The sequence below is a fragment of the Theropithecus gelada genome, chromosome 3 (assembly GCF_003255815.1).
Source record: "Theropithecus gelada isolate Dixy chromosome 3, Tgel_1.0, whole genome shotgun sequence".
In the NCBI taxonomy this organism is placed as follows: domain Eukaryota; kingdom Metazoa; phylum Chordata; class Mammalia; order Primates; family Cercopithecidae; genus Theropithecus; species Theropithecus gelada.
The window spans coordinates 141,559,979-141,632,067 of record NC_037670.1 but is presented as its reverse complement, the minus strand read 5'-3'; the positions used below and the strand labels follow the sequence as shown (position 1 = coordinate 141,632,067).

The 72,089-nt window shown below is 41.8% G+C and overlaps 1 protein-coding gene across 1 annotated transcript; it reads left to right on the top strand.

Moving 5' to 3' along the window:
- The first annotated feature begins 12,832 nt into the window (after nt 1-12,832).
- WNT2 (Wnt family member 2) lies at nt 12,833-59,518 on the top strand. The gene is made up of 5 exons (XM_025379477.1): nt 12,833-13,216; nt 15,330-15,556; nt 20,770-21,047; nt 38,234-38,498; nt 57,762-59,518. Exons 1-5 carry the CDS (start codon nt 13,134-13,136, stop codon nt 57,989-57,991), a joined length of 1,083 nt encoding a protein of 360 aa, XP_025235262.1. The 5' UTR covers nt 12,833-13,133; the 3' UTR covers nt 57,992-59,518.
- The last annotated feature ends 12,571 nt before the right edge of the window (nt 59,519-72,089 follow it).

The window sequence follows — 72,089 nt, the reverse complement described above, 5'->3', positions numbered from 1 at the left end:
CTTTGTCATTTTTTCTGTATTCATCTTGTAAGAGACATGTCTATCAAACTTTTCAAAAACTAGCATTTGTTTTTATAGAACCTTTCTAGTGAATCTGTTTCCTATTTCATTACTTTATGTTATTTTTCACTTTCTTCCTTCTGCTTTCCTGAGTTTATTCGGTTGTTCTTTTTCTAACTTAAGACAATGTGCACAACTCATTAGTTTACATTGTTCATCTTTTCTAATGTAAACATTTAAAGCTAGAATTCTTATCTAAATATCACTTTAGCTATATCTCATAAGTTATGCCACAGTCTTCCCAATATTTTACATTCAAAATATTTTATAATTCCTATTATGAATTCTGTTTTGATCAACTAATTTTTAAGAAACATTAAAAAATTTCTAAATATGCTTTTTAAAAAGTTATCTTGTAACTAATTCCTAGCTTAACTGAGTTTTGGCCTGAAAATGGGGTTTATAAAAGAGCAGTTCTTTGGTTTTTTGCTGAGAATAGTTTTGTAACTTTATATATTATTAATTTTTATAGGTGTATTATGTCCATTTTAAAAGGTTTTGTATTTTCTAATTGTAGAGTACAAGTTTTACATATAAAGCATACAAAACTTTTTGTATTGTTCAAAACTTCTTATAGCCTTACTAATTTTTTTGTCTTCTTTCTCTATCAATATGTAGACTATAAAAATGGTTACAAAATCTTTTCCCACCTGAAATCTATACCCTTGAAATGAGATAGCAGGTCCATCGAAAAAACTGGAATCTCTTCCTCCACCCTTTGAATCCAGGTTGGTCATGTGACCTTTTTCAGCCGGTAGGACATTAGCAAATGTGATGCAAGCAAAGGCTTGAAAAGTGCTTGTGCATTAACATTTGTTTCCTTACTACTTTTCTGATCTTCTATCGCGTGAACAAGGTCCATTAACTTAATAGATAATAGATAACTTAATAGATAATAGTTATCTATCACTCCAGTAAACTCATAGACATGTGAGCAAGGCCATCAAACTTGCATGGCCCCAGTGAAGATCAACAGAGGAATTACCCAGATGAACTGTGGGTCAGTTTAAATTGCTGACCCACAATATAATAAGCTAACAAGTGATTGCAGTTTTAAGCATCTAAATTTTGGGGTAGTGTATTACATAACAAAAGCAAACTGATACAGTCAATTACTGAGAAAGATGAGTTAAAATTCTCACTAAGGTAATGGATTTGTCTATTTACCTAGTATTTCTGTTCATTTTTGGTATGAATATTTGAGACTGTATTGTTAGGTGAAATTGAAATTATTGTTGTCTTCCAGGTCAATTTTATCTTTATCATTATATCACCAACCTTTTTATCTCTACTAATGTTTTTGCCTTAACATCTAATTTGTCTGATTCTAAGATAGTTATACTTTCATCCTTTCTGTGTCCTTAAGTTCCGATATCTCTTTGAATAACATATAACTTGGTTTAAAGGGAAATCAATCTACCAATCCCTGTCTTTGAATAGAGACGGAAAGTTCAACTCGTTTACATTTATTTTGATTATTGGTATATTTGCATTTATCTCTAACATCCCTTCTGCCTTCCTTTTAAGCTCTTCTCCTTTCCTACTTTCTTTTTTTTTTTTTTGGAGACGGAGTCTCGCGCTGTCGCCCAGGCTGGAGTGCAGTGGCGCGATCTCGGCTCACTGCAAGCTCCGCCTCCCGGGTTCACGCCATTCTCCTGCCTCAGCCTCCTGAGTAGCTGGGACTACAGGCGCCCACCACCGCGCCCGGCTAATTTTTTGTATTTTTAGTAGAGACGGGGTTTCACTGTGGTCTCGATCTCCTGACCTTGTGATCCGCCCGCCTCGGCCTCCCAAAGTGCTGGGATTACAGGCGTGAGCCACCGCGCCCGGCCTCCTTTCCTACTTTCTTTCCACTGAATGTATGGAGTTTGTTTTTTTATTCCCCCTCCATTTTTTGTGAGATTATAAATTTACATCTTTTTAAAATTCTTTTTAGTGATGATCCTTAAAATTTTAACATAATACCAGATGGACAGTCTAAAGGGAAGTTGTAGCTCTAACTTTTTCCCTTAAAATTAGAAATTGGAAAACTTTAATCATTCTCCTTTCTTCTTCATTAAATTGCTTGGCATTTTTGCTGAAAATGAAGTTGGTCATATATATGGGTCTATTTTTGCACTCTTATTAGGTTTCATTTGCCTATTTGACTATTCTTGTGCCATATCACCTTCCCCTAATTATTACAGTTTATAGTAAGTAAGCTTGATATCTCAGAATGTAAATCTCCCAAGTTGTTTTTCTCCAAAATTGTGATGACTGTTCTATGCCTGTTGTATTTTCATAAAGATTTTAGGATCTGCACCTGAGGAGCCTTATCTGCATTTGTAATTGATTTAGATGACAAGGTCCTGGACTTCAAGCCAATGCCATATTGGAATAAGAATTTAGGGGACTTGGGAGAGAGAGTGGGTTTATTTCACCCATGTGGAAGGAATGTGAATTGTTCTGTCCAAAGGGCAGACTGTAGAAGACTGTTTTCCAGAGATGGCAACAATAATATTTCCTATTGCCACATGCTCTCCTTTAGTGTTACTTTATTACTCTCCTATCAAGAAGCAGAGTTTATTTCTCACTCTCTTGAATCTGTGCAGGTCCTGGGACTGCTTTGATGAGATTCAGGTGTAGTTCTTAAGTAGTTTGGCAACTTTTACCTCCTCCATCTTGGAGTCCTATGCCAGCTTGTGAGAAATCCAGGCCATGAAGAGGATGACAGCTGCAAGACATAGGAGTTAAAAAACCACATGGGACCTCCAGCCCAGTCAATCGTTCAGATGAATCCAGTCCCAGCTGCAACCCCTGAAACGATATGAAGGATCCCAAGCATGAACCACCAAGCTAAGTCTGGTCAACCTGCAGAACTGTGAAAGACAATAATAAATTGATGTTTTGAAGTGCCAAGTTTTGGAGTGGTTTGTTATACAGCAATAGAAAACTGGAACAGTTATATATTTTGTTAGTTTTTAGTGGTTACCCAGGAGATGACAATATGTATTCTTGACTTCTTAGAATCTATATTAAATACAGTTTCAAAATAATGCATTTTTATTCACTTTAAATATTTTCTAACATCCCTTGAGACATCTTTTGTGATCCAAAGATGATTAGAAGTGTATTCCTTGGTTTCCAAGAGTTTAGAGATTCTTCTGTTCCCTTTCTTTTATTGATTTATCATTTAATTCTGTAATGAACATGAAACCGTTTGAATGATTTTGATTCTTTTAATTTGTCAAGATTTGTTTTATTACCCAGCCTATGATCCATCTTAGTGAATATTTCATATGCACTTGTAAAGAATGTATATTCTGTTGTTGTAGTGGGAGGTGTTGTATAACTGTCAACTAATTTCAATTGGTTGATGGCGTTGTTGAGTTTTTCTGTATCTTCCTGATTTTCCTATTTGTTCTATCAATTACTGAGTGAGGAATGTTGATATCTCTAACTGTAATTGTGCATTTGTCTGTGTTGTCCTTTCAGTTCTGTCAGATTTTTGCTTCATATGTTTTGAAGATCTATTGTTTGGTCTATACACATTTAGGGACAGTATGTCTTCTTGGTGAATTGACCATTTTATCATTATGTCATGTTCCCTCATTATCCTAGCTGTTATTTTGGTTAGATATCTACTTTAATATTGATATATCAACTTTGCCTTTCTTTTAATTAGTGTTTGTGTCATTTATCCTTTTGTGTACTTCTCCTTTTTACCTACCTGTATAATTGTATTTGAAGTGAATGTCTTGTAGACAGCATATACTTGTGTTTTTATCCATTCAGAAAATCTCTGTTTTAGAATTGTTGTGTTTGCATTTTGGTTGAGTATATAATTAGAGTGGACTTGTTAAACAATATGAATGCATGTGGTCAGAGTTTGTAGATTCTGTCAGTTTTCCAAAGTGGCTTTATCACTTTTACTTCAACTAGCAAGAAGTGAGAGTTCCATTTGTTTCATATCTTAACAGTTGGCATTGTCAGATTGATCGATAAAATTTTAGTTATTCTGGTTGGTAGGTGGCAATATCTCATTTCAAACTCAGCTATCACTCTTTTATTTATCTCCTCTCTTCATAGATTGTGGTTTAGTATTAATGATGTCTCATGGTTCTAACTGTGTTACTGCCTGTTTTCCTGTTTATACCACTTCTATTTTTTAAGTATCATTTCTATCACCAAATACCACCTATTATTGTTGTTCCTGAATTTTGTGTTTATTATAATAAATACATCAATTTTGAAAAAAACCTGTGTTTTGATCTTGCATATTTTGTATAATTATGGGTATGTTTAGATTTAAGTATATCATGTAATTATTTGTTTTCTATGTGTTATCTTGGTTTTTCAATCCTGTTTCCCCTTTTCTGCCTTCTTACAGAACTGGAGAGGACTAGAAGAGTCTGTAACTTTTATTCAGCTATTTACCATTTCTCTTGCCTTTCCTTCATATTTTACAGGTTTCCTTTTTATATCATTTCTCTTTTGTCTGAAGAACTTCCTTTAGCAAGCATTGTAGAACAGGTCTACTGACAATGAATTGTCTTTGTTTTCCTTCATCTGAGAATGTCTTTATTTCACTTTCACTAAGGATATTTTCTTTGTATATAGCATTCTGAGCTGATGGTTCTTTTTATCAGTGCTTTAAAAAATGTTGTTCCACTTTCTTCTGCTTTCATAATTTGTGATGAAAAATCTAAAGTAATTTAAATCATCATTCCCCTTTGTTCTCCATAAGTAATGCATCATTTGTCTTTGTTTGTTTATAAGACTTTGTCTCTGCCTTCAGTTTTCAGCAATTTTATTTTTATGTATCTCAGCATTAATTTATTTGGAGGTATCCTCTTTGGATTTGCTGAGCTTTTTGAATCTCTAGGTCTATGCCTTTGGCCAAATTTAGTAAGTATTTAACCATTTCTGCAAATATTTTTTGCTGCAGTGGACTGTTTCCCCTCTCTTTCTTGGATTCCAGTGACACAGTGTTGCACCTTGGAGTATTATTCCAGAGATTTCCCAAGGATCTCTTCATTTCTTTTCAATATTTTTTCCTCTGCTGTTAAGATTAGATAACTTCCACTGATCTATTTTCAAGTTCATTCACGTCTTTCTCTGTCATCTCCATTTTGTTATCACCCCTATCCATTGAGATAGAGTTTTCAGTTAATAAATTTTTCAGTTCTGAAATTTCCATGTGTTTCCTCTTTAAATTTTTTGTTTATTTACTGAGACTTTATATTATCCATTTGTATCAAGAGTACTCATCCTTACTTCTTGAAGAATTTTTATAATAGCTGATTTTAGGTCTTTGATAATTTCAACATCTTTGTCATCTAGGCAGTAGTGTCTCTTTACTGTTTTTCTATTCGAGTTGCAATTTTCCTAGTTCTTTGTATGCCAAGTAATTTTTCTTGTATCCTGGACATTCAGAATAGAATGTTAAGAGACTCCGGGTCTTATTTAAATCCTATCTATGTGGAATGTTGATATTCTTTTTTTTTTTTTTTTTTTTTTTTTTGAGACGGAGTCTCGCTCTGTCACCCAGGCTGGAGTGCAGTGGCCGGATCTCAGCTCACTGCAAGCTCCGTCTCCCGGGTTTACGCCATTCTCCTGCCTCAGCCTCCGGAGTAGCTGGGACTACAGGCGCCCGCCACCTCGCCCGGCTAGTTTTTTGTATTTTTTAGTAGAGACGGGGTTTCATCGTGTTAGCCAGGATGGTCTCGATCTCCTGACCTCATGATCCACCCGCCTCGGCCTCCCAAAGTGCTGGGATTACAGGCTTGAGCCACCGCGCCCGGCCATGTTGATATTCTTGTTTCAACATATGATCAACCTAATTGAGTTCAGGCCACAATTTCTGACCAGCCTTATGTGGGTTCTGGTTCTGATGTTAGTTCAGTTTTCAAAGGCCTTGTAATGCTATTCATGCCTGTCTCATGTGTAAAACCCATTATCTTGTCTTGGACCTGGATTGTGGTCTATCCCATAGTTCTATTCTGAAAGTTTTTGATATGATCATTAGGGGCAAATCCACATGTACATAACCTACAGGGTAAGCACAGGACTTCACATATAACTTTATATGATTGCTTTCCCAAGATTCTCATTTCTCCTGACTTCCTAAGTACTTTCTGATTTTCAAGGACTCCTCTTTTTGGTCCTCTAGCCAGAAACTTTGGCTTTAGTCATCTCACTCTGCCATACATTTCCTGTACTACACCCATGTCTACGACCACATGGCAGAAGGAAAGAGGGGGGAAAAAAGCTATGGAATTTCATCTCATCTTTTTGGGAACAGTTTCTCTGGACAGCAAGTTTCCCATTTCTCAGAATTTTAAGCACCAGTGGGCTCTCACTGCTGCTACTGTCACTGCTGCCAACATTGGCATGGGTTTGCCTAGGGGTGTGGGATGTGAAAGAATTAAAAGGGAGGAACCCAGGGAACTTCTCCCACTCACTGTGAGTATGTTAGAAATCTCTTTCACACTCCTTTAATCCAGACACCTTTCTTGTATGCCTCTCTGTCCATGCCAGCTCCCACTTCACGGTTTTGCTGCCTTGTGTCCAGGCCGCAGGATAGCAGAAGAAAAGCAAAATGGGAGACTCACCATCATTCAGTAGTACATAAAATGAGCCCAGATGGAATTATGGAATTGCAAAACGTAATATGCGTATTGGGAAAGGTAAATTAATAGATAAATATAAAATAGTATTGACAGTTAAAACAATGATTATAGTATCTTTTAAAGTTTAAAATGTGTAGAAGAAAATATATGACATCATTAACACAAAAACCAGCAGGGGACTCTGATTCTATAATTCCGTCTGGGATCATTGTCCTTCAGCTTAAATAACTGGCTTAATAATTATTAACTCTGCTAATAAGGGATTTTCTTACCTTTTGTTTGAAAGCATCTTTATTTTGTCTTCATTTTTAAGACTCTTTGCAATGACTCTAGAATTCCAAGTTGGCAGTATCCTTCCCCACTCCACCTCTTTTTCAAAGATGCCATTCTACCATCTTCTGATTTCAATAGTTTCTGTTGAAAAGTCAGCTATATCTTGTGATTTCTCTCCTCAAATTAATGTTTTTCCCCCTCTGGCAACTTTTAATATTTTCTTTTTGCCTTTGTCAGAAATGTATGTGTGATGTGCCTGAATGTAGTTTTCTCTGTATTTAACCTGCTACAAGTTTGTAGGGGTTTTTTGGTTTTTTTGTTTTTGTTTTTTTGAATATGTGGTTTGATTTCTTCCATCAGTTTTGGAAAATTCTCAATGGGTAGTTATTTAAATATTTCTTTAGTCCCATTCTCTCTTCTTCATCTAGATCTCCAATTGCAATTAGGTTAGACCTTTTCACTCTATCATATTTATCTTTTTCTTTTACATATTTTCTATACTTTTAATACTCTCTGTGCATTAATCTGGATATTTAATATTGACCTCTCTTCTGGCTTACTAATCCACTGTTCTGCTGATTATAGATAGATCCTCAACCCATTTATCTAATTCTTAATTGCAGTAACTGCTTCTGTTCTCCTCTCCGTAGTCCTGGATTTTTAGTTAAGTCTTCTGTCTGGATTCCAACTCTCTCTTAAAATTGTCTGTTCTTTTTTTTTTTTATTTTATTAACATTTTTAATTATTTTGGAGTCCCTCTCAGATAAGTCAGAACTCTAAATTACCTGTGGGTCCATTTCTGTTTTCTGTTTTTTTTTTCCTAGGTTTTGTTTTGTTTGGGGTTTTAAAAAATAATTTTTAATTTGCTGAAAATTTGTGGAGATCCTGAATGATACTATGTTCCTTTAAGGAGGGTGGAGTTGGCCAGATGTGGTGGCTCATGCCTGTAATCCCACCACTTTGGGAGGCCAAGGTGGGCAGATCACCTGAGGTCAGGAGATGAAGACCAGCCTGGCCAACATGTCAAAACCATGTCTCTACTAAAAATTACAAAAATTAGCCAGGTGTGGTGGTGAGCACCTGTCATCCCAGCTACTCGGGAAGCTGAGGCAGGGAGAATTGCTTGAACCAGGGAGGCAGAGGTTGCAGTGAGCTGAGATCATGCCACTGCACTCCAGCCTGGACAACAGAGCAAGACTCTGTCTTAAAAAAAAAAAAAAAAAAAAAAAACATGGATGGTGGAGTTTTTTTTTGGATAGCAAAAAAAGTACCACTGGAAAATCTTGATCCTGTCTAGGGTTGGCTTTAGACTTCATTCAGGCTGTTCTGTTTTCATTTTGCTCGTATTCATGCAATGTGGTTCTTATTCCTAAGGTTAAGTGAAGAAGAAGCAGCAAGAAAAGAGTTCCACTTCATTTTCAGAGGGTATTTTCACTGATTATAGATGTCTATGTGGATGTTTTTTTTTCTTTTAGCATGTTATAGATGTCATTCCATTGTCTTCCGACTTCCATTATTGCTGATTAAAAGCCAGGTGTAATTCATATTCTTGTTCTCCTATATTTAATATATCTTTTTCCTTTGGCTGCTTTAGAGATTTTTCATCTATGGTTTTAAATAGTTTGGTGTGTGCCAGTGTGATATGCTGATTATTTATTCTTTTGGGGATTTTCCACCTTTCTTAGATTGGTAAATTTATGCTTCCCATCATCTGGGCCAAATTTGGGGCATTATTTCCAAAAATTTTTTTTTGCCCCATTTTCTTTCTGCTTTCTTTCTGGAATTCCATTTCAGAAAGTACAAATTTTGCAAATTAGATAATTATACTAATGGGGTTTAGAATTTTCATTTCTTTCTTTTGGCTTCCATTTTTCTACTGTGATTCTCTATTTGTTCATTTTCCACTTGTTCATTCATTTTCCTTTAAATACCTGAACATATTTATAATAGTTACTTATTCTTTCCTGCCAATTCCTCCTATATCTGGGCCATGTCAGGATCAGTTTCTATTGACTGCTTTCTCTTCAGTATAGGTCACTTTTGTGTGTTTTTCACTTGTCTATATTTGTTTGTTGGGTTTGTTGGTTGGTTTGTTTAGAAACAGAGTCTTGCTATGTTTCCCTGGGCTGGTTTTGAACTCCTGGGCTCAAGTGATCCTCCCTTGTCAGCTTCCCAAGTGGCTGGAACTATAGACGTGCACCATCGTGCCCAGCCTATTAAATTTTTTGTTGCTAATTATCCATTGTAGGGAGTCTGTATCATGTTGTTTTCTTTTAATGGGTGTTGTTTCATTCTTATAAATTTCCCTGGTCCTGTCTGATTTCATATTATTCTTCGTTACAGTTTGTGCTATGGAGAAACAAGATTTTGAATTTTGCTCTAAGACATGCTTTTTCGCCTGATTGTTGCTTTTAAGGCAAGGCCTTTCTAGCATCTCAATTGAATCCCTGAAGTGCTCAATGAGGTCTCGCTGCCCTGCTGCGATGGAACTCCAATGTCTCTCAACAATGCACTACATGCAGCAGGTAATCTGTGTTAGGCCTTGCAGAGTTTTGTCATGTCTATATTCAGCTCAGCTGTTGGCCAAGGACTGGTGGTGAATCTCCATGTAGACTTGTGGGGGAGTCCCTTTTCCATAACTACCTATCTTCAGAAATTTCAGCTGCTTCAACAACCCAAAACTCCAGTCTCTCCCCCCTTAACTGAAACTTCTGCCTTACCTGTGTTCTACCTTCCTACATTCTAGAAAAACGTTTTTCTCTTCAGCAGAAAAACCTGGACAATTACAGGATAGTTGTGGAGCAAACTCAATATGTTTCCCTTCTCTCAAGGATCACAGCCGTGTGGGGCCTACTGTCCAATACCTGAGAAGGAGAGCTACTCAGGTACTTGTTACTCTCTCATGGCTGGAAGCAAAAGACTTTGGTACACTTTAATTTAAAGGCACACTGAGATTTAAATGATTGATACTATCACTTATCCTTTGGTTAGTGAGTGGCTATCTTAGGAGTTATTGCCTGAAGAAAAAGCCAGTTCAGACTGCAAGACAAACGACTATTTGGTTGAGAAGTAACTCTCCATTTTTAAAGGGTGGAGATGGCTCAGTAGTAAATGAGTTCTCTTACACTGCCCTGGGAGATTAGACAAACAATGGATCTAACTAAGAAAATAGACTGACTCATTTGGCTACAGTGCTATACAGAAGTTATAAGCAAACTAACATTAAGCTCCAGAAACAGAATTGGGTTCTGCATACTGTAAATGAATTTTACAGTCAATTCTGAGATTTCTCATTGAAGAAATCAAAAATCAGATGTTTAAATTAATAAATCTAAAGACACTGTGACCCTTTCTTTCCTTACCTCATCATCTGCTATAGCGAGGCTGAAGTCATATGCAGTTTACTTCATTATTTATTAACTCTTCTTTAGGATGGTAGTTTTGATTGTAAAATAAGTAAGGTTTGCTGTAACCTTCTTTCCTCCTAATTTTCTTGAGCATTTCCTAACTATGTCTACTAGTGAACACCTTATCTTCAAAGTGAACGGGTCCATTGAGAGAATAACTACAGACAAGGAGTGAGTAAAGGCCTTCTTGGCACGACAAGAAGTTATGCTGGAGCTAAGTAACGGTTCATAAGTGAAAGGGGTGGAGAATGGGAGGGAAATGGAATCACAGATCTGGAAGAGACAAGTCATTGAGTCCAGACGGCCTCTAGACAGGTCAGGAAGGGGTGTTTGGGTGGACCCTTTTTTCACATCTGGATTTAGCTTCACTCGAACACTTTCAGCCTTTTGCCTTTCACCAAAACCAATTTCTTCTCTGCGAGACATGTGGCACTCCTCCTCCTCCTGCCCCAGGATGAGGTCCTCTGGCGTGGATGTAATTAGTTTTGGGGGATGGTCCATTCCTTTTCCAGGAGGTCTGTTTCAGGTTTAGGTCATTCCATTGGCCTCGCCATCAACTGAAGGGCAGGTCTCCTGGCCACTCACTAATTCCCCGGGCGGAGAGGAAAGGCCTGTAAGCTGATGGTCACATTCCATGTACTTCTAACACCCCTTAGCTGTGAGGACACGATGTGCTGAGATGGGTGGAACTTGAGTTGGAGTTTTTAGGTGGTTTCAAATCGTATTCTCCATGAGAGAATCATACAACTGCCTACCTTTCCCAACATACACATCCACACTCCTACTTTATTCACGGTAGAAGTGAAATTTTGGATTTTGGCAATGTTTATGGTTCCTCGGAGCCAACCACCTTTTCTTTCCCAAGTGTCTGGATTAACTTCAAGAAACTGAGGGACAAAGAAGGGTGGAGGTAAGCTTTAGTTTATTCCCCTGCTTCATGGGGGAAGGAGGTTTGTGAGCAGACGCATGGAGGTACATGAGAGACGTGTTGCTCTCCGGTGCCTATCATACCCTCCCCATGGCCGGCGTGCACACACGGCGAGCAGAAACTCTCCCCCGCCCCGCCGCCTGCCGCCGCATGCACCCTCCCTGCACCTCCCGCCCGCCCGACCGACGCAGACCAAGCAGAACTTCCCTGGGTCGCGGCCCAGCGATACGGAGCGGCCCTGGCGAGGAGCCCTCCTCTTCCCGAGTCGTGGGTGGCGCGGTGCTTGTTTCCCTCCCCTCCCTTTCCGGACCCAAACGGGGATGTATCTGGGTCAGCCTGGGAGGGGCCGGACCTGCCAGGGACCAGCGTGGGGGAAGGGGGTGGCGATGACAGCATCTTTCAGGTTTTTGGCGTCTCTGAGCTTCGCCTCGTCCAGCCTCTCACCGCGCTAGTGGCCGGCGAGGGCTGACGCTCTGGCCAGCCTAGGCCCGAGGGTGGGCGGGAGAGAGGGAGAGCCCGTCCTTCCGATCTGGGCGGCACCCCCTCCCCCACGCCCTGCGAACAATTCGCCTCCCACACACACACACAGGCGCACACTCTATTCCCCAGAGCACGCTCCTCGGGCGGGCAGTGAGTCCCTCCACCCCAGGAAAAGAGCAATGGAACAGTTCACGGCCGCCACGAGTTCCTGGTCTTCCTTCCTTTCCGGTGATAAACGGCGCTGCTACAAGCCAGCTACTGCTCAAAATGCTCCACCCGCGGGCCCGAGCCCCTCTCTCTTGGCTGGGCGGGGGCCCAGGTCCAGGACCGAGGGTCCCTTAACCTCCACAAGGCGCACAGGCTGAGCGCCCGGGCGGCGGGAGGTGCAAGGGCGCACACCCCCGGCGAACGCCTGCCTCGGTTCCTCTCTAGGTGATCTTTTGCGCTCCGCAGCTCCGGAGAGGAGCTGGATGTGCGTAAAAACTGCATCTTTCCTGGGTACTTTGGCAGATACTGCTGGGTTAGGTCCCGAGGGTCATGTACCCTCCAAGTTCCCCTCCCTATGGGCTCTGTATATAAGCCCAGCACCAAGGAATCAAAGCCAACAGGTCATTTCGCTGAGGCCTGGCCCCTCCCTAATCTTGCCCTGCATAGACGCGGCAGCTCCAAATTTACAAGTGCTAGCTCTTCATCCCAGCGTCAGGGAGAGAAGCGAAGCAATGAGTTGAGAATCATCTCTGGATTCTTGTATCCCATGCATAGTAATCTCCTTATCCCCCAGCCCCCTTCCTCGTTGCCCCACATTGCACGCTCAGGGACTTGTTTGCCAGCGGATGGCCTCGGCAATCCGGGCCGCGCGCTCCTACAGCCCACGGATGCTCTTTGCCCCAGCTTCCCTAAAGGTGCCTGCATTCGCGTGTGCTCGTAACCATGCAGCGGTGTTCCCCCTTCCCCGCCTCACCTCATCCCCAGACATCTCTTGCCATCATTTCATGCACCCTTGTCTAAAACCCCACGCTTCTCCCCACCCCCGCCAGGCGCAGCACCCCCTCCCTCGGCTGCGCCCGGAGGGGAGCTGAGCGGACAGGGGCGCGCGGGAGGCGCGCAGAGCTTTCGGGCTGCAGGCGCTCGCCGCGCCTGGGGAATTGGGCTGTGGGCGAGGCGGCCCGGGCTGGCCTTTATCGCTCGCCGGGCCCATCGTTTGAAACTTTATCAGCGAGTCTCGCCACTCGTCGCAGACGCGAGCGGGGGGCGGGGGCGCGGCGAGGCGCCGGCGGCCGTGACGAGGCGCTCCCGGAGCTGAGCGCTTCTGCTCTGGGCACGCATGGCGCCCGCACACGGAGTCTGACCTGATGCAGACGCAAGGGGGTTAATATGAACGCCCCTCTCGGTGGAATCTGGCTCTGGCTCCCTCTGCTCTTGACCTGGCTCACCCCCGAGGTCAACTCTTCATGGTGGTAAGTACACGCGCGCGACCGCGGGGGTATTTTGGAGATCGGAGTGGGGACCTCATTGGCCACATAGACCCTTCCTGGCTGCGTTTCCCCGCGGCCGCAGCAGTCTCGGATTCTGGCCCGAACCCTGGCTACTGCCCTCTTATCGCCCCATGGTGAGCCCTTTCTCTTTTCCCAGAAGATCATTTCAGCTTTGACAACTCCATAAAACCACATTCCCCCACCAAATGAGAGTTCCGATGTTTGGTTTATTTGGATCCAGCTGAGCGACAGCAAAATCAGCCAATTTCTTACCCTGTTGAGAGACGTGCTAGCCCGGTCTCCAGCTCTAGCACAGACGTGTGTGTGTGTGTGTGTGTGTGTGTGTGTGTGTGTGTGTGTGTAAATTCACCTTGAAAACTACAACCGCCTCCCCCGCCCCACCCCCCTCCCAAAACTGCCTCAAGGTAAATCGACGGGCCAATTCAGGCAGTCAGGAGTTGTAGAACCCAAAGCGTGTGATTTTGTGTTATTTCCCGTCCTTCCACATTCCAGGTTCACCCCAGTGGGGCGGAAGAACATTTTGCTGCCTCCAGGTAGAGACTATGGCTTTAATGCAAAACTACAACCCCGGGTCTGTCTCTAAGATGTTACCCTGTTCACAACCGTCCCCGCAAAGAGTAACTTTGCTGCTTTCCTTTGTACTTTGGTCTGCAATTTATTTATTTTTGCATAGTGATGGAATGTTGAACCATAACAGGTCGCTAAAAGTTCCAAAGGCAGATTCCCTCCCCATCTAGAAACTGTTTTTCATCTGCCGACTTTCTGGTCTTGGAAAGAGATAGAGTTGATAGCCCTGTAATTTCCTTGCACCTAAAAGTTTCAGAACAGATATTAAAATATTGATTCAGAGAGACCCGTTATTGTGGGCTAATTTTTAAAGAATCTGGTAAGGGGTCTCAGCTCAGTTACAGTCTAGAGCAGGGAAATGTTTAGGAAGACACTGGAGCTCTTCAAAGGAGGAAGGCAATGCGCTGATGGGAAGAGGGGTTCAATTCCTTCCTAAGCCGGCTTTGAACAGGGAGGCGTTTAGCCTTGACATTGCTGACACAGGATCAAAGATTGATTTATCAGACTGACCATTTTTCAATAAAATGACTATTTCTGTTTCCATGGGTGTATAAACATTATTTATTGCTCGGGCTTTTTGTCACATTGTCTCTCAGCTGTCACTTAAATATATTTTTTGGAAGTCACAGCTGTAACGATTTTATGATCATATAAAATAATGAAAATACAAGAAAAAGACATTCTCCTTGTTTGATCGCTTCAAAAGACACCTATGGCAGCTTGGGTTATATAAAAGGTACCTTTCTAAACATTTCACGACTAATAGAGAACATCTGGGTAGAGATGATGATGTAATTTTTTGTTAAAGTTTCTTTTCAAAAAGTACTTTATGGAGCTATAACACTGTTTGATTCTTCCAAACATTTAGTGTCCTTAATAACAATAGAAAGAATTTTTTCCAAAGGATCTTTATAAAAGCCAAAAAGAGCTACAAAATGGAAATGTTTAAAAGGCTCTTCAGTAAGGAAAGAACAGCCTGTCTGTGAGGAGAGTGTAACATCAGATACCAGCAGGTGTTGATTAGACAGATACAGACAGTTCTTAAGACATTCTGTCAAATAAATGGGAACGAAGAGCTTCTAAGGTCAGCTTCCCTCAAAGCCAAGTCCAGACACATTGTGTCACTGAGATCTGAACCTTCTTGAGAAAAGTCTTCCACACATTCTCCGTAAGACACATTGCTTCTTACCCATCATTCATTTCCCCAGATGCCGACCTTGCCTCTGTCCCCCCGCCCAGAGCATCATCTGGTGGACCTAGCTTCATGTCCAACAGAAGTCATCACAGCATTTTGGGGATGACTTCTGCAAGATCACTCACTATGCCTGCCTGCCTTGGCTGTTTCTCCACTACATTAAAAAGTAAAAACCCTTGCTTTCTAATACCACCAGAAGGATAAGGAATTCATATTTGAAAAGTGCTTTGAACTCCTTAGTCTCCCAGGAACACCGAGTCAGGCCTCTCTGTTCATGTTGCCCTCACCTCTGTGTTGGTTTGTCCCTTATAGGTACATGAGAGCTACAGGTGGCTCCTCCAGGGTGATGTGCGATAATGTGCCAGGCCTGGTGAGCAGCCAGCGGCAGCTGTGTCACAGACATCCAGATGTGATGCGTGCCATTAGCCAGGGCGTGGCTGAGTGGACAGCAGAATGCCAGCACCAGTTCCGCCAGCACCGCTGGAATTGCAACACCCTGGACAGGGATCACAGCCTCTTTGGCAGGGTCCTACTCCGAAGTAAGTCCCCTGCCTTCACCCAGCCCTATGGCTCTCTACTCATGCACAGCTCCCTCACCCTGTCTTCAGAAACCCTGCTTATCTTCTATTGCATTTTCTTCTGTCAGAAGTTTGTTCTGTTGGGCGTCATTGTCCCTGTTTTATAGGTGAGGACTAGAGAAATCAAGGAACATGTCTAGAGGCTTACAAGAGGTGAATTAAAAGGAAGAAGTAGAACCCCAGGTTGTTGTCTTTTCACTCTTTGCTCTGTCCATCCCTTCAATATGGCACATCCTCCAGGTTCAGATTTTGTCTCTAAGAGACGAGAGAAGGAGCCACCAGTCTCTTTTGACTTTTTCCTTGTCTTTCTGGGGCTTCCTTCAGAAGAATTTGAGCAGATCATCAGGATAGAATCTTCAAATCTTTTCTCAGCAAAAGATGATCAGCATTGCAAAAACACCACGTAAGTGTTATTAAGAAGCAGGGACAAATCTCTACTCACCACTTTTCACCTTCCATTCAGCTACTCAGCCTTGAGTCACTCTGTGACTAAATTCAACATTTTTCCTCCCAACAGATTGTAAATTCTTTAAGAGCAGAAACTAACCTATATTCCCTGTACCTTGCTTGGTGCCTTGTGTATTGCGGGCCCTGTCCATTCATTATGATGAATGAGTGGATAAACTTGTAGTGGGTACTTATTATTTTCCAGTTACATTTTAAGCAATAAGGATAGCTATGGGGGATAGAGGTGGGAAACATGAATCCATAGAGGTTTTTTCTTCCTTAACAGGAACCTTAAACATGTTCTAATTACGTAGCAAACGTCTTAAAAGTTCTGAATATGGAAAGTAGCTCACTAGCTAATGCAAAATTAAAGAAAATTAATTGAAAATCATATTTTATTTTCAAATAATGCCCATCTGCTAACCTGGCATCATTAGCATTCTCCAAGAACTACCACAGCCCATTTGCTATTAGAAAATCTGACTGATAACACAGCAGTTTATGTGCAAACCCCCAAAATAGGAAACTTTATACTTGTTTTTTGCCTACCCCCCACCAATTCCTAAGAAAATCATCCGGACTGTGCACTTGGTAATGCTTAACAGAGGGTGTTTCTATCATGTAATCATCACAGCCCTAGGGTTTTATGAGGCCAAATGCATAACTGAATGTCTCTAAAATCCCCCAAGGGCGTAGTACTCTCATTCTTAGAGTATCCCTAAAGTTAATTTACTGCGATATTCTGCAATTTTATTCTCTAGTTTAAGAACTATATTCTTCTGCATTCCTTTTGGAGTTTCGATATGACATCGCAAATTTTTGAAAGGTTAATAATAAATTTCAGCTTCATGGAATTTTAAGACTTCACCTAGATTATCTCACAGTGAATCAATTAAAGAAACTGGACCTTGTCAAAGAGAGTTTGCACATATCTAGAACGAGTAATCTTTGGATAGATTATGCATGGCTCTCAGTGTTTAAAACATATCAGGATTTTTTTTCAAAGTGCTTACAACCACTTTGCGATGATTTCAAATTAGATATGCATCTCATTTATAATATGATCATCTCTGGATGTATTAAGGTGTCTACATCTTTGAATAAAACCTTTAGATCACATATCAAAGGAAGCAATATTGACCAGTGATCCTAAAGAAAATATATCCATCAAAGCTGGGGATTCATTCATAAAATACTGTAACTTAATCTTGACACTATTAGTTTCTTCAGAGCTGTAGAATTACTGAGAGGAAGGAGGTTAGAACTAGAGGCAACAGCCAGGCTCACTCCTGTAATCCCAACACTTTGGGAGACCGAGGTAGGCAGATCACTCGAGGCCAGGAGTTCGAGATCAGCCTGACCAACATGGTGAAACCCCATGGGTGTGGTGGTACATGCCCTTAATCCCAGCTACTTGGGAGGCTGAGGCATGAAAATCACTTAACCTGGGAGGAGGAGGTTGCAGTGAGACAATATCTTGCTGCTGCATTCCAGCCTGGGTGACAGGACTGGAGGAAACAGAACTAGTTTAACTTAGTCTAGGCCTCAGGTAAATAAGAGATTCTAACTCATACTTCCATCAGATTTTTTTTCAGATGAAGCAGGATACTTTGCCAAAGTACTCAGAACTTAAACCACTCATGCTACACAATTTCTTTCCATTCTTCACAGAAGGCCAGGTTCCCTCTCAAACATTTATGCAAACTATTATGACTGTCAGTGATGATTTTGTGTTGGTTATGGGAGGGCTGAATTTGGCCTAAAGCAGCTCATCTTGGAAATAATCAAGAAATTCCAATGAAGCTATCCAAAGATTTCTACAATTAGTTGCTTAGAGAGAAAGTTACATCTTAGAGTTGTGGACACCTAAATATGCTCATAGATGAATAGGAAAGGCAACAGGCAAGACCATTTATAAGAAGAACATAAAATTACCAAAATGTCCCATGGTCATAGAGAAATGGAGAAAATTTGCCTGCTTGGCTTTAGAGAGTCAGAGTAAGACAGAACAATTTTTAGAAACATTTGTAATTTACTCATTCAACAGACAGTTACCAGTCACAGGCAGAGAAACAAGGACAGAACTAGCAAATCTAAAAATATTCCTGCAAGAATGCACCTCCAAAATTCTAGAATTAGCCTTAGAAAACACAAAGGTAATTAGGTCTCATCCTTATAAATATTTTTTTATAAAGCAAATACTTTAAAGAGAGTCAAACAACCCATAACCTTCAAGAAACCCTAGCTTCTAGAGTTTTGCCTTCCTAGGTAACAATCCCTCTACCCCAAATAAAAACTGTGCCTATGTACTTAACAGACATTGCTTGATTTATCTCCATACAAAAATTAGAGAAACTTCAATAGCAACACATTGGGAAATGTAGATGTCACCACTTAGATTTGGATTTTGTTTCATTTTGTGATAGCTTTAAAAAGAATCTTTCTAAGAAGAGGCCCAAGATCAAAATTTGTTTTGTTACAAAGCCAGCTCTTGAAATGTGCTACTACTTCACACATAACATTTTAGTGATTCATCTAAACACTTAACTGAAAACATCTTAGGGCTATATCTACATGGTACCAAACCATCTGGGGGTAAAATGAAAAACCAGTCAATGTGCTAAATTTTTAATTTAAATAAAGGAACATCTAGCTATTTAGTAATGTGTTTGAATAATAAATGACAAATATTTAGAAAAGTCATATTTTTACTTTGGAAATTATTTCTGAAATGAAGCAGATTGTGATTTGTTTTCTTTCAGTCAACATGTAATTGTTTCCAAGTTATACCAGCATGAACTCTGCACCTAGACAATTTATTTCTCTTGTTGCTTTCAAAGTACTGTCTGGTTACCTGATATACTATCATCCCCATCTTCCATGCCTTTCCCGTAACAGACCACCTCATAAAATGTCTCTTCTTTCTCCTTAAAAAATAAGACTAGTGCTACATACTTAAGCTTTTGGGAATTTCCTCCTCTATGTGATCTCTCTAAACATGGGCACTGGCTTCTAAATCCCAAATGAAGCTTTAGAAGATAAATGGGGTAACGATGGAAAAGGTATTTTCCTAAAGTGTAAAATGGATATAATAAAAGTTTTATTTATCTGAAAGCCACTACCTGAGATTAAGTCATATTAGCGTGTATTAGTCACCTTCTTTTACAAAACATCTCAATTCCACTTAGAATATCTGTAATCTATATAGTATAAGCTGGGACTCTTTAAAATAGCTCTCATAACCATCATATTTCCTCTGGGGAGGACTACCTGCTACCTATGGCGAATAGTCATGTAATTGATTTTACCTAACTACAGGGCATGATTGATTCCTTTTTTGATGGTTAGAGGTTTGGGGGGTAAATATTTTCTGAAGGCTGAGGTAAGTGCCATTTAATATGGTGTAGATATGTTTTCCTGATTTTTAATAATGAGACTAGCAGAGCAAATATTGCAAGGGACGTATAATAAATTTTAACACTGAATGACAAACGGAAACAAGCAGGGCTTCAATGCGAAAAGGTGGTTTGCTCTCCCAGCTGTGTGGTTCAAAAAGTCACACTCCTCTTGACATATTGAATCACCGAATGGTTCTCTGTTTTCTGCCTTGCATTGGCATTAGGTTGTCCAGCTTCTATTTTGATTGTTAATATATTTGCTGCAGCAACCATTAATAAAAGGGCATGCTAATAACAATGAAATACAGCTCCACTTGAAAAATGAGGTGCACACGGACCCTAAAGAGCCTTATATCTGTCACTATACCACAACACCGTGTTATGAGTTACTACAGATTATTAAAATAATTTAATGTAGTTATTGCACTGAAATATGTACCTTTCAGCCTGTAAGTGAAAGTAGCCTGTGCTCTAATAAAGAACAATTCTAAGAAAGCACCCCAAAGGGTTCTTGCCCAAGTCTAATTATAGGCGGTAAATTTGTTTCCTTCCAGAAAAACCAAAGAAAAACTTTTCACTGTCTTTTACCCAATACCAGTGATTAGTGCAGGTGTTCCAGAAGAAAGTAAATTCACCTTAATAGTTAGACATATAGTATGTAACTCAAGGATATTGCATATTGCCTTCAGCAATCTCTCAATTACTTATGAAAGTCAATGCCAAGCCAAAGCTCTCCCGTGTTAATGCAAGGGGCTGGTTACTGCCAGAATTCTCTTCCCACCTTAGTCCCTAGATTTCTTTGAATTCAGTATTTCATTCTCAATAATTTAAATGCATATGAGTATCTTCAGGAAGTCCTGGAGGTTTGGAAGGATTTTTTGAGGAAAGCTGTGGTGCCATGAGTTCCCAACTATATTGTGGAATGATAGAATTGTAGCATTCAGACTGTAAAGTAAAGAAAAAGGCCTAGAGATGCTATGCTCCTCTCTTCTAGGACATCTGGAGCTCTCTGTTGAAACAGGGGAAGCCTGTGTTTGAGACTAATGTGAAGCCAGGAGCTGGGCAAGGCCATCTTTTTCTTTGATACTCCTTATTTAAGAAGAGCTGCCATATAGATATCTAAATTGACAAAAACTTCTATTAGATAGAGATGATTCATATTAAAGAAAGAGCCCGGGCTCTGGAAAAGAACCCTTCAAGAATATCAGTACCTTGTTGTCTAGTGGCAAAGGTTGTCTGAAACAGAGCAAGTATTAAACAATTATCATATGAAAGTTATTCAGAAATAGTGCTACCGGACCACTTTTAAGAAAAGCATTTTTGTTTCAGGTAGTCGGGAATCTGCCTTTGTTTATGCCATCTCCTCAGCTGGAGTTGTATTTGCCATCACCAGGGCCTGTAGCCAAGGAGAAGTAAAATCCTGTTCCTGTGATCCAAAGAAGATGGGAAGCGCCAAGGACAGCAAGGGCATTTTTGATTGGGGTGGCTGCAGTGATAACATTGACTATGGGATCAAATTTGCCCGCGCATTCGTGGATGCCAAGGAAAGGAAAGGAAAGGATGCCAGAGCCCTGATGAATCTTCATAACAACAGAGCTGGCAGGAAGGTACGGAAATGCAACGGTGTTCATTTTGTAGGCTGCATGGCTTTATAAACCACTTAGGCAGAGCTTATCTTAAACTTTCCTAGAATTGATAAAATGCTGTGTAGTCACAACTTCCTACTATCCGCTAGCCATTTGCTGTTTGTTCTGAAGAATACCAACAACTAGGTTGAAATATTCCCACCCACATTCCACCTTCCTTCCTACAGCTAGTTGAAGGGGTCCACCCATTGCGTTTGGCATTGTGTTGATTCAAGTCTTTTATGGTCCCTCTGGACACTAATCATTTAAGCAGAAGATACGATCTGTGGGTTAGGATAGTGCTTCATCCTACATAGCAACGGTACATTGAATGCTTATATCTAAGGGATGTAAAGACCCAGAGCATCTTTTCTTACATGTATCATGAAAACAACTCACCAAGCATGATTCGTTGGCTTCTTCTAGATTTAGGGATGCCCTCTTTTGGAACCTGACCCAAGTCTCACTCATAAAAGCCCCACCTTGTTGTTTCTGGTGCTGGATAAGTGAGTGGACCAGGGGAAGACATGATCCCCAAAGGGTATTCTCCTCTAGACCTGATTAACTTCCTGGGCTCCAGTCAGTGTTCCCCCTCTAATCACCATTTGTTAAATGAGGAAACTGAGGCCCTCAAGGTACTCAAGGTCACAAGGAAGTTAGTAGAAAGGACTAGAAAGTCAAGTTTCAACACCTAGTCCAGGGGTGCTTTACCCTAGGATTAAACCATTTCAATGCCAATGTTCCGACCCATTGATGACCCATGTCTTTTGGTATGGTGGTATGACCAGAATAACTACAGAATGTAATGCTGTACTTGATACTTTTGTGTGGAAAGCATTAACTGGCTGGGTGAATCAAATATTTGTTCAGAACTATTCTAGAATAATCTAATTGCCAATAGGAAGAGATAACCATAATTTGTCTTTTATCACCACAACATAAAAATGTGTTTGATATTAATATATAAAGAAAAATCAGCATAAAATTGAACGGTCCCTGGGGGGGCTTTAATAGGAAAAGTAATAGAAAAGAATGGATGAAAACCCCTTTACTAGGCTCCTGGAGAGAACAAATCTCATTCAAAGGAAGTTGGAAGGAAAGAACTCTTGCTTAGCACATGGTATAACATGAGTGTGACCTGAACTGTTTACAAATAGTACCTTTCTTGAACTTTAAAAATCAACATTCCTAATTTTCATGAATTTATGAACTTACAGTCACTACTGCCAAGAAAATAGACTATGGTTTTGCAATCCTACAATTGGTAATTACTGTTTGTGCAATGATTTGGATAAAAAAATTTACACTGACCTTTGTCCTAACATTGATAGTGCATGTATAAGTTATAAAGTGTGGTGTCTTTGATAGGAGTGTGCTGCTTAATCATTCAAACAGGGTATATGGTTAGATTTCTCTATTTGGAAAGATAAAAGCATATGGTCAGATATTGTATCCAAAAGAACATTGACTTATCAAAATAAATGTTAATTTCACTAAATAGGTCATTAGATATTGAATGTTTCAACTCTTCAAGACAATAGATCATACCTATTATATTTTAGGCCCTGAATAAACACAACTTTTAATGTAAATCACATGATTCTTCACCATGTAGAGGTGAACAGCTGTCAGGCCTCAGATATTCTCCTGCCTGCTCTGCAAAACTTAGGAGGCTACTTTTGATTGGAATAAAAGTGCACACGCTGACTTTTTAAAATGTGGCTTTAATTAATGGTGGGTGGGCAGACTTTTTCAAGGAGATGCATGATGTCAGTGAATATGAACTTTAATGAGAGTAAATGTATTGAGATAAACATGCGTCTCTAATTCTCTTCTTGCGGTCATTAGACCCCCAGTCTCTACTCCCCCTTCGTACTAGCAGAAGGTCTGTGGAATCAAAATGAGAACAGGCTGGGCTTGTGTTTGAAGGCAGGCCTCCTGAGCTAAGCCTCCAACTGGCTTGGCTCTAGGCTCTAGAAAGCCCCCACCCCCCAGGGCTGACGGTAACATCAGTCCACTTTGTTTCTTCTTCTCTGTGCTTTTCAGTATTTTCCAAATTGGCCAATATGAACATCTACTTTTTAAACTGGGAGAGGTAGGGGAGAGCAATAAATTTTATTTTTAAAACACCATCTATTCTGAGATTGTTCTGTTTAGCTAATGTTAAAAGTCAGAATTCATCACTGTCATTCACCACGGGCCTTAATTTTTCCCCAATATTTGAACAATTTATTTATTATAGCAGTTGGTTAGAGCACCCTCATGTGTCTCTGTACTGTAATATCATTTTAGATCCTCTGTGCTGTATCATTTATTTTAATCACAGTTTCAGCAGAATTTATAATGATTTTTTTCTTCCATGTTTACTTGAATGCTCATCCTTGATTGAGTCTAGTTTTCCACCTCCAATTAGGACTATGAATAAGTACCAAAAAGATAAGCCTATCTTGTTCAAAACAAATATTTTATCAAGAAGGAAATTCTATAACATCCTTCAGCAGCTCTGTTTAGGTCTAAAGAAGCCATGCTATAAAAACTTCCAAATTATATTTTAAGATATTTTTAGGTAAATTACATGCAAAAGGTCAACATCTGCCATTTATTTCCTTTAATGAGCTTGTAAACAAGCACTTTTTAAATTTGTCCACTCTTCCAGCCTGGGCAACATGGTGAAACTCTGTCTCTACAGAAAAATACAAAAAATTAGCCAGGTATGGTAGTGCTACTACCACAGCTATTCAGCTACTATTCCCAGCTACTCAAGAGGCTGAGGTGGGAGGATCACGTGAGCCAAGGAGGTTGAGGCTGCAGTGAGTCTTGATCGCACCACAGCATTCCAGCCTGGGTGACAGCACGAGACCCTGTCTCAAAAAAACAAAACAGACAAACAAAAAAGTTAGTTCACTGTTTCTTCTAAGATGAAATAATGAAATAATCACAACTTCTTTAAATGTTCCTAAGGGAATCTGTATCAAAATAACTCATGTTTCCAATCTTACTGCCCTTCCATCACTCTGAAAGTTTCTATAAGAGTAAGAATTTCCACAAGAATAAGAGGAATTCCATGAAAATGCTTTCCCTAAAAGGTGCCTCTAACTGAAAAATAGAAAAGAACATGGGACTTCAAATCAGATGCACCTTGGTTTTAATCTTACAATATCAGTGGCTTTGCTCACTGAATCTGTTTTTCTCATGTATGAAAGGGCATTTTGTGGTGCTACAGGAAGACAAGTGTAAGGCAGATAGCACAGAACCTGGCATGTAATAGATGCTTAATAAAAGTTCCTTTCCCTTCTGTGAAGTTAAGATTATTTGTAAGTCAGGTAACAGAGCTAGGCAGAAGTCCATCCACCTGGAATTATTATTTAGGATTCAATCTGATCACTCCATCTATCTATAGAGTCATCTTCTATTCAGTTAACATACTTATAAAACCAGACATATAGTATTTTTCAATTTACAAAATACTGTCAAATGTTTTATAATTTGATCTTTCCAAAACCCCTGTAGGAATAAAAAAGAGCATTCATATTTCTACTTTTCAGATGAGAAACTGGCCCTGAGAGGGATAGAGAGACTAAACCAGGGTCATAGAATCACAGAGTACTAGATCCTGGGAGTTCACATCCGCCCCTGTTCTCCCATGTGCCCTTATCTACATTTCCATATTGCCTTTCTTGAGTATTTCTGAGAAAACAAACAATGTTTCTATATGTACGGGGGAAAATCCAGTAAACTACCCTTGGAAGGTAGTTTACCGATGATTTTTTTCCTTTGCGTGTGTCTTCACACATTTTCTAAAATGAATGTGTATCGGTTTTTAACGGCAAGGAAGAGTTGTTTTAAGTGCTGAAAACTGAACAGCCAGTCATTGTGAGCACACCCAAACCACCTTAACCTTTTTGGAGGATTCACAAAATTTCAACAAACGGCACTGCAACATTCAGAGCTCTGTTCTTGTATTTTGGGACTAACTTTGGTTCGACAGATAATTTATTAAGGAATTACTTTGGGCAAGGCATCCGTTTTGGTACTAAATCAGTGTGGAAAAGAATAAAACAAAGCAGCCCCTGACCATAAGAAACTAAATTTTAGTCAAGGAGACAAGTGTAATACAATTGCAAGGCAAGCAATGCTATGTGGTATAATAACATCATCAGCCACATGGCCAGTTAGCTGAGGAGATAATGGTTGTATCAAAAAAAGAACTGGGTGTTTGAGCTGGAGATAAAAGATTTCCCATGGTTGAGATAGGGAAAGCACTTTCCAGGATGAAGGGACTTCAAGACAAAGACAGATGTTGGAGCAGGAAGTGTATCATAAAGTTGAGGAATACAAGAACTCTAGGGTGGAGTTCAAGACTGAGAGTTAATGGGAACTGAGGCTGAAAATTTGAGTCCCAGCCAGATCTGGAGTCCTTTATTTATTTATTTATTTATTATTTTTTGTGTGTGTGACAGGGTCTCACTTTGTTACCCAGGCTGCAGTGTGTGCGGTGGCGCAATCTCGGCTCACTGCAGCCTGGACCTCCTGGGCTCAAGCGATCCTCCCACCTCAGTCTCAGTAGCTGGGACTGCAGGCACATGCCACCATGCCTGACTAATTTTGGGTGTCTTTGCTTGTTTGTTTGTTTTTCGGTAGAGATGAGGTTTTGCCATGTTGCCCAGGCTGGTCTCGAACTCCTGGGCTCAAGGGATCTGCCCAAGTTGTCCTCTCAAAGTGCTAGGATTACAGGCCTTGAGCCACGGCACCCGGCCTGGAGAGTTTCATATACTGTGCGGAGACATTTGGATGCCACCGGGAAGACAAGAGGAAGGCATTGAACAGTGGGAGAGAAAGTTAAATACTTAAGTTTAATTTTCATGCATTTGTTAATTTCTCTAGAGTCCACTTTGATAGAGTGATAGCTATCAAAGTTCAAACCTTCTGTAATAAGTTTGAATTCATGACTTAAAAAATTAACTGGGCAAGGTGGCATGCACCTGTAATCCCAGCTACTGGAGAGACTGAGGTGGGAGGATCACTTAAGCTCAGGCGCTTGAGACCAGCCTGGGCAACATAGTGAGATCCCACATCAAAAAAATAGATTTATTAGGAAAATTGTGAGAAATTTGTATTTCTTTGAATTTTATTTTTAGCCTTAAATATACATATAAGTACTGATATAGTAAGCTTCTAGGTGTTTATTAATATTAAAAAATTAGCATATGGCAACTGTGTTGATATTTACATTTTCAACATGATAGTTAATGTCATGATTGGCTACTCTACTCATTGGGAGCTCTTAATTTAGGAGTTCTTGACTGAGGCATAATGGAGGATAAGGCCCTGGAATCAGAAAACTGGCTCTAATACTTCAGCAAAATCTTGCACAAGTTACCAAACCAGGGTTGCCATATAAAATAAAATACATACACATATACACCAGGTGGTAAGCAAGCCTCAGGAGTAGGTACCATTATTATACACAGTTTGCATATGAGGAGACTGAGGTTTAGCAGGGTGGCCAGAATCAGCAAATAAATTGAATATATTTGCTCACTGAAATCATCTAAAATTCAAACTTGACTTGGCATCCTATATTTTCTATGGAGAAGCACAGAGGGTGAGGGGGTCCAAAATTTCTAGTTCCACTCACCATCCAAACAAGCACCACCCAAGGTCAGTGCTGCGGAGCACTAGCACCTGCCCCTGAGCATGAGCATGGCCTACTGGGTGCTGGGACAGACCAGATACTTCTAAGTTCCACCTGCAGAAAGTGCCTCCAAAGTAAACAGAAATGGATATTGTACTACATGTAAGTCAAACCTTACAAGCAAGCAAATCCAAATTCTAATAAAGACTTTTAAAAAGATGGTTTTTTTTTTTTTGAGACCTGTCACCCAGGCTGGAGTGTGCAGTGGTGCAATCATGACTCACTGCACAAGGCTCAAGTGATCCTCCCATCTCAGCCTCCCAAGCAGCTCAGACCACAGGCATATGTGACTGTGTTCGACTAATTTTTCTTTTTCTTTTCTTTTTTTTTTTTTTATGTTTTGTAGAGACAGGGTCTTACTATGTTGCCCAGGGTGGTCTGAAACTCCTGGGCCCAAGTGATTCTCCTGCCATGGCCTCCCAAAGTGCTAGGATTACAGGCATGAGCCACTGTGTTTGGCTGAGACTTTAAAAAATTGATCCCTTGATGCCATTTAAAATAAATAATAATAAATGAATAATGGGTGTGACCTAAGAGAACTGGGGCATGATGACAAAGAAATCCCACTCTTAGACAGTAGGGAATATCAATAGGAAAGAAAATGCCAAAGCCATACTGAACTGCAGAGCCACGTTGCTTTAACCTCCTATTCATCCTGACCCTCCCTTCAACAATCTTGAGCATCTTTATGGGGTATAAATTTCACCTAGTAGGTATTTGTTTACTTACTGGTCTCCTTAGTTCATGAAATGAAAAGCATTTTTAAAAGTTAGATCAGTTCTGCCAGCCTCACCTCTGTCTTGTTGGACCCCAAAATAATATGTGCTTGATATTAGAGATCTTTATTTATCATATGAATCAAAAACTAACCAGAAGTCAAGTCCCAAGACAGGGAATAACTCTTAACAAAATTGTTACAACTCCATGTAAAGTTCTATTATTAGTGGAAAATGTTTTTTAGACTTGCCTCATTAGTCAATAAGAATTATTAGATATATGGTTAGTCAGTGGTAATGTTCTTGAATTCCACAAATGTAAATTCCACACCTTATATTTTCTAGCGAAGCCCACCCACAGTCACTGCTTTTAAAGAATGACAGTGCTCAAGAAATCACAATGTCTTATTAAGTTAATAAATGTTTGCATAAGCAAATCAACTGCACAGTTTTTTAATAAATATTTTTTTTCTTAGTTCCAGAGTGTGTATGTTTAAAAGGTATGAGTTGGCCCAATTTTCAGCAACTTCTATCTTAGAGACGTGGACCTGTCAAAAGGATTTAATTGTTAATAAATGTACTTGGCTTCAAGCCAGCATCTGAAAATTAAATGATATGTTTTTAATGAGAGTTTCCCTCAGGAAAACTGATATAGATCCAGAAATATATTACTGACTTTGTAGAATATACCCAACTAAAAAGTGAAGTACTAACACTTCTTCAAATGCTCAAGTTTAACTAAATAATTTAGTGAAGACACAGTATATGGAGACCTAAAATAAATTCTAACTAGGATTTCTAAGACAAGTTGTTAAGTTGGCAAATATTTCACACAGCATAAAATGGACTGCCTTCTTTCTGAAAGGAAGAAAATCAGCATGACATGACACAGGGTTCATAAACGTTGCAAAATGCAGGTACCTACAAGAAAAAAATTCTCATGTTCTACAAAGAAGTTTTACAAAGACACTGTAAGGGCTGCTTGGACTCAGTCTTCAGAACTGACTTAAGAAACCAAAACTTCCTTAGGAGAAGTTTGTCTTTATAACTGGCAATATAATTCCTTTTAGACTATAATTAGATACGCAAACACTAAGTGTAAAAGCTTATAGAACTCACCGAATCCAAGGAACATGAGCCCCAGAGATTGGCAAACCCTAATATGAAAAACACCAGCAGAGTGATGTCGACTTTGGTGTCAGACAGACTTGGCTTATATCCTGCCTGCCTGGGTTATCTCACTCACTGCCTGTGAGATCTAGGGCAAGCTCCTCTACTCCTGGGTGTTTCAACATCCTTATCTATAAAATGGGATAATAATAGTATATATCTTATGTGGTAGTGTGGACTAAATAAAATAGTGAATATAAAGTGCTTGGCATGGTTTGATATATGGTTAAGAACTTAATGAATGTGATGCCTCAGTATTATACTCCGACACAAAGTTAGAGCAGAGAAATATAAAATAGAATTGTTCTAGCCTATGCAATGCATGTATTTTCTTCTTCTGTAGCCTTTTTTTTTTTTTAAACAGACTTCTGCATCTGGTATAGAATGCTAATATCTAGAAGTTTGTTTAAAAGAAAAAAAGAACTTTAAAAAATAGAAGTTTCTTAAATTTTAAAATTAGAAAATAGCCTCTGCAGGTCAAAGGCTCAAAATAAATAAAAAATGCTCAAATAAATAAATGCTCAAAATAAATAAAAATAAAATGCTCAAAATAAATAAAAAATGAAGGGCCACATGAAAAATCTGCTAAGATTTTAGCACTGAAGCAGTTATGAACCTATTGAAGAGTTTTTGTTGAGAATAGTTATATATTAAGCTAAAAATGGTTTCTATGAAGCTAAACACCAAAAGAGTCCTGCTGTCCTTAGAAGTCATCAAAAAACTACTTTTTTAGTGCAGCCATGTCACATGAACAAGTATTTATTGACAGGATACCACGAAGTAAAACTTAGATGGGATTAAGGCACATGGGGAGGAGTGGGGACTGATTAAAAATTGTGCTAGTCAGTTGGTAATATTAAGAACCATGGGGGCTGGGAGAATTGAGAACAGGAGCATATGAGAATGCTGAAAATGGAATCTTGACAGCGACCTGCATTAAGAATCAAAGAAGAAGGAAGTAGAACAAGAGACTTTTCAGGAAAGATTCAAGAGACAAAATAGAAACCAGGATGTGACTGTGTCATGGGCTATGGCCTTGAGGTTCTGACGGAAGCTTTCAGTATCCCACATTAGCAAGAGGCAGCAAGTCATTGTAATTGATTCTTATTCTAGTTCTTTCTCTTCCTATTGTAAAAACAGTGCTTGCACATAGTATCAAAAGCAACAGCTTGAGCAGTGCAAAAATGTATATCATAAAATGGGACCGTTTTCTCCCCTCACAGTCCTTGTCTCCTTCCAGAACATTTCAAAATGCAAACTGACTCAAGGATGTGAACGGGACATGTAATGTTTTCCCTCTTCCTCCCAAACTTCATTAAAATTGTAGTAATGGAAAAAAATGGTTTAAATTGACAATAAGAAGAATAGTAAAAGAAATGAAAGAGCTTAATGACTTTATGGAAAGTGGAAAGCAAATGAATAAACTGTAGTTCATAAAGAAGGATGGAGAAGCCACAGTCTAGAAGAATAAAAGCAAATGGGGCAACTGCCAACATGGGAGGGAAGAAGCCCTGAGAATGCCCCAGATATAAATAAGCCCTGGAGAGAAACATAGGCCTGAAAGTTGGGAATAACTGAAAATTCCATCGATGGAATAGGGAACCCCAACCCCTTCCTTCTCCCCATGAGCAGGCATTTAACATCCCAGGATTTCTGGAGTTAGAGTCCTCAGCATAAGAGCCAGTGTCCTGGGTGCAGTGGCACCTGCATGTAGTCCCAACTGTTTGGGAGGCTGAGGTAGAAGGATCACTTAAGCCCAGGAATTCAAGGCTGTAGTGCCCTATTATGGTGCCTATGAATAGTCACTGCACTTCAGCCTGGGCAACACAGCAAGAGCTCATCTCAAAAAAATAGTCACTGTCCTACCAACTCACCAGAAAGCAACATTGTTTTGGTCCACAAGTCCCACCTCTATAACCAGAGTTCCTGAATGCCTTTTTACTACTTCATTCTTAAATGTGAAGAGACTGTCCCAGGATTATCATATATTAGATTCAATATAGCAGCATGAAAGAAAAAGACAAAAAAATTGCAGGAAAATTACTCCAGAAGAAAAAGCAGTTTATTCAAGGATAAGAGAACATTTTTGTAGCCTAATCATTCTCCTCACAGAGATACATAATATTGACACCCACAAATAAGAATGGAAGGCTTGAAAAGGTAACGATCAGAGAAGAAAGAATTTGGAAGAGAAAGCCAAATAAACCTCTCAGAAAGTACATCAAAAAGCCCAAAAGATAAATGTTTATTAAGGAGGTCCATAAATGCCCCCCGCTCTTCTCCACTTGAGTTTGAAACCAACTGAAAAATGGACAAATGGATGGACTCAAAGTGGCAGTTTCGTGATTGAAGAAAATGCTGCCCTAGAGGAAGCGGGCTGGAAGCACAGTGCTCTGGAGCAGCCCAACCCTGAGCCAGGAAGACTCACCTGCCACAGGCTGGCCCTCAGAGCCCCTGCAGCAAGGGAGCCACACGCTAGATGGTAGGAGCTGATCACAACTCATTTCCACAGGCTACCAGATCCCCAAAGAGAAAGAACCCAGGCACACAAGCCCTGCTCCTTCCTCTAAACTTACCAGTTAGACGAATCACTTCTCTTCCTCTGGGGAGAAATGAGTAAGGGGCTGGAAAGAGCCAGGAGTGTTACTCTGATGGAATTTCTTCCTCAAGAAATTAGGAAGAAAGTACTGAAAACAGATGAGAGAAACCATAAGTGACATAGAGGACCAATTCCAAAATTTGGCAACCAGCTAATTAGAATGCCATTTTTTTAAAAAAAAATGGCCAGGCACAGTGGTTCATGCCTGTAATCGCAGCACTTTGGGAGGCCAAGACGGGTGGATCCCCAGAGGTCAGGAGTTCAAGACCAGCCTCGACAACATGGTGAAACCCCGTCTCTACTAAAAATACAAAAATTAGCCGGGCATGGTGGTGGACAACTGTAATCCCAGGTACCTGGGAGGCTGAGGCAGGAGAATCGCTTGAACCTGGGAGGCAGAGTTGCGGTGAGCAGAGATCTCACCATCGCACTCCAGCCTGGCCAACAAGAATGAAACTCTGTCTCAAAAAAAAAAAAAAAGAAAACAAAAAACGTGGAGGAGAGGATTTAAAGGGTCTGCTGAGTGCTGAACAAGATTAATGAGGAATAATATTGTGATATTTCAGAACCCAAGAATAAGGGAATGATTCTGGGAGCTTTCATAGGGGAAAAATACAAAGTAAAATGAAAATAAGAACAAATCCATTTTCAAAGATTCCCCCACTTCCCATATCAGACTTCCCATCTGCAACATTAGAAGCCAAAAGCCTGCAGATATATACTTTCAAAGTTTTAAATCCAGAATTCTATACCCAGCCAAGCTATTAATCAAGTATGAAGGCTGACTGAAGACACATCAGACATGCAAGAATTCAGAAAATGCATCCACCTTAAAGGAGTTATTCAACACTGTACTGCAGCAAAAAGGAGGAATACATCAAAAGAGAAAACATGGCATCTAGGATACAGCATGTCCAGGCTAGCAGGGCATGAAGTTAGGTCTGAGCTGTGGAGCCAGTCCTGGTTGGCACTAAAGGACGGAAGACTGTGGCTGCCCCCAGGAAATGAGGAGAAGTGACGGCAGGTGGGACAGTTGTGAGGGTGGAAAACATGAGGGGATAGCCAATGCACTTGGTAGCAAACAGAACGAGAAAACACCCAACTTCACTTTAAGAACATCCTTCATTGATACAAGGTTTGTGATCTTGGATCAGAGACAATGAACTGCAATCCTGGCACAGTTCTTGGCTGTGCAGTTAATATTATGTAGATGTTTATTGTTTTAAAATTTTAGAATCAAAATTTACTTAAGTGTAGCTACAGAACAGAGGTCCTTGACTTTAGTCACTCATTCCTTTATCATCCAAATAAAATGTCTCCAGTCCCTCCATCAGTGACTGTGCATGGGAAACTGGCCCCCCACCCCAACCAAGCTCCTTGCCCAGTGCCTCCAAAAACCCCAGGGGGAGTATCTCACCACTATAGCCTGTTGCTCTGGTGTGGCCCACTAATCCATTGATCCATTGGTACTTGGGTTGGACGCTGGCCACCACCCATCTTTCATTCCCTCCAAAGCAGCACTAGCAGAGATTGTCACTGGTGGCACATTTTCCTGGAGATGGCGATGTTTTGGAGGCATAGGGTGGGAAACAATTTCTAATTGAATAACGATTTCCCCATTATTAGAAATGTAATGTCGGCTTCTGCCGCAGGAATTCTTCACCTCTGTAACCCTCCACAGGCCCCAGACTCCCGCCACGGTGCAGGGGTTTCTCACCTTCTCCTCTGCATCCCTGGGTCTGGATGATTCTGAATCCTGACTGCATATTAGAATCAATCACCTGAGGAACCACAAGTACCTTCAAGGCCCAGGCCTCACAACCACCCTAGGCTCTGATTTACGCAGTCTCGGGAGAGGCTGGAAATGATCCCCAGGCGATTTTAATATGTAGCCAGGAGTGACACCCACTGGCCTGCCCTCTCCAGTTGCCAGGGAGAAAGCCTCAAATTCCTATTATTTTACTATGTGGACTAGCTTCACCCTTTTTGTTTCCCCCCTCTTTCGAGACCATGAAATCCCTCAAACTGTAGCCAGATTGTAAAAGAACATCTTTTCCCCTTTTTCTGCCAGTATACACACATATGCAGGCCTTTAAAAAGTGGATCATACCACATATATTGTTCTGCATTTTGCTCGTATCACTTGACTTTCTTGCCTGCCTGTAAGACTGACCTACTTCATTGTTAAAGAGACCACATAATATTCCATTATTAAGCATATACCATAATTTGCTTAGCCATTTTCCTACTGATGTCATTTGGGTTTTTCCTCATATTTTGCTGTTACTAATTATGCAATAGCTGCATGAAGATCCATGTGGGCATGTATCCTTCCAAGCTTGTGCAGATGTTTCCAGAGTGGAATCAAAAGGTCAAGGATACGTACATTTAACATTTTTGTAGGTATTGCAAAAACACTCCTCGTTTAAATGATGGATCGCTGTACTCCCCCACCAATGGTTTGTTAAAGCATCTCTTCCCCTGGACTCTAACACCAAACATTATCAGTCTTTTTACTATTTTACTATTTTTTTATTAAAATTTTAAAAACGATTGACATTTTTACTATTTTTGATAGGCAAAAAAGTGTATTATTTCAGTTTGCATTTCTCCAATTACTAATGAACTCAAACACCTTTTTGTCCTTTTGTTAGTACTTTGTATTTCTTCTGTGAATTGTCTAATAAATTTTTAATGATTAGTTTGGAAGATGCAATGTCATCCCCCATTATTTCTCTCTCTACCTATTCTTCCTCCTCTGCCCCATTACAAAAGGTATGTAATATTTTATGTCAATTCTTGATTATTCGAAAGAACGGAGGGGGCCAGGCACAGTGGCTCACGCCTGTAATCCTAGCACTTTGGGAGTCCGAGGCGGATGGATCACCTGAGGACCAGCCTGACCAACATGGAGAAACCCCATGTCTACTAAAAATACAAAAAATAGCGAGGCATGGTGGCATGCACCTGTAATCCCAGCTACTCGGGAGGCTGAGGCAGGAGAATCGCTTGAACCCAGGAGGCGGAGGTTGCAGTGAGCTGAGATCGCACCATTGCACTCCAGCCTGGGTGACAAGCGCGAGACTGTCAAAAAAAAAAAAAAAAAAAAAAAAAAGGATGGAGGGAAATAGAATGCATAATTCAAAATCACAATGCAAATCATAATTCAAAATCACAGTGTAATTTATAGTAGAATTTTAAGTGTGTTTTTAGAAATAGCACAGATCTGAGATTCACATCTTTGTTCCACCTCTAAATAGCTGGGTGACTAGGGATTTTCCTTTCCTTACAGAGCCCTGGTTTTCATAACCATAGAATGGGAATGATAACTTACTTTGCCTGATGGTGATAATTAGATAATGTGTGTAAACCACCTGGTGTGGAGCCTGGCACACAGTGAAGCACTCACTCAATACGTGGTTGTTACTGTTACCATGTTATAACATTTGAATACTGGAGTTGTTCTAAACTAGGAATCCTCATTGTGAGTTTCTTGCCCCCATATCCTTACTCTTATCTCAGTTACTCTTGAAAACAGGCTGCCTTGGCTTACATCCCCTTCCCTCTGCCTCTCCGATTGAGTACGCTTTTGTCCACTTCAAGGTTAAGGGTTTGAATTTCAAGTCGGCAAACCCAGTACGTAGAAGAGATGAAGGTAGCCCCAAACCGCGATTGAGCATTGAACGCACTGTGCGTTAACAGTGGATGCTGGAGACGTGAGCAAGCCCAATACTAGAGATGCTGTCTCAATTTCCTCCCAGGTTTATTGTCAGATAAAGCCTGTCATTAATCCACCACCAAGAAGTGACCATGGTACCTGCTGAAATACTTTCTTTTACAAGTAACAGATCCCAAAGGCACTAAAAAAAGGAGGAAAGTTTACTCACTTGGATCACAAAAAGTCGGGTGGTAGGGCAGGTCCAAAGTGGGCTCACTGAGCAGCTCAGCGGCATCCCCAGAACCCAGATCTTCACATCCGTCAAGTGTGCCTGCAGCTTGCTGCCTGTCGGCATTGCTGCCCTCAGGTTGCAGAGAGGCTGCTACGGAAACCAGCATCTAGAGACAGAGACAAGGTATTTCTCCTTATGTGCCTCTTTTATTTTATTATGTTATTTTTGAGACAAGGTCTCACTCTGTCACCCAGGCTGGAGTACAGTGATGTAATCATAGCTCACTGCAGCCTTGGACACCAGACTCAAGCGATCCTCCCACCTCAGCCTCCTGAGTAGCTGAGACCATAGGCATGTGCCACCACCTCTGGCTAGTTTATTTTGTAGAAACGGGGTCTCACTATGTTGCCCAGGCTGTTCTTGAACTCCTGGGATCAAGTGATCCTCCTGCCTCAGCCTCCCAAAGTGCTGGGATTACAGGCATAAGCCACCGTGCCCCCACCTCATGTGTCTCTTTTAAAGAGTGAAGAAACATGGCCGGGTGCAGTGGCTCACGCTTATAATCCCAGCACTTTGGGAGGCTGAGGCAGGCAGATCACAAGGTCAAGAGATCGAGATCATCCTGGCCAACATGGTAAAACCCTGTCTCTACTAAAAATACAAAAATTAGCTGGTCGTGGTGACCCACGCCTGTAGTCCCAGCTACTCGGGAGGCTGAGGCAGGAGAATCACTTGAACCAAGGAGGCGAAGGCGGTAGTGAGTTGCCTGGTGACAGAGCAAGACACAGTCTCAAAAACAAAATAAATAAATAAAAAATAAAGAGTGAAGAAACATTTTTTTACAAGACTCCTAAGAGATTTCTCCTATCACAGGATTGGCCCAAACTGAACCAGCACATGGTCCAAGCTGGAAAAAAATTAGCGGCAAGACAGTGAAATTACTATCAGCGATTTAGATTACTCTGGGGTCAGAAGTCCTTTGGAACACAAGGCTGCCCAACACCTGAACGAAAACTGTTAGCAAGGAAGGGAGAAGGTTGCACAGATGATCCTGTCTGTCACCACCACATGTTTTTTTAAGGATTTATAATGTTATTTTTAAGATCCAATTTTCAATTAATATGCAAATTCTTCAATTAATTGTATAAAAATATCAGCTTTGAAGTTTATGATCTGGAAATTCAATATTAGAAAGGGAGGGCTGACCAGATGCATTGGCTCACACCTATAATCCCACCATTTTGGGAGGCTGAGATGCGAAGATTGCTTGAACTCAAGACTTACGGACCAGCCCCAGCAACATGGTGAGACCCCCATCTCTACAAAACTTTTAAAATGAGCTGGGCATGGTGGCATGCACCTGTAGTCCTAGCTATGCAGGAGGCTGAGGCAGGAGGATTGCTTGAGCCCAGGAGTTCAAGGCTGCAGTGAGCTACAGTCACACCACTGCACTCCAGCCTGGGCAGCAGGGTGAGATTCTGTCTCAAAAAAGAAAGAAAGAAAGTAGAGGAGAAGCAGTAATAGTTCCTGTCATTGTTAAATCTAGGAGTATTACTTATGATTAAATAATCTAGATTTAGAAAGAATAAACTTGGAAGAATGAGCATTCACGTTTAATTCCCAAGTACGTGGTGTGGAGTGAGTTTTGTGTGGCATGCTCCAAGATCTTAGGAGGGATAGCTCCAGGACAGGTGACAGCCACGTGGGGCAGAGTGGTAGGGCCAAGATGGCACTGCCAGGGTTGTGTCTGTGGCAGAGGCCTGCCATCCAGGCCATCCTGTGAGCCTTCTACCAAACCCTCATAATATAAAGATGGGGGTGGGGCACATGGGGCAGTGTAATTCCAAAGAGGAAGTTCATTCTAAGACATCCTTTAAAGATGCCCGGCTCCCTGTAACTGGGAGAGTCAAGCTAAGCACATGCTTCCTGCTCGCTTCTCCATCCTTGCCCTCCAGGGCTGGCTCGTGTTGAGGGGGACAGATTTCAAATGTGCACCATCCACGATGGAGGTGGGGGTAAGGTGGGAAAAACACCTAGTGCCAAGGCCCAGCCTGGGGAGAGTGGGAGTGAATTCCTATTACGGAGCTTGGGCAAGTCACCTGCCTTCCCCATCCCTGGTTCCTCATCTGTAACATGGGAAGAGCGGTAGTTCAAAGTTGTTGTGAGGACCATGAGCACTAATAATCTCTTCACTTGGGTGAGCAAAGGAGAAAATGGGCCAGGGCAGGATAACGCTCACCAAATTGCTTTGGGGAAAGTGCTGTTCTGCTGGCTTATGAAAACAAAGCTTCCCTGGAAGTTTCAGGCCCACCTGTCCCCTCTCCTCTCCACAGGCCTTGCACCCACAGAAAAGGGGTCTCCGTATTGGGAGCCAGCCGAGATGAGCTTGTCCCAGTTTCTTTGCTTCCTCTCTAAGAAAGATCAGAGCAAAACCACCCCTGTCATCTAAGCTGAATCTCCCCAAGTTACTGTCAGCCTCAGGGTCACTGACTGACTTTGCAGTACAGCCTGGCTCTGTCTTTTCCTGGCTGTGTAACTTTGGGCGAGTGCTTCTACCTCTCTCAGCCTTGCTTCTCGATCATCGGCAAAATAAATACAGTAGCACAGGATTGCTGTAGTACCAATTACTATGATTGGTTTATTGAAGGATTCGGACTTAGCAGTTATTTTGTTAATCTAATTTGCATAATAGCCTACATTTTTATATTATTTTAAACTGGACAGCATTAATTGGATAGTATACTTGTTTACTATAATAAAGCTCTATTTATTTAGAAAATAATTCAGTCCCTCACTCTTCAAACTGGCCACATGCCCTGTTAAATAGTGAGGTTTCTGTTATACTGTTAGCCAGTGGGGTACACAGTTAGGCGCTATCCCTCACCTCTCTACCCACTGTCCTGCCTGCTGCAGTCAGGGCAGGTGGCTAATGTGGCTAACAAGCAACAAGCAATGCTTCAACATCTCCCAGTCACTCGCCCTGGGATCCAGCATCCTAAGAGTCACTTCTGGATTACTGGGAGGCAAGGAGAGTAGTTGTAGCATGTGTTACCTGCTCGAAGCCACCTCACTGAACTTGCCCCTATCTTTTTTGGCAGGCTGTAAAGCGGTTCTTGAAACAAGAGTGCAAATGCCATGGGGTGAGCGGCTCGTGTACTCTCAGGACATGCTGGCTGGCCATGGCCGACTTCAGGAAAACGGGCGATTATCTCTGGAGGAAGTACAATGGGGCCATCCAGGTAGTCATGAACCAGGATGGCACAGGTTTCACTGTGGCTAACGAGAGGTTTAAGAAGCCAACCAAAAATGACCTCGTGTATTTTGAGAATTCTCCAGACTACTGTATCAGGGACCGAGAGGCAGGTAAGCTCAAAAGACTTTCTTCATAGCACCTAATTCTTTCAACAATTGATAATCCACAATTAAATGAGGTTCTGTATTTTCAGCCTGCTCTCTTTGGGTTCGAAGCTCACAATCCTCACCATTCTTACTGAAACTGCACAGGGCCGGGCGCAGTGGCTCACGCCTGTAATCCCGGCACTTTGGGAGGCCGAGGTGGGCAGACTGCTTGAGCTCAGGAGTTCGAGAAAAGCCTGGGCAACGTGGTGAAACCCTGAATCTACCAAAAATGCAAAAAATTAGCTGGGCATGATGGTGCGCATCTGTGGTCCCAGCTACTCAGGAGGCTGAGGTGGGAGGATCGCTTGAGTCCAGGAGACAGAAGTTGCAGTGAGCCGAGATCACACCACTGCACTCTAGCCTGGGTGACAGAGTGAACTCCATCTCAAAAAAAGAAAAAAGAAAAGAAAAGAAACTGCACAGAGAGCTCTCCTATGCAACTGGAGAAATGGGTTGACAGTGCACAGATTCTGGAGAAATTGAAACTGCACAATGTCTGGGGCAAAAAGTCAAGATACGCAGATTAGCAAAATTCTTCAGCTTGGGCAGATTTCTAGTTAGTGGACGATGTACACTAGGGAGAGCAGCCCAGCATCTTTCATGTGATCCTGAAGCTGAGAGCAGGATACATTAAATCCCACCTCTGTGACTACGGAAAATGGTCCCAGGGCTTTAAATTTAGACTCTTCTGAAATCTGCCCTACTTCCCCTTCCCTGCTCTTTTCAATATGCTTAGAAATCGCCAAAGATAAAAAGCAAGAATTTATCCCCACTCTCTTGGCTATAGGTGGGCAGTGTATAATAAAGGCTGTGTCAGAGGCCCTTCATTTATGAAAGCCACACCATTCCCTTCCAGACGGTACCTTCTCCATCCCTCAAAGAACAGCTCTGTCAGCCTCAACACCGCAGCCATCCCACCTATCTGGTTTACACATGCTCATGCTCTACCTCTCACTCCTCCTGATCAATTCTGAGCTCCAGGTTTAGCTCATTCTTTGTAAAGATTCTAGTCCAAAATAAGAATGAGTACAAATCTAAGTTCATAGGAGGTGATGGGAGTCCACAGCCCAAGTCAATTTCTAAGACTTGGTAGAAAGCAAAGGAATTCATTATCAGAAAAAAAAAAAAAATCCTCTAACTTAGAGTCTGAGTTTTTTTTTTTTTTATTTCAAAATAATTGCAGAGGCACCAATAAAATGGCGTAGATGGCAGCCAGCTGTCAGTTAGATTGACCAAGAGGCAAGGTTACCAGGGAATGTCACAAGGAGGCCAAAGCCTTTTTTTCCCTGAGTGGTTGAATTGCCTTCATGGCTTGATGAGCTAGTTCTCTGCAGCATTTGAGCAGGTTGCTACACGCAGCCCAGGGATTAATGACAACTGAGCAGAGGACCAGATGCTGTTCCCCACTGCATTCCTGACACACTTTGGGACCTCTAACAAGTCATCCTACCTGTCAGGCCAAAGTTATAGTGAAATCACCATGAAACCTATGCTTGGATACAGGATTGTCCCAGGGGTCTGACCCCCCTCTACCGGTCACTAGCTGTTTAACCTCAGCCTCCTCACACTGAGCATGGAGATGCTGCTGTCTTGATCATTTAAGTCCTATGCATTGACTCCTGTGCACTGGGTACTGGGCTGAGATTCTTGCACACATGGTCTTATTGTATCCTTACAGTAGGATCCTTACAGCAGCCCTATGACAACAATGCATTGAAACTTGTTACTAACCAAAAAAAAAAGAAAAATGAATAAGAGGTGGCTCCTGGATGATGAACACCAACCAAGAACCACATTCACATCTTACTCTTTAAGTCAGATAAGCAACCCTAGATAGCATCTTCTCCACTGTACAGATAAGAAAAGTGAATGACCCGCTCACGATCTCACTGGTAGGAGAGGGTGGATGTCTGATCCCTTGGCCTGTGCTTTGACCCTGTCATTACACACTTACCCTTACCTGCCTCCAAGGACACATATGTGAAAAGGCCTTGGGGAGCAAAAACCTTATTTCAAACATAAGAGGACCCTCTTCCCCAGCATGTCTTTTCTGGTTCTTTGGATTGAAGCAGTTTGCACAGGGAAGCCAGCTGGTGTACCTGAGGAATATGTACTGCCTTAGGTATAACAGGTATGACATTTATTGTCAACGAAATATAGACCATATTTTTTTTTTTACCCCACAGAGGTGATTCTGAATCTAATGCCTGCTGCCTCTTCAAGTTACTAAGTTATTCTTGTGTACTCTGCTTTTTCAACTCTATTAGAAAGAAATTCTGTTTCTTAATCCTGCAATAGCAGATATATCTATAGTACCCATCACATGCCAGGGCTGCAACTGCATTCTCTCGTTGATTCTCACAGAAAGTCTATAAGGTGAGTGTGTTATTATCTCATTTTATGGGAGGAAACTGAAGCTCTGAGAGGGTAAAGATTTTCCCCAACCACTTGTGGTTGGTAAGAGGCAGAGCAGGGACTTAAACCTGAGCCTGGCTCTTTTCTTTTCTTTTCTTTTCTTTTCTTTCTTTATTTATTTTAATTTTTTATTTATTTATTTTTTTGAGACAGAGTCTCACTCTGTTGGCCAGGCTGGAATGCAGTGGCATGACCTCGGCTCACCGCAACCTCCACTTCCCGGGCTCAAGCAATTCTCCTGCCTCAGCCTCCCGAGTAGCTGGGATTACAGGTGTGTGCCACCACGCCCGGCTAATTTTTGTATTTTTAGTAGAGATGGGGTTTCACCACGTTGGCCAGGCTGGTCTCGAACTCCTGACCTCAGGTAATCCACCCGCCTCAGCCTCCCAAAGTGCTGGGATTACAGGCGTGAGCCACCGCACCCAGCCCTGGCTGTCTTTTCTTTCTTTCTTTTTTTCTTTTTCTTTTCTTTACTTTTTTTTTTTTTTTGACAGAGTCTTGCTCTGTCACCACAGCTGGAGTGCAGTGGCATGATCTTGGCTCACTGCAATCTCTACCTCCCATGTTCAAGCAATTCTCCTGACTCAGCCTCTTGAGTAGCTGGGATTATGAGCATGCGCCACCACACCTGGCTAATTTTGTATTTTTAGTAGAGATGGGGTTTGTCTGTGTTGGTCAGGCTGGACTCGAACTCCCAACCTCAGGTGGTCCAGCCTCCTCAGCCTCCCAAAGTGCTGGGATTACAGGCATGAGCCACTGCACCCAGCCAGCTAACTATTTCTTAGGAGCAATCAAAGACATTGAATTGACACTTTTGAAAATCTGAGGGGCTTGTAATTGAAAAGCGCTTCAAGGCAACCTAACCGAAATGTGGGTGAAGCTTGATTCTGATTACTTTTGACCTCCCCTCTTTGTGGGCACCTCACCCCATAAAGTTCCCGCGTCCTCATGCTGCCTCTTCATCACACAGGACCTACTCCCAGCCACACTCACGCACACACACACACTGGGACGTAAGTGGCACAGTGAGAAAGGTATGGGTTGTTGTTTTTATTTTTTTTATTCTCACTTGCAAGCCATGCCATCTTGGGCAAGTTAAGTAATTTTTTTGGAACGTCACTTTCCTTCTCTATAAATGGAGGTAATTGCCTTGAAGAGTCAGAGAATATACACATAAGGTGTGTAGCGCAGGGCCTGACTTGCAGCAGGAACTCAACAAATGTTCCCGCATCCTTCTCCAGCTAGGTCTGTCCCCATCCAGGAATAACCTGGGGTCTCCACTCTGCAATTTTTCTCATCAAAGTTCACTCACCTGTTAGCATTATTTCAGGGCTTCTCTAGAGGCTGGCTTGGTAACTACTGTCAGTGAAAGCTTTGATGGCTGAAATGATTTTATCTGCAGTCAAAGAGGGTTCCTGAGGATGCTGGCCTAAAAGTGAAAGAATGACTCTCTCATACTGGGCAAGCCATGGTGGGAGATGTTTTTTGGGAGATATTTATTTAGAGTTATCTAGTTTTCCTTAGCAAGAAATCAGGTACTCAAAAAAAAAAAAAAAAAAAAAAAAAAAAGGTATGTCTCCCTGAATTTCTTCTTGCCTAATAATTAGAGAAAATTAGGAATCACAGGCTAACTAAATCACTGATTTTTCAAACTTTGACGTGTTTAAGTTTGAAAAGCGGCGCCAGTGGACTCAGCCACTTGGGAGGCTGAGGTGGGAGGATCACTGGAGCTCAGGAGTCGGAGCCTGCAGTGAGCCACGATGGTGCCACTGCAGTCTGGGCAACAGAGCAATAAAAAAAAATTAAAATGATGAGAAACAGAAAAACGTATACAATTTCAGGAACAGCTCCCTGAGATGCTGGTTCAATAGGTTGCTGAAGAGCCACTTCCTTTGGAAAAAAGTAGACCACACCTGTGGACTGCATCAGTTGCACAAACCTAACTGATAAAACAAGCCAGTTCACGTCAGTCAACAAGCTGCCTTGCACAGGATGCAGTTGCTGACTAGCAGGAGTAAAGCCAGTCAGTTCCAAATACTGATTCCCTAATGATGTTCAACCTTCTCACCACCATTGCTTCCCCAGTGCCAGCAAGTAGAAGGTGCCCACTAAGTTGAAAACTATTAAGTGTGCGTGATCTTAAAACAAAAGCAATGATGGAAAGCAAAGGAAGAAGCAAAACCAAACAAAATAACCACAACAAAGCAGAGTGAGCGGTATGAGATGCAGTGCCAGGAAGGGTTAATGCCGATTTTAAAAGAGAAAATGAAAAACAAGAAATTCTGTATTAATTGCTTGATTTAAATTTGACTACAAACTTTGGACTTGTTTTGGAGCCTGGCTATCCCAGGATGCTAGCCCATTTTGAACATGCCAGAGTTCTGTTTACCAGGAAACAGGCCTTTCCTAATGCAACAGGATTTTAGCACGGTGGGGTTGGGGTCCTCGGTGGTGTGCTTACTCAATAATGTGTACATGCTGGTGGCTCTTCAGTGCAGACTGAGAAGATGATACCCAACACCCTCATTTTGAGAAGAGAGAGGCTCCCAGATCCCACTGAGTTAAAGGCAGAAAGCCCCCTTCTTACGGGTCTCAGATTCTCTGTTACACCCCCTGCCTTTACTAACCAGAGGTTGGAGGACATTCCAGGATGACTCCGTTCTTTCCAGGATGACTGACTTGCTAGAGCACATGCTACAGAAGTTTCTAGTGGAAAATGGGCCAGGATAAAACCTCAACTTTATTTTTTATTTTTTAGAGATGGGGTCTCGCTATGTTACCCAGGCTGGTTTTGAACTCCTGGCCTCAAGTGATCCTCCCACCTCGGCCTCCCAAGGTGCTGGGATTATAGGCGTGAGCCACCGTGCCTGACCAAGCCTCATCTTTAAAAGGCCATTGGTTACATAACCAAGAGCAAGGCCCTTAGCAGCCATATGGGTGGAAGCGGGTTTTCTCAGATAAAACTTGCATCTTATACATCTCATACGTGTGGCTAATTGCATAGGACTCCAAATATATACAATAAAAAAATTTTTAACTATCTGGACTTGTGCTTACATAATATCAAGTATCCTAAATCATATTTTTAATAAAATAATCATCTGATGGTCAACAGAATTCAAAAGAAATATTGCAAGGTTTGCATCAACCACTTTGGCATTTTCTTAGGCTCAGCCAAAAAGAACATTAAGTACAGTTCAAATAATTTATAAGTAATCTAGGAATCTTACTGGAAATCTGATCCAATACATTGGTTAATCAACACCAACTGAGAACCAATTTCATATTTTTTAAAGTCAGATAAGCTAAAATTTGTCTAAGACAGAAGAGAGATAAATTAATAGAGAAAATAAGTGATATAACTTCCTTCAGAAAGCCAGCACCTGCAGCTGTGTGCTTCGTGCCTGATGCAGCGAGAAGCGAAGTAAGATGGTTGTTGAAAAGACAGAAACAGCCAGGTGCGGTGGCTCATGCCTGTAATCACAGCATTTTGGGAGCCTGAGGCAGGTGGATCACTTGAAGTCAGGAGTTCTAGACTAGCCTGGCCAACATGGTGAAATCCTGTCTCTACTAAAAATACAAAACTTAGCCAGGCGTGGTGGCTCATGCCTATAATCCCAGCTACTCGGCAGACTGCACTCTAGCCTGGGCAACAAGAGCGAAACTCTGTCTCAAAAAAAAGAGAAAAGAAATAGTAAGCTTAAAAACCAATTAAGGAAGATATTATAATGGCAAGAACAATAGCAAAAGACATTTTCCTCTAGTCTTCAGTTGGAGAAACTGAGTGCTCTAAGGTTCAACTATAATTACTCCCCCAGGCAGCTCAGATCTGAAGAGTACATACAACCATGTGATGTTGTACATGTGACATTTTGCAGGCCAAACTGGAGGCTAGATCTTGGGAGCTGGACTCTCTGGGATGAGTATCCTGGTGGTTCTATAGTTATCTACTCTGGTCACTGCTCCAGGCATCTGTAAATCAAAGGAGCCCTTAAGGTAGAGATAGGTTCATCTCTAACTGAGGAATGCTGCTGCTCTCCTCTCTAGAGAATGCGTCTGCACCTAATCACAGGCCACTTTCACTAGTTATGATGTAAAAACCCTGACCTGGGCCAGAGGTCACCCTGAGGTCTCCTCTCTAACTGCAGGAAACAAGCCACCCTCCACCTCTTCTCCAGTCAAGTTCAAAAAACAAACAGAGCTCAGTGGTTGTTTAACTTGTTACCTGCAAAAAACTCCAAAGCCCGGTTGACAACTCCAGGCTGTGAATGGTGTAAGCACTGAGGTATCATATTTTTCCCCCACATGAATCATATTTGACAAACAGAACTCAGAACCCTTGGGTACCCCATCCCAATCATGGTTTTCAGAGACTGGTGTTCTCTTATGCCCAGCGGTGTGGCCTGCTTGGCAGAAGCTGACGAATGCCGGGATTGTGTCCCACCAGCTGATTAAAAACAAGGGAACATGTTTTTAATGATTAAACATGATTAAAAATATGTCAGCCAATAGCAATGGGTGGATCTTACTTAGACGCTAATATGTGAAGTTCTAACCGATACACCTTAAGTCCCTCATTTCTTCACTGCACAAATATTCATTGAGATCCTCCTATGTGCCAGACACTCTTATAATCACTGGAAATGCAGGGTTGAGGAAAACAGACTCAGTCCTTACCCTGATGGCGTCATTGACTTCATGGTCCTTGAAGCAGTAGCCAGGCACTGGGACAGAGTCTAGGTGCTGGAGAACCCTCACACTGGGGCAGTAAAGTGGTGGTGTTTAGGTTTCAGTCCTTGTTGCATTGTTCTGTTACAAGGTCTTATCTTACATATGTCATTTTGACAAGGTAAAGAATGAGTTATTCATCTCCTTCTGCTTTGAAAATTATAGAAATTCATGAATTGATATCTAAAAGGTGCTAAGATAGCTAGACCAGGAGAGAATTATAGAAAAAAAATGTTTCACTGAGGCTTATAAGTCACCATTTTCATGGGTAGTTACTGATTATGCTGTAGAATTAGTATTAATTACTATCCATTGAGCCCTCTTTTCAAACTCTTTAGTGGCATATAGTATAATTAGCCTTTCCCTCTTCCCCAAAACACTTTTAATTTCTTGACTCTATAACACCACACTCCCCTGCTTTTCCTCCTGCTCCAATAACTGGTGCTTTCTGATTTCAGTTGCCAGTTTCTCCTTCTCCAAATTTTGAAGATCTTCCAGGCTCTCTGAACACTCTCTGCTCTCTCTCTGTACTTTCTCCCTGGTTTGGTCTCTCCATTCCTATGGTTTTAAATGGTGTCTTTGTCCTTGTCTGCCTTCTGTACCATCATCCTATATCCAATTCCCTGCTTGACAGCTTCACCCAGATTTCATACAATTATATCAACCTGCTTCTGCTCAAAACTGGACTCCTTATTTGCCCTATCACCTGAAACTTGTTTTCCCCCAGCCCTCCTCATCTCAGAAAATGGTACTGCCACCCACTTCTGTGGTCAAGCATAAATCTGCGAGTCATTCCTTACTCCTTCCTTGTCACCTCTATCATCCCGGGTACCACTGGGACCTCTTAAATGTGTCAAGGACCTATCTGCTTCTCCATCCTCACTACCAACCCCTAGGTCCAAACGGAGCTACGTTCTTTCATTCATAGCACGTGCCACAGTGTGTATAGCTTGTATAAACATGTGTTTGTGACCTGCCTGTACCACTGGAGTCCACTGAGGATCCTGTGATGGCAGGAACTGTATCTGCCTTGCTCACTCATTCCCCAACTCCTAGTACACAAACATGTGTTGAAGTGAATTGAATGGCGAATTATAAAAAACATAAAATAGTTTCATTAGATTAGCTGCATTCTTAAGTGTGTTAGTGCTGCTTCATAGCTTAAAGATAACTTGGTTCCTTTGAAGGGAATTACTAAGCACGTCTCCACCCAGCACTGATTAGCTTTTAATACACAGCCTATGAAAATTTCCATTTAAGCTTAAGTGTTCAGTGGAATTTTTCCTCATATTCAGGCACATTCATAAGGCATTTAAGGAGCTTTAGATGTTGCTTGCCTGGCTATTTCCCTGGAGATAAAAAGTCTCAAGTGAACAAATGCATCAGCAGACTATATCTCTTGCTTTTAACTGGCAGCAGAGACTCAGTTCTTTTACTCTTGGAGGGGCATTTTTCACTCACTACTATCAGTGGCCTCCCTGGGTCGTTCCTAATTCTGGTACTAACATACCAAAAATACTTTTCACATCCAATGCTCTTTGATGTTATAGGCACAATCTATAAATCTGTGTTATTTTTAAAATACAAACTTAGTAGAATTACTATATTTTTAGGATACACTAAAATGTGCCCTAATTTGAATTGACAGTGATAATCAGATTGAATTGTGAATACTGAAAAAAGGATTTTTTTCTAAAAAAAAAAAAAAAAAAAGACACTTTTCTTTCAGGAAAAGAAAAATGCTTATTTTCTTATTTCTAATTCTTTGACTTAGTTTGAACTACTGACAAATACTTTACCAAATAGATGTCCTTTTATCTTTGTATTTTGGAAATAGAAAGTACTTATTTTGAATTACCAATTAAATGTGTTGCAAACAAAAGGATGATGCTAAAATACTTTAAAATAACAAATTTGCTTACTTCATTTAAGCTTTCCCCATGACACCTATTTTGTACTGGTAAATCTCTTTTTTAAAGATATGAAAATTTCATATTATTACGGAAGGAGCCCTGTGTGATCTATAAGGAGGCTTTGGTGCTACAGATTGCTGCATAGGACTATTTCTGCTGATTACCAATAGGACTAACGGGCAAATTAACTTCTCTGGGTCTCTTAAGAAATGGTTGTTCCGTCTAGCAATTTCTAAGGTTCCTTTGATTCAGTAAGTGAATGAATTATTAATTAAGTTTAAGTTTGCAATAACAGACCCTTAAATTGATACCACCAACTTTCTTGTCATTTTTAATTTCTATCATTCAAAAATGTGCATTTTTGGTATGTGTTTTCCATATACCAAGCAAGATCATTTGAATAGAGCCAAGGTTTAGCTGGTCTGCTGCCACCATGGTGCCTGAAGACTGGGTGACCAGTCCCTGGAGAAATGTGCCCTCATCAGGCAAAAGGAAGGCGGATCTTAATTTTTTTTTTTTTTCCCGAGACGGAGTCTTGCTCTGTCACCTAGGCTGGAGTACAATGGCCCAGTCTCAGCTCACTGCAGCCTCCGCCTTCTGGGTTCAAACGATTCTCCTGCCTCAGCCTCCCGAGTAGCTGGGATTACGGGTGCCTACCACCACAGCCAGCTAATTTTTGTATTTTTAGTACAGATGGGGTTTCACCATGTTGGCCAGGCTGGTCTTGAACTCCTGACCTCAAGTGATCTGCCCACCTTGACCTCCCAAAGTATTGATATTATAAGCATGAACCACCACACCCGGCCTTGATCTAAATTTTTAATACACGATTTTTAATGTGATATTTAATAAATCAGCACATATGTGTTGACCAGCTGAGCACTACACAGTATATAGAAGAAAGGATAAGAAGAAAGCATAAGACCCAACGCCTGTCCTTGGGGAGACAAGAGGCATGAAAAATGATCAAATATTTCCAAACAGTGCATGAGCCCTGTGGCATGACGTGCATTACAGGCCTAATGAAGGAGGTTAACTGGGCTTGCAGACTGAAAGTGCTGTATAGAAAATGCTGAAGTAGGCCTGAATCTGGAAAGATGGGAAGACTTCTGATGCAAGGAGTTATAGGAAAGGCCAATGCAGCAGATGAGAGTAACTTTTTGTTTTGTTTTTGTTTTGAGACAGAGTCTCACTCTTGCCCAGGCTGGAGAGCAGTGGCACGACCTTGGCTCACTGCAACCTCTGCCTCCTGGGTTCAAGTGATTCTCCTGCCTCAGCCTCCCAAGTAGCTGGGACTACAGGCACGCCACCACGCCCAGCTAATTTTTGTATTTTTAGTAGGGACAGGGTTGCACCATGTTCGCCAAAACTGTCTCAGTCTCATGGCCTTGTGATCCACCTGCCTTGGCCTCCCAAAATGCTGAGATTACAGGCATGAGCCACCGTGCCTGGCAGAAAGTAACTCTTATGAGGAAACAGTCTACATGACTGTGACATCAGAAAGTCACCTCAGTAGGACAGTGAAGAGACACCTGTGTTAGCAGGTACAGGTGGAGGACCGTGGGATATAGCTTTGAGTAGGCTGTGTAGTGCCAGATATGGAAAGCCTCACAGAGTCTGACCATAACAACTTTGATTCCATTATAAGATTTGCTAAGTTAATGTGACATGCTTTCCTGTGCCAGTCAAACTTTCCAACTTATGAAAACACTGAATAAAATCATCTGAGATAAGTGAAGATATTGTCTTTCCTATGTAGCTTAAGCTGTGCAGTCCAAATGTGAGGAAGGGGTGAGCCTGGCCAGTGAATGAATGTGCGGTCTCTAACATTTGCTCTTTAACATACTTTTGTTCCCTCAATAAATCTGTGTCATTAATGACAACGTGTAAGTCAACCAGAGGAGAAACAGCCTATTGGATGACAGGCTTAAGTGAATCTTGCTTTATGCCCTAATAGTCAACATATGGGCCTCTGTCATCCTGGAGTGGCAGGAATTTCCAGACACAGGCCTATCCAGAGAGAGGAGACGGGGGGAGAAGGAGGTGAGGAGGAGAGGGAGAGATAGAGAGAGACAGAGAGAGAGTAGGGAGAGAAAGGGAGGGGGAGAGAGAGAGAGAGACAGACAGACAGACAGCCACAGAGAGAGAGAGAGAGCCCTTCCTCCAGGTCCCAGAGGTATGGGTCTGGGAACTATTAGCAAAAGCCCCTCTGTTCCTCCTCTGCTGTCAGCAAGATGCATGTTAGTGGAGACAGAAATGTTTTTACACTGGGAACCCTGACTCCATTATTAATTTTATAGCTCTAGAGATGGGATTCTCAATTCTGTCAAGTTCCCTCGGCATTGCCCCACCAAAAGTGTTACATGGTCCCAAACTTATGTGATTTAGAAACTCCAATTCTTTGTCCTTTTTTTAATCGTATGCATTTGTGAGCTCTTGTGCGAGTCGGGATGAGGACAACACATATATATGGGCAAGCAAAAGGTCCATCTGGCTGGGAGCAGCTCCTTCCTACAGCACAGACATTGCCAAACCTTAGCAAGTCTGCCCGGATCTTACAGACACTGCGTTTAGGACGATGATCTCACAATTGTTTGGTATAAAGATGACAGGAAGTTTCGAGTCTGCAACCTTCTGTGTCTGGGGGTTGGGCTCTGGACTTAGGCAAGCCACACATCTTGGGGACACTTCACAAATATAAAGCAAAAGGAAGTCAGAGAAATGAATTTCCAACTTGTCACTCTCCTCTTAGGTGAACTATGTCAATCAAACTGCAATAAGAAATAACATTATAAACCAATATGAATGATTTTGTAGAACAAACTTGTTAAATGTGAAGCACCCAGATATATGTTTATCCTTTTAAAGTATCAATTTTGGAGACTCTAATGATAGGACCAGTAATTGAAAATCTTTTTAAAATGTCTCTTTTGGAGTATTTTTAAGACCCAGCTACACTTGTTTTGTAGATATAGTGTGGTACAAATATTTGTCCTATAAAGATCAAGATGCTTGTTGGAAATGGCTCAGAGAATCTTCAAATGAAGTATGAAGAGTTAGGTAGATGATCTGAGCAGTTATAGTCTTGATGAGATATAAATTGATGCTATTGGCTTCCCTAAACCAGAAGGTTCTGCCTAGAGAAGGCTCAATGTCCTCAGGCTTGGCCACATCAGTGACAGACATTAAAATCACCTTGAGGGCACGCGTATTTTGGAGACGTGCATCCTGGCATTGCAAACAAATTATTCTCATTTCTCTAAAAGGTTATAGGAATCCATTAGGAATATCAGTATAGGAAAAATACAGCATGAGCAACTAACACCATGCTATCCCAGTCTTTGTTTCAGTTTCTTACATAACTTTATGTGTTTTAATTGTCTACAGCATATCATGAGCTGGAGAAAAAGGCCCTCTCCCCAAAGAGTTACATGTCAGGACCTTTGCAAGTTACTCATTTGATAAAAGAAGAGAGTGCGGGAAAGACGCTGCCGCACCGGTCATATAATAGTATAAAGCAGGCTGCTTTCTGGTGCCTGGCCAGGCACGAGGACAAGGCACTCGGCAAAGGGGCAGAATGTCACAACTGTCAAGAGCTTCGGCTCTAGAGTCAGGCGAGCCTGCTTGCAAACCCTGTCCTTGCCACCAGCTGCCTGTGTGATCTTGGGCAAGTTACTTAATCTTCCTAAATCTCCGTTTCCTCATTTCCAAAATGGTGATAATAATAGTACCTTCCTTATAAGCTTATGAGAATTAAATTAGGTAAGGCAGGTAAAATGCTTAGCATGGGGCTAGCTCACATAAGTGCTCCATAAATATTGGTTCCAGTTGTGAACAGAAAGAAAAGAGAGTGAAAAGAAGATAGAGGGAAAGGAAAAAGAAGGAGGAATGAGAAAAAACAAAACAAAAAACAACAACAAAAAACCGAGAAAGGACGTTTTTCACTCCATTCAGCTTGGAAAATGTGAAAACTCACCCTTATGGGATTAAGGCTGATAGATGTAGCCGGGTTTGTTTCCCTGGTGGTTCCTGTTGTGGCCCAAGCAAGGGTGAGTGACTCAGTTAACAAGTTTGTAAATTATTTGAGAAAAAAGATCTAAAAGTATGTGTCCCAAAGATTTAGAACTAAACAAATAGGCAGATGGTAAAAGTCAGTGGCTCCTTTTCATTCACACACACACACACATATAAACATATACTCTTGGTTCTTATATTTTATTAGAAACATAATGGTGATGCTTTCTGTTTTGAAAAGACCAGTGGAACAGTATGGCCCTACTGCTATTGATAATAATGAGTCTTTATTGTAATTCGTTAAGGGAAAGTAATGCCGGCGATTTTGTATAGATTCTGCACTTTGGAAATGATCTTTTCAGGGTTTTGATGAAATGGCTCTATGTTCTGCTAAAATGACAGCAAGTGTCAAAACTGCCCTTCTGCCCTATAACCTATCATTAGATCTAATTAGATCCAAACCCCCAAACAGGGCCAATTTGTCATCCATCACTAGGCAGCCTCATCCTCCCTTCCAGCTGCAGGGGCCACCCTTCCCCGCCCAGTTGGCCCATTCTCTGGTGCCCCTGATACCTCGGGGGGTCCGTCACAGTCCCAGGCTGCGACCTCACTGCTGTTCTCTCATCAGTGGCTCTCAATCCTCAAAAACCCTCTCTCATTTTCTGTCTTCTGGGCCTTCATTATGCCCTGTTTGGGCAGCTGGTGGAGAGTGGCATGTTCAGATTGTGTTTTCCAGCATTTTATAGCTGAGCATTGAACTACTGAGACATCTCATTGCCAAAGTCTTTGTTTCCTTTACTGAAACCACTTCTGAGTTAAGCTTTTGTCAATGGGCATAGCTTTGTCTGCTCCTGTCTCTGAGTTCGGATGGTGTTGAGGTCACTACACTGAGCAATCCTTCTGTTCAGACAGTCTGGTTCAGTTTTCTGCATCTGGGGGACAAAAGACACCATGACCATTACAGAAGGCTGAGTCAGACCACAAGCTCAAACCTCATCAGGCTGTAAGCCACTCAGGAAAGAAAGACCACCAAGTTAGATTTCAGTGAAAGATCGACAGTCTGAGTCAGGAACGAGACACTTCACCTCCTTATCCTGGCCCCCTTAAGCCCAAAGCCCTATGGCAGATAAAGAATTCTAATGCACGGCACTGTATTCCCATTGTGATAAATACAGATCAATAGAAGGGAAGAATGTTTACTGCTGCTCAGGGCATATGAACAATAACAAAAAAGTAAAACTTAAGAGTCACTTCTGGGATGCCAAGTGAGAGTACTTTTCACACCCACTTGGGGTCTCATTCACGCCCGTAGCTTCAGTTACCACCACTGCACGAAAGATTTCTATACCCGAGTCTTCATGCCCACCTCTCTCCTGAGTCCCAGAGAGTATTTTCAGCAAACGTTTCTACCTGAATGACCCACAGTCACAGCAAACTCAACCTGTTGAAAACTGAACTCATTATCTTTTCTCTAGGCTGGCCCCTAACCAAGTGTCCCCATGTCAGGGAATTAACAGCACCAACAGTCACTCAGGCCAGAACCTGAGAAACCCTCTTAACTTTTCTCATCCTCTCCCAGCCTCCACTCAGTCACCATGTCCCACAGGTCCTGCCTCCTCCCCTTCTCTTGACTCTAGTAACCACTCCAATTCCCACTACCACTGTCTTAATCCAGGCCACTCATGTCCTGCACAGAGTCTGTACTGGTCTCTAACTTGTCTCCTTGCCCTCACTCCAGCCCCCTCCACTTCCTTCCAGCCCCACACCCTTGGACATCCTTCTGAAACACAAATCAGATCATGTTGCCTTTTTGCGTGAAAGCCCCTGATAGCATTCTGTTGCCCTCCAGTTCAATTTTAAACCCCTTGACCATTCCGAATGCAGCTTCCCCTCACCACTCCAGCCTCATCTCCTGACACTCTCCCCTTTGAGTACTGTATACCAGCCATAGGGAACACTCTCTTACTCCTCACATGTTGCAGAGCTTTGCTCCTTTCCTGGCCTTGGCACATGCCACCATTGCTTCCTCCTCCTCTTCCTCCTTTGTCTTCTTTCTCCCCCTCCCCCTCCTCTCTCTCCTCCTCTTTCTCCTCTTCCTCTTCTCTTCCTCCTCCTCTTTGTCTTCCTCCTCCTCTTCCTCTTTCCCTTCATCTTCTTCCCCTTCTTCCTTCTCCTCCCTCCCCTTCTCTTCTTACTCTACCACCTTCTTATTATTGAAATATGAAATGCAGAAAAGTGCCCACATTCCATGTGTACAGCACAATGAATTCTCACAAATGGACACACCCACATGACCTGTGCCCAGATCAAGAACCTGAAGAGGCCCAGTATTCCAGAGGCATGTCTCACGCTCTTTTTCTCTATTCCCCAAGGGAAATCACCTCCCTGACTTTAATAGCAATGACTAGTTTTTCCCATTTCTGTACTTTATGTACATGGAAACCTAATCTGAAATGAAAACTTTGTGCAGTTATCTACTGCTGCAAAACATACCACCAAAAAATGTAATGGCCTAAAACAATCTTAAAGTCCCACCTCTGCTCTCATTACCACTCTCGGCCCTACTCTCTTTTGTCCTCTTCATCACCAAGCCCCTTGAAAACTTTACCTACACTCACTGTCCCCATGTCCTCTCCTCCACCACACTCATCTATATCATCCACTGAAACTACTCTCATCAAGGGCACCAGTTACTTCCTTGGTATGCAGCCAAATTAACTTTTTTTTTTAGTATTTTCCTACTTGACCCTCCCTCTACTCCTTAATTCGATGAGTCATCAAGTTCTAGTGGTTCACCCTCTTCAGCCAATCATGTATTTGTCCTGCTTGTTTCTTCACTCAATATCTCTTGCTTGGACTATTCCAACAGCCCTCCTCCCTGCCCTAAGCTGCTCTTCCAGACTTATCTCTGCGACACAGTTTTCAGAATTAAAGGTCTGAACAGGTCCACCACCCACCTTGTAATAAAAATCAAACTGTGGCATGCATAAAGACCCTTTAGGCCAGGCGTGTGACTCATGCCTGTAATCCCAGCACTTTGGTGGGGGTCGAAGCAGGAGGATCACTTGAGCCCAGGAGTTTGAGACTAACCTGGGCAACATGGCAAGACCCTGTCTCCATAGAAAATATGAAAATTAGCCGGACGTGGTGGTGTGTGCCTGTAGTCCTAGCTACTTGAGAGGCTCAGGTGGGAGAATCCCTTGAGCCCAGGAGGTCGAGGCTCCAGTGAGCCATGTTCATGCCACTGCCCTCAAGCCTGGGTGACAGAGTGAGACCCTGTCTCAGACAACAACAACAACAACAAAAAAAACAGACCCTTTAACCTGTTGCTCCAGCCTCCCTTTCTATGCTCATTGTCCCTAATACCCTCCCTGAATCAGCAGTCTTTTGTGAACTTGCCCTCAGAATTTCTGCCGGAAGATTCTCTCTTGCCCGGGATGCTGTTTACCCCATTCTTTACCTGCAAATCTTCTAGTCATCCTTTACACCTATCTCTAATGCTACCTCCTCTGTAAAACTGTGTAGTTGATGGCTTCTATTTGCTACTGTTAATACCAAGAAATATCACTATTGTAATATGTTTGGCTCATGCTCTTAGAACATAAACTTCTCAGGGCAGGATCTTCGTTTTGTTCTCTGATATATCCCATGTTCCCAGAACTGTGCCTAGCACATAGTAGTCACTCAAGAAACACTTGCTAGATGAAGACATGTATAGTTAACATTTATTGAGCACTTATTTTATGCCAGGTGCTTTCATGCATTATCTCATTATGTTCTCACCAAAAGCTCTATGATGAAATAACTATTTTTATTCCAGTTTTGCACAGGAGGAAACTGAAGCTTAACAAGTTGAAGTAACTTGCCCAAGGCCACCCAGTTGATACATGGCAAATCTAGGATTTGAACCCTGATTGTTCAAGCTCTAAATAACCTCATTTGACCGTCTTTGAGCTCTGTGTGCTGTGGTGCTTTGCACATGACTGTACTGTGGGTTACAGTAGGTCCTTAGCAAATCAGACAACCCAAAGTAGTGGAAGTTTCTCTTTACATATTTATCTCTGCGCCTTATAGCGGGTTCACTGAGAATAGGAACTTGGTCCTATTTATTTTATTCTCCCTTGTCCCCCAAACCCCAAGCAGCTGGCACAGTGTCTTACACATGTTTGTGTTCACTAAATGTTTACTGAATGAAATAATGGGTGTGCTGTGAAGAGACAGCATTTGGCAGTGAGTCCTTTCCGCATAATCAGTAAATTTTGAGGACTGTCCTGATGGCTGCCTGGAATCCAAGCTGAGCTGCTGCCTCTTCTAACCCCATGCTTCTTCAGCACGATGCAAGCTCGGAGCCATCCCTGGCTGACCCACCCTCCACCCTGACCCCGGCCTTTTGCCATCCTTCCTGTCCTCATGAAGTTCCCCGGCCAGTCTTCCTGCTCTCCGCTGCCAATCATTCTGACCAAGCGCTGCCCCACCCTCTCCTCTTCTTGACCCCATGCCCTGCTTGAACCTTGCTGCTTCCCTGGTCATCCTGAACAGGCAGAGCAACATGACATTTCTGTAGATAATTCCAACACAGAGCGGACTGTGATAAACAGAGAGCCAGTCACGAGGCATTGTCAGAGATATCAAAAGGAAGAGATTCCTAGTTAAATGATGGAGAAACTCAAAATGGATTAAGTCACTGTCTTTTTCACCCTGATATAAATTGTTTTGTTTTGTTTTTTTAAATAAGAGTTTAGCTTCTCTAGGTTTATCAATTAGGTAGGAATGTTGATAGCAAGCAATAGTAACTGGGACAGTTTAAGCCACAAGGGGAAGCTTCTTTTAAGGATACAGAGTCTCTAGGAACTCAAGCATTAGAATGCAGCCAGGCCTCAGGGAGAAATGGAAGCAGAACTAGAAAATAGTTCAGGATCTGGGCAGCATTTCTTCCCATGTCTTGTCTTCACTGTCACTGTACATTTGCTTCATTTCTATTTTTCTGTGGACCTCCTCAAGTCCACAGACCTCACCATGGTGTACAGCTGCCAACAGCAACTGAGTTTTTAAGTGGCAATAGTGACCATCTCTGTCAAAATCACAAATCTTCAGGGAATTTACCTGATTGGCCCAGCACAAGTCAGGTGATTGCCCCTGGTCCAATTATTGGTCACCAGTGAGCAGGGTGACGTTATACAACATGGCTGCCAGGTGCCCATCTCTGTGGGGGAGGAAGTAGAAAGGATCATGGTAAGCCCAGCACTCTCCCAAAATGTCTACTACACTTCGTTCTGTTGACTGATAATGTGCTTATAAAAGAATTCTGAGTGCGTCCCCAAGAGTAGAGTAAATGAATAGGCTTTCTAGCTTTAAAATTATTTTTCATAAACAAATACCTAAATATGGATTGCCATTTAGCAAACGTCACCATGATTAACTAAGACAATGTTCCATTGGTAATTCCTAGCAGATTTTCTATGCCAGTTTTGTTTATTGAAGGCCTGGAATCCTGGCTTCACCCAGGACCTCACACACATCTATATGTCCTGCCAGACTAAGCAGGAGAGACAGTTAATATGATAAACCTGGTGAGGCCTTTCTCCCTCCTCGGGGTCTCACAAAAGATGCCCATTTCTCCCCTTCAGAACCAGAGTTCTATTCTGTTTCTAATAAGCCAGTGTAATCAGGTCTAGGGAGATAACACTGCCTCCCTTTGAGGGCTCCATGCCCTGACAAATTTCAAGAGAGCTAACCTTGGTCACTGCTTCCTTAATGTGGTTTGATGTAGGGAGAGGGAGCCAGGATAGATCCTTCTTTTATTTTGATCTGGCTCTGCTTGATCAAGGATCCTCAAATTCAAGGCTGGGTAAGGATAATCTGCAAAGTTTATCCAACTCAGAAGTGGGAGAGCTGGATTCAGGGTGTCCAAGGAAATCCAAAGTTTCATGTTCACCTTTTCGGGACTCGGCCCTCTCAGCACCACTGTACTCCTGCAGCTGGCATAATGGGACTGGCACACGTGGCATGGGCCCACAGAATGGGTATAACAGCCCCAGGCTGTAGGGAGAGCGGGCCAGGGCTCTGTCCTAGCGGATGGACCTCATGACTCCTCCTCCGGAGGCATATTGGAGTCCACCCAGACCTTTTCAGTAACACTCCCTGGCTTGTCTTCCAGGCTCCCTGGGTACAGCAGGCCGTGTGTGCAACCTGACTTCCCGGGGCATGGACAGCTGCGAAGTCATGTGCTGTGGGAGAGGCTACGACACCTCCCATGTCACCCGGATGACCAAGTGTGGGTGTAAGTTCCACTGGTGCTGCGCCGTGCGCTGTCAGGACTGCCTGGAGGCCCTGGATGTGCACACATGCAAGGCCCCCAAGAACGCTGACTGGACAACCCCCACATGACCCCAGCAGATGTCACCATCCACCTTCCCTTCTGCAAGGACTACATTGGATCTGCAAGAACCCTGGACCTTCAGGTTCTTTCTGGGGGGATATTTCCTAAGGCATGTGGCCTTTGTCTCAACAGAAGCCCCTCTTCCTCTCTGGGGGCCCCAGGATGGGGGGCCACATGCTGCACCTAAAGCCTACCCTATTCTATCCATCTCCCGGCGTTCTGGGGTCATCTCCCTTCCTGGTGAGTTCTCTTTGGAAATAGCGCGACAGGCTGTTCAACCCGGAGGGTGGTGGGCCCAGACCACTGTCTCCACCCACCTCAACTTTTCTTCTTTCTAGAGCAGTTGGCCAGGCAGAAAAAAGAGTGCCTCAAAGGAGCTTTCTCAATGTCTTCCCACAAATGGTCCCAATTAAGAAATTCCATACTTCTCTCTGATGGGAACAGTAAAGAAAGCAGAATCAACTGCCCCTGACTTAACTTTAATTTTTGAAAAGACCAAGACTTTTGTCTGATCAAGTGATTTTACAGCTACCACCCCTAGGGGTAATTGGTAATTGCCTGGAGAAGAATGGCTTTCAATACACTTTTAAGTTTCAAATGTGTATTTTTCAAGGCATTTATTGCCATATTAAAATCTGATGTAACGAGGTGGGGACGTGTGTGCTTTGGTACTGTGGTGTGTTGTATCTTTGTAAGAGCAAAAGCCTCAGAAAGGGATTGCTTTGCATTGCTGTCCCCTTGATATAAAAAATCTTTAGGGAATGAGACTTCCTTCTCACTTAGAACCTGAAGGGGATTATGAGGAAGAGGAATGGTCTGGCAATATTCTGTAACTATTGGGTCAATATGGTGGAAAATAATTCAGTGGATGGAATATCAGAAATGTATCTGTACAGATCAAAAAAAAAAAAAAGGGAGAATAAAATTCCTATCTGGTGTTATGCGTGTGAGCCATGGAATCTCATAACTGAAATGACTTTAAGGATGAAAATTTTGGGGATACAAGATTGGTGAACTAACATGCTGACAGAGAGGTTTCCAGAGCTAACTCACGCCTGGGGCAGCCTTACATGAAGCAGATGCCTGAAAGAAGTCGGCCACGTCCACCGTCTGCTAATGCCCATCACCCTTCAAGCCCAGTTTAAAGACCTGTCATATTTAATTGTATTTATTTGATGCTTACAAGATGATGTGATACTGTAGCCTAAAGCAAATGACACATAGCATTGCTTATAAAGTTGGTAACCCTGCCATATTATATTGCAAACAAATCGTAACTTGGAGACTATGTTTAAGGGACTCAACTGTAATTATGGGAGCATCAGTATGCAAATAGTGGTTGGCTCCTGCCATCAGCCAAAAGATGACATTCAGGGAAAATGGAGGGGCTGCCTGCACCATTTTTTAATATTAAATGAAAGAAAGGTGAAATAACTACTTCCCGTCTTCTTGAAAAATTTGGTTCTTATTCTGTATATGATTTCCTTACAGTGCTACATTAACAGCATATTTCATTACATGCATCTGGTATCAAATTGTTGGTGCTTCCTCATTCTTTAATACGGGACAGTAAGGTCATTTAGACTGAGACTCGTAGAAAACAACCTACTGGAGTACTTTGTCATAGTTGACATTTGCCTCCAGCCCTCTTAAAAATGACATAATTCATCCCCTTTCCCTCACTCCCAAACCCCTAACTTGTTCTCTAACTTTTCCAAAGTGACTCTTTCCTCCTTTTATCCTATGGATTCAGATGTTGGGAGCAGTAGAATGACAGTAGCTGCTCTGAACTTGGTGTGAAGAAGGCCAGGCACATGGGCAGCTGCTCAGTCTTCAGTTACACTGAAGGTTGGTGTGAATTCCTTCATGACAGTGCAAAGGTACTTTCATGGGGGCCCCACAGCCGTCAGCCCTTCCTCCTGCTAGATGAACTGTGAAATCATCAATCCAGGCTGTGTTTCAAATTGGAAAGGATCTTAGGAGACATCTCAGCTTCCTTCAGTTTGGGGAAATTGAGACCAAGAGAGGTGAAGGGATCAGTGCACATATCAGGTATTGCTCAATGCTCCATCACAAATAGGACCACACTCTGAGTGTCTGAGATAGTGTAGGACTTCATCCATTAAATGAAACTAGTTTCTCCCAGAATTAACTCAGTGGATTTTAAATAATTTTAGCTTGCAATGGGGTGTTTGCTGGGTTTTTTTTTTTTTTTTTTTATGCCTGGGATGTTTAGATGTGACATTCTTTTTATGCTGAGATATATGCCTCCTGGTAAGTAGCAAGGGGACGAGGCATATCCACGTAGAAACCTACATAAATTGTCCTAATCCATAAGGGAGACAATGGCAACCATCGCAAGTGGTGGTGGGTCCTGCCACTGAGGAGGGAAAAATGAAAGAATGAAATACTGCTATCAGTTTTTACTTTTGAAAGAGGAAATGTCTATTGTTTGGGAAAAAAATTACAAAACAAATGAAGGTAATTTTAGAACTCCTTTGCCTTTGAGCTTGGTAGAGGATCAGTATTCCAGGAACCTGAAATACACTGAAACTCTGAATTATCTGAGGCTTTTAAGGGGAATTGTATGGCACAAATTAGCCAAAACAAAATAATTGGGAAATCCCCTTACAAATTCCCTCCTTATGAAAATCTTATTATAAATTAAAGTTTTCTAGGTCCAAGATAATGTCCATTAATTTTCTACAATATCTGAAAAAGTGCCCACAATAAGACATAGACTAGTTCACTGGAGTTTTCTACAATAAAGATATAATCTGCACATGACCCTGAGACTGAGCATATAAGTTGTTTTCTTTGACAGATTTGGTTCTGTTAAGTTGGTTCATGGTGCTGACTGATATTTGTCTGTATTCTTGGAACATACTTTGTCAATGAGCATTCAGTTTCAGCATCTTGGGTAGCCCCCCAAGGCCTGGAAGAGTTAATCCTCTGCCTTAAGAGATGATTTATCCACTCAAGTGACTTAAGCTCAAGCACACTAGTCCCCAGTGCCACGACCACACTAAGCTCTGGCTCTGTGTCCCTCAGGGATGAGGGAGAGCTCTGGCATGTTACTGGACTAAAGATGCCTCAGAATGGAAGCAGGAGAGGCATAGGGCACCCCAGAATGCTATCTGCTCTCCCTTCTCCAGGTGTCACCAGATTGAAATAAACATCTGAAAAGAGGGATCTATCATGTAGCATCTGGGTGGGGCCAGATGATAGGAGGGGACGTGAGAGGGAAAGAACCTGGTAACTTTTGCCAGGTGACTGGCCAAGCTTGGTGATCAAGAGCAGTGGCTTTTTCCAGGCCGGGCACAGTGGCTCATGCCTATAACCCCAGCACTTTGGGAGGCCAAGGTGGGTGGATCACTTGAGGTCAGGAGTTTGAGACCAGCCTGGCCAACAAGGTGAAACCCCATCTCTACTAAAAATACAAAAGTTAGCCAGGCATGGTGGTGGTGTAATCCCAGCTACTCAGGAGGCTGAGGCAGGAGAATCACTTGAACCTGGGAGGCGGAGGTTGCAGTGAGCGGAGATGGTGCCACTGCACACCAGCCTTGGTGACACAGTGAGATTATGTCTCTTAAAAAAAATGGGGGGTGGGGGCCAGTGGCTTTTTCTGCTTTTTGTTGGTAATCCCCACCCTTCTTCCTGCTGCCACTTCCCTGTCCCTACATTGAGCACCTACTTCCTGAGCCATCGTGAGGCCCACCGGGCTCAGGGACCCAGGCCATGGCTCAGATTGTCCACACCTATTGTGTAGCTCTGTTCCAGGCAGCCAATATTAATTTCAAGAGGTGTTTTGAAATGGTCACAACTGTATTGTTTTTTAACTAGAATTATTACAAAGTCTGAAAAAAAAATCAGGCATTACATTTCTTTTTCAAAGAAGGTAGCTTTAAAGTCAGAAAATCCAGTTTCACATCGACGTTTCTAGGCCATATTAATTTATGAAGGAACCTCACATCAACTCTAACAGACCTAAAGCAGGGGTGTCTCAGAAGGGACAACATGACCGTGCATGTGCTCTCCTGGCCGGCTTGTTCAGGCCGGGGTATTGTTATTACTTCTCGGTTATTAAAAGCTGGCCCGGGGCTGTTGTCTCGCTCAGCTGAAAAACATTCATCTCTCCTCTTGCCGACTCTCAGAATAAAGGCTCAGAGGGGTGTCCAATGGACCAGAACCATTCTTTTGTGTCTATTTACTGTACTTCAGCATGGGTTTCCTTATCTTAAGAGCAAGAGTTGTACTCAACAAATAAACCTTGCCAGTTCCAAAGCTGGTAAATAGCTTTTGTCAAGTCCACACTGAGCCTCTGAAAAGCAATCCGCGGGTGCGAACTGACAGCTAAGCTGTGCGTCTTTTGACCTTCTCCTTACCTAGGCAGAGAAGATTTTCACTCATCCATGAGAATGTTCTTTACATTTTTCTGGGGATCAGCAAGGTGACAGGTGATTTGCAAAACCCAACATGATTATTATTTTTCTAAATCATCGTTGTTCCAGCTCTAGCTTTCTTCCCCCCGATATTCACATGGATTCCTGTTTAACCAAACCTCCCACTTCCACCAGCTAATAAAAGTGTCATGCAGATTGTTACAAAGAACTATTGTTATTTACAAGTCTACGTTTTCTGTGAAGTCAAAACATAATAAAGTGAATTTTCAGTGTTAACTCTGTTATTTTAAACTCATGGTAGTCTTGCCAAACCCTCTGGTGAAAAGAAGTCCCTGCAGGTTATGGGAACTATTCCCTTGTCTTTTCTCAGGACCATACTTCAAACAACTCAATCAAGAGGCATCTTTCAAGTTTGTAAAGATGTTCAGGAAGGCAATTGACTTGCCTCAGTAGCTATTCTTGTGAGTTGATGGGTGAGGCTTAGGTTAAAAATTGAGAAATGATGCCACATTTTCACCCTGTGTTTTCCTGTGTGCACCAATCTGAGTGCTTGCCCTCTCTCAATGTTAGCATGTTTTGTCAGTGTTTATAAATTCGGTGTCTTTCCCTAGCAGCTAACTCACCCCCATCAACTTCTCAAATTATTGCATTCCCTGTAAGTGCTGACTCTGGGCTGAAACAGCATTTTCTCTGCTTGGTGAGAAACATGCAGAATCCCTTGCCCAGTTACTGAAATCTGTGCATCCTGATTTTGGGGGCTACTTCCATCAAGCAGTAAAAGCTGAGAAAATGGGAATAAACTCTCCTCTGGAAAAGGAAGTCCACCCTCCCCACTTTTTCCTCCTGGATGAGCTGTGTTTTAGGGCGACCTGGCTGACCAAGGCATGTGTTCTACACTTCAAGCACCACATTGCAGCCCTGTGGTTAGACTGCACACTGTCCCTCTAGGATTCCATCCACCCATCTAGAAACTCCTGCACCTACTTAGATGATCTGAAAAAGAGAGACCGGCTGGGTGTGGTGGCTCATGCCTGTAATGCTAGCACTTTAGGAGACCAAAGGAGGAGGATCACTTAAGGCCAGGAGTTTAAGACCAGCCTGGGCAAAATAGCAAGACCCCCTTCTCTACAAAATAAATAATAAAATAAAATAAAATAAGCTGGGTGTGATGGCACACACCTATAGGTCTAGCTACTTAGGAGGCTGAGGTGGGAGGATGGCTTGAGCCCAGGGATTTGAGGCTACAGAGAGCTATGATGGTGCCACTTCTCTCAAGCCTGGGCAATACAGCAAGACCCTATATCTTAAAAAATTAAAATAAAAAGGGGTGGTGATTCATGTGTCTGTGTGTTTTTTTCAAAGGCCATCTCCCCCAAATATTTTGCCCTGAAATTGTCAATGAAATTTTCCTGTTTTCTAACTTCTTGTGTAAGAGGGCTGTCCTACACATTGTAGGATGTTTAGAAGCAACCCTAGTCTCTTCCCAGCCACTATATGCCAGAAGTAACTCCCTTGACTCTCTGCTGTGACAACGAAAAATGTCTCCAGACATTGCCCAATGTTCCCCAGGGAAGGAGGGAGGGGTGAGAGGGAAATTGTTCCCAGTTGAGAACCACTGGTCTAACACTTTGGGTTAAGCCCTCTATTCAAATGCAAGCCACTTTCAGTTAGAAACACCTCATCGGGAACATTAGTTGAATGAGATGGCTTCTTAGTATTAATGTATCAGGCTTGCTAGAAGGAATCTTTAGGAAAAGGGGTAGTTGTGAAACCCCTCAGCATCACGGGGCAGAATAAGAAAGGCTAAGACTTGACTGGAAGCTCCTGTAGGCCTGCACTGTGTGTCCCTGGAGTCTGTGCAAGTGTGAGGCTCCTGGGTTTCTAGGATGGGCATTAACTGAGAGGAATCAGACAAAGGATGGAAGGGTAACAAGGAGAAACAATAATGTGGTTTTAGAAGCTGGAGGCAGAGTTCTTAGGAATTCTTCAGTTTCACAATACTCTCAGTGGGAAAAACAAAAACAGAAAACCCCAAATCCCCAAGATACATATGCCCGGAAAGGTGGAGGAGTGAGAACATCAGACCTCTGCAGCAAATAATTGAACACATTTGAGTTTCTCAAGATAGTCAGCAGGGAGAGTAATAATAAGGAGGAGACCCTGCGAAATGAAGAAAATCTGGGTTTCAAGTGAAGAGAGAGAATTTCAAGTTTAAGGTCAGATGGGTCTCATTTGCAGTTTGTTCATTGAAACCCCCCTCCTCACTGCCAGTTGCCCCACCACATGTCCCCTGGCGTGGTCCAGCTGGTATTTTAGCAGAGAACAAACTGAAATACTGTCTAACGTGTGCCAGTAAAGGGTGGGAAAGGGCAGCACATGCTGGAGGGAAAATGAAGTAGAGTGCAGAAGAAAAAAAAAACAGTCTGGGTGGTGGACAAGAAGAAGGGTAACCCTAGGTGGGCGCAGTGGCTCGTGCCTGTAATCCCAGCACTTTGAGAGGACAGGGCAGGCAGATCACTTGGTGTCAGAAGTTTGAGACTAGCCTGGCCAAGATGGTGAAATCCTGTCTCTGCTAAAAATACAAAAATTAACGGGATGTGTGACACATGCCTATAATCCCAGCTACTCGGGAGGCTGAGACAGAAGAATCATTTGAACCCGGGAGGCAGAGGTTGCAGTGAGCCGAGATTGCACCACTTCACTCCAGCCTGGGCAACTGGGGGAGACTCTGTCTCAAAGGAAAAAAGAAAGGTAACCCCAGCTGGCTGGAGAATTTGGGGCAGTTGACAACTGACTGACAGAAGTAATCAGAAAGCTTGTCTTTGCCATGACAATTCATGGGCAAAACTGAATTTATATTTTATGCTGCCCAATGAAGCAACGATCAGACAAGAACCGCTTGGATGAACAAATAGCTTGTGATCTGTTCCTTCATGGTATTATCTAGTTCTAGATAAGAGCACAATTAAAATCTGATCAACACGATCAATTTAACATATAGACTATTTTTGGACCCTTAAATTGATTTTGCAATTTCCGGGTAGTGACTGACCCCGTGAAAGCCCCTGAAATTGAATCACAGGCCCTGGATTTCCCCAGGCAGTTCACCTAGTCCTCTTTTAATAGCATCGTAGGCTTTCCTAAGTTCCACAGACGAGAGGAATCACATTACTGCCCGTAAACCCAGTTCAAATCATTAAATGATGAAGATGCAACCAGGATTCACTCAGCTGGACTGCTCACACTGGTGGCTTCAGCAGGGGCTGGGGAGCGTCGCAAACCCATCTGTAAATGTTTAGGTGCTTCAGGTTACAAGTGGAGGTCGCCCACCAGCCAAAGAAATAGCAGGAAAAACAGAAAACAAAATATGAATCGGTGTCTCCAAAAGTCTACTCACCCACATAATCTTTGGCATCTGGATCATTATTCTCCAATGGTAATGAAACTTTGTGAAAGGCCTTGAACCCTGAATTGTCATTTTGGAATCGTGCTTAATCAAGACAAATATTCCCAGCCTAAAAGTACGACTAGAAGAAGAAGGGAGTACGGGTTTAACTTTCCTATATATTGCTGTAACTATAAACAATGCCTTATCTTCTCAGCAACTCTCATGAAATAATAAGCACTTGTGTTTTTAAAAGTATTTACACCAGCCCTTGGAGATTTTATTAGAATCATGATTCACAGATGAGAAATTTTCCTCTTCTACAGGATTTAGTAACTGGAGTAAGAATTACTCAGTAGACTGTCTATACAGACAAATGAATTTGAATATTTTCTTTGGCTATTAACCATTCATTGGCAAATTTCTTTAAATTTTTCTGAACCAACGGAATGAGCAAGTCAAGATGATTCCTCTGGCCTACATATTGTAGACAGATAATTAAATAGTTTCTGAAAATTATTATTGTTCTGTCATATGGATATGGGACTTCAACAGAGCAGTGAGGTTACATGACACTTCGGGACCCTGAGAGTGAAAATTCCTGGCATCACAGAATGTCATATTTGGAAGGAAATTTGCAGGTTATTTATTCCAACCTCCAGATGTTATTCATGGGAAAACAAAAGAAACTTCATGATTCGAACTGTGATATGAGCAAGACACTCTGAATCATCTTCAGGGAAGAACAGTTATTATTCATTCAGTAAGGCTGTATTGAGCATCTCCTATGAGTCAATCACTGTGCTACCTACTGGAAATGTAATCGTGACTAAGACAGACATACACTTGCTCAGAGCCTTCTGGAAGGACTGACACTGAACACTTTTCCTTTTGCCTGACAAGCACTTTGTAAAGTACTTGGATTGGATTTGGTGCTTAGAACCACCCTTAGATATGGATATGATTATCCCCATTTTTGAGATGAGGCAAGTTTCAGATATGGTAATTTGCTCCAGGTCATGAAAGACTTATAAGCGTATAAGAGGCACAGACTGGACTCAAGTATTTGTCTTCTCTCACTCCAGTGTCCTTTCTAGAATAACAGAGGCTTCCTGTGATTAGAACTCAATGAGCATTCGTCCAACTGGCTACTGAAAACGACCAGTTCAATGATCATATTCGCTAAGCAAAAATGAGGATACATGGATGGCCAAAATATTTCTATGATTTTTATTTAATTTATATGAAATTTAGATAGTAAATCATATGTAGGTACATATGGAACAAAACTCTACCAGAAAGTGACTTTGAATTATACACAACAGGCACTTTTCCTTAAAATAAAATAGGCTAGGCACAGTGGCTCATGCCTGTAATCCCAGCACTGCTGAGGTGGGCGGATAACCCGAGGTCAGGAGTTCAAGACCAGCCTGGCCAACACGGTGAAACCCTGTCTCTACTAAAAATACAAAAATAAGCTGGGCATGATAGCAGGCACCTGCAATCCCAGCTATTCGAGAGGCTGAGGCAAGAGAATCACTTGAACCCGGGAGGCAGATGTTGCAGTGAGCCAAGATGGCACCATTCCACTCCAGCCTAGGTGACAAGAGTGAAACTCAGTCTTAAAAAATAAAATAAAATAGTTTTTAGATTCTTGCAGAAAATCTGAGATTTCTGGTCATGAGAAATCTGCTTCCTCTGTCATGTAGAAAATCCACAGTTGATGATGGTTCTAAAATATTATGTATCAATTTAGGCATGGTATGAATCATAATTTAAGAGTTTTCTCCAAGCCTCTGCCTAATACTTGATTACTCAGGTCTAGTTAACATGTCAATAATTAAAAAATACTTTTCATAATAAACTTGCCCTCTCATTGAAGAAGGAAGAATTTTCTTAGCAACAATATCTAAGAAATATTTTCCAGAATTACTTTCAAATGTAATGATGTATTTTAAAATATTTTAAAGGCAAAAAGTACATATAAATATGATATTGGCATCTATTAACAATAAGATTTTTGCCTCCTTTAACATGAAGTATGGGTGTTCTTTCTCTTCATAAGGCAAACTGGGAAGATTTTTATAATACAGGATTATTGGATAATGCTTCTAGAAACAAAAGGTCCTCACCCAAATCTCATCTTGAATTGTAGCCCCCATAATTCCCACATGTTGTGGGAGGGACCCTGTGGGAGATAATTGAATCATGGGGGCGGTTCCCCCATACTGTTCTTGTGGTAGTGAATAAGTCTCATGAGATCTGATGGTTTTATAAGGGGTTTCCCTCTTCACTTGGTTTTCATTCTCTCTTGCCTGCCACCATGTAAGATGTGCCTTTTGCCTTCCACCATGATTGTGAGGCCCAGCCATGTGGAACTGTAAGTCCATTAAACCTCTTTTCCTTTATAAATTACCCAATCTCGGGTATGTCTTTATCAGCAGTGTGGAAACAGACTAATACACCTTGTTATCTAGAAATAGTCCAGTAGGGATGAACATAGGTTCCCAGCACTGACCTCCAATTGACTGGTCACTTAGTCCAAACTTGTGATTGGGGTTGTTTCTGATGGTGGTCAAATTAATAAAAGGGAAATCTGTTCAGAAAGTAGGGGAACCAAAGACAAGTCCTCACATAAATATTTGAAGAGTGAAGGCAAATGAGGGAATCTTTGTATAAATGAAATCTTAAACAAGGGGTCGGGGAGAGGGTGGAGACATTTTATTATAATTATTCTAAAAGTGTATGGAATAGATTTACACTCATGTTTATTCATGATAGGGAAAAAAACTGCCCCCAGATATGCATTTTAATCTGTGAGAAAGCTGTTAAGAAATGTGAGATCATGAAGAAGGTGGTGATTTAAATAAGTAAATAAAATCTAGGGAGTTTAATCCTGCCTAGAATTTGATTCTTTCTTTTTTGTTAATCAACTTTTACTGTAGTCAAATGATTCATTCTTTTGGAGCAATAAATAGAGTGAGATGATGGCCAAAGGAAATTTTTCTATTCCTTGGACATGTAAGCCTTTTTCCTAATAGCAACTATAGCAGAGTCAGACCCCTAGGTAGAATATATTAACACCCATGACAGGGAACAACTCATCTCCAAATATCATTTTCTTTCATTGTCTTTGAACAGTGCTGAAAATTCCCATCCTTACTGCTGCTGCCTGGAGTTAAGAATCTATCTTCTGAACATTTCTTCTAAAATACATGGATGTTATTTAGCTTTATTCCTTAATTCAACAATTATTTATTTAACAAATATCTGGTACAATTTACAATCTGCCAAACATTTTTCCCTAGTGTTTGGGAAACACCATAGAATAAGATAAATGAAATAAATGAGACATAAATATTTCTGGTAATATGGCAAACCAAATATTTCTCAAAAAAGCCCCCAGCTACAAATGCCCAGAAATTTTGCATAAAGTAAAATAAACATCTTTTGAAATGTATAAGTGAACTCTCCCAACCTTCGGTCTCTAATATAGGAAAGCTCCAAAGACCAAAATGAAGAGGAAAGCTGAAAACCCGATTCGGTACCCCAGTAGAAGTTTACTAATGTTTCTGTTTAGATGTTTGGGTTTTGAAGACCACGATGATGTAGGAAATAAGGTTACAGTCAGACTCTTCAAAGAGCTATGTATTTAATAAAGGAAAAATCTGACCACAACCACAGGGAATCAGCAACGAACTAGTCTGTTGTAAAATAGAATTGTAGTAGAGAAAATGTATCCTCTGACCATTTACAGCTGACATCCTCTTCTCACCCTATTCTTATGTTAGAATTTACATAATTTGTATATGCCAGGAATTGTTTAGTCAAGAAATCAACCTTTAAAAACTTTCTGGATTGAGCAGATGCAAAGGCAAAACCTCCTTGAAGCTCATATTTTTAACCAGGCTAAAGGGGATACCCACAGATAAAAATTTCACCAAACCTGAGTTCATAATTCAAAATTACAAAACACACCACAAAATAAGCCACCATGATCAAGAGTCACAGAACAAACAAATCATAGACTTAGACTCCCAAGAATATCAGATAATAAAATTATTACAGACAGATTATATAAATAAAACTGTTTAGAACAATAAAAGAAAATTAAAAATGAAGAATACATAAATAAGGTACATAATATTTAGAGAAAAAAGATTGGCCGGGTGTAGTGGTTCACACCTGTAATCCCAGCACTTTGGGAGGCTGAAGTGGGCAGATCCCCTGAGGTCAGAAGTTCAAGACCAGCCTGGCCAACATGGTGAAACAGCGTCTCTACTAAAAATACAAAAATTAGCTGGGCATCGTAGCAAGCCACTGCAATCCCAGCTACTCAAGAGGCTGAGGCAAGAGAATCTTTTGAACCCAGGAGGCAGAGGTTGCAGTGAGCCAAGATGGCACCATTCTACTCTGGCCTGGGTGACAAGAGTGAAACTCAGTCTCAAAAAATAAAATAAAATAGTTTTTAGATTCTTGCAGAAAATCTGAGACTTCTAGTCACAAGAAATGTTCTTTCTCTGTCATGTAGAGAGTCCATCCACAATTGATGATGGTTCTAAAATATTATGTATCAACTTAGACATGGTATGAATCATAATTTAAGAGTTTTCTCCAAGCCCCTGCCTAATGCTTGATTACTCAGGTTGAATTAACAAAAATACAAAAATTAGCCGGGCTGAGGCAGGAGAATTGCTTGAACTCGGAAGGTGGAGGTTGTAGTGAGCCGAGATCACGCCACTGCACTCCAGCCTGGGCAACAGAGCAAGATTCAGCCAAGGAAGGAAGGAAGGAAAGGAAGGAAAGGAAGGAAAGGAAGGAAAGGAAGGAAAGGAAGGGAGGAAGGTTAAGCTAAAAGATGTTTGAAAGAGAACACCCAGGGCCAGGTGTGGTGGCTCACGCTTGTAATCCCAACACTTTGGGAAGCTGAGACAGGCAGATCACTTGAGCTCAAGAGTTCAAGACCAACCTGGGCAACATGGCAAAACCCCATTTCTATAAAAAAGTACAAAAAACAGCCAGGTGTTTTGGCATGCACCTGTAGTCCCAGCTCCTTGAGGGGGCTGAGGCAGAAGGACTGCTTGAGCCCTGGAGGTCAAGGCTGCAGTGAGCTATGTTTGCATTACTACACTCCAGCCTGGGTGACAAAGCGAGACCTTGGAAAAAAAAAAAAAAAAAGGAAGGGAAGGAGGGAAAGAGGGAAGGAAGGAAATACCCAGAAATTAAAAATATAACCACTGATATGAAAAACTCTGTGATTTTCTGCCTGTGGCCACAACAGAGGAAACACAGTAGTCACCTCCTGTTGCAGTCATGTCTTAGTCAGTGTCCCAAAGAGCCCAAAGAACTGCAGAAGCTCTTTATTAAAATAATCATAAGAGATGGAAGAGCCATTTTCAGTAATGGGAAATGCACACAGATTGTGTGGTAATGAAAGATGCACACACTAAGCACTCCAGAATCTTTAGGTTTGTCATATATGCCACCGTGGTGCAAGCAGATTCAGTCATGGATGGAAGTCCACACAAGGTGGAAGAGTTGTGAAATCAAAGAGGGATATTTTTTAAACATTTTACCAAAGACCAGGTGCCCAGTTACCTATGAAAAAGATCTTTGTGGCATTAAGGAAGACATTGAAGAACAACATATAAGAGATTATTCTGAATAGTATAGGAAGATTATGCAATCTTATGATCCATTCCTAATAAACTAGGAGGTATACTGGCCCTACTATTCTCCATGCTCATTCTAGAAGTTATTCCTGTACTACATAAGTCCAAACAACAAAGCATAATATTCTGCCGTTAAGTCAATGCTAAAGGGTGAGGGTGAGCCATACTATACCGTAGCTGCCTAATTTTAGGAGTACTGCTGCAAGTACTATTGAGCTGGCAATGGGGGCTTCCATGTGAGCTTTAGGGAGTCATAAGTGAAGTCCATATAGGGGTATTTTTACTATAAAAGCTATGATACATGCTAGTCATATGAGATTATTGGATCAGGAGACTAATAGTTCCTGGGTGGTGAATGTCATTATTATCATATTTAGTGAACCTAAGGTAATTGGGTATAAATAAGTATAATAAGGGGAGAGACCCTACTAGTGTATAAAATAGAAAATATGAGCTTGCATTGAGGTGTTCTGGTTGGTTACCTCAGCAGGTAATAAAGATTAGCATAGGGATAAGTGTAGCTTCAAAGAGAATATAAAATATGATTAGTTCTGTGGTTGTGAATGCTATAATTTAAAAAATCTGTAGGATAATTAATATAGAAACATAAAGCTTTTTTCGTTGGGGGGATTCATTGGACGGGTGA

What these genes read in the sequence shown, in the direction of transcription:
- WNT2 (XM_025379477.1), top strand. Translation starts at nt 13,134, where the DNA reads ATGAACGCCCCTCTCGGTGGAATCTGGCTCTGGCTCCCTCTGCTCTTG. An exon ending in TGGCAGGGTCCTACTCCGAA is followed by an intron (nt 15,557 to 20,769) that starts GTAAGTCCCCTG and finishes TTTTTGTTTCAG; the next exon opens with GTAGTCGGGAATCTGCCTTT. An exon ending in ACAACAGAGCTGGCAGGAAG is followed by an intron (nt 21,048 to 38,233) that starts GTACGGAAATGC and finishes CTTTTTTGGCAG; the next exon opens with GCTGTAAAGCGGTTCTTGAA.